This window comes from Cinclus cinclus, chromosome 5 (genome assembly GCF_963662255.1).
Source record: "Cinclus cinclus chromosome 5, bCinCin1.1, whole genome shotgun sequence".
NCBI lineage: Eukaryota > Metazoa > Chordata > Aves > Passeriformes > Cinclidae > Cinclus > Cinclus cinclus.
The window spans coordinates 73,775,648-73,846,529 of NC_085050.1; the positions used below are offsets into that span (position 1 = coordinate 73,775,648).

The following is a 70,882-nucleotide window of genomic DNA, read 5'->3' on the forward strand; positions in this document are numbered from 1 at the left end:
CTTCATGTTTCATCTACTTTTTGGCTTATATGAGGTCCTAATGATTCTCTCCTGACAAGATTTTCCCCATGTATTCTAATTTTACTCTTCTGCTTGGGGCATTTGGCCCAGTTCTGTTCCACCAGACCCAGGCAGACTTTCACAGCACATTGACAGGGAGGCTCCAACTCTCCTGCTGCACAGGAGCTTTATCGTTACTCTTGAGTTGAGCGCACCTTTGATACTGATTTCACATGGAATGTGATGAGTGACAAAAGTCTGCAGGAGCGTAGCACACCTAGGAAGCTCCTTCAGCTGGGACACAAGCAGTTTCCAGGCAATAGTGTCTGAAACAGCAATTACCAGGTCTGTAACAGTGGTGGTGCATAATTATTAGTACATAACGATTTGGTTTGCGCTTTAGTGAGAGTGATGTGACTGTGGTTTTGATCAAAGAACAGTTACTAAACTGCAGTTTGAAAAGAATTTCCTTCCAGTTGATGTTGCAAAATGAGCAGGATGTTCATTTGTTGACTTGAACGTCACCGTTCACCTTTCACACAAGTTGCTCAAGTACATTATAGAGATGTGGGAAAGGGAATAGCTACACATCACACTTGAACTTGCAGCCCTTCTTACTATAAACTTTAAGTAATAAAGCTCCAGTTTTAAGGTACAGAATTGGATAGGAAGCAGAAAATGAGTTCTGGTGTGTGTTTGTGCAACCTTGTTGAAATTTTTTGTCTTTTATGTCCACTTTCAAGATAGGCTCCATTTATCGACCTTCAAAGCCCTGAAATATACTCTCGGAATGAAAAAGCTGCTGTATTTTTTGTTGCTCTGGTGCAAACAATCTTGCCATGGTGGACAGTCAGATCCTGTCCAAAGCTTTCTGTCACAGCAGAATTTTTTGTCATGTACCTTCTGGATTGGGTGTTTTGTGAACCCTGTTTACAAAGTTGTGTGTCATGGCCCGAACTCATTCCAGAGCATTCTGAAAATAATGCTTGTAATTCTGTATAAGCCACTGCATGTCCTCTCCTTTTCACAACCCATTCCAAAAGGAAATGCCAAACATCATGGTAATCATTTACCAAGAAAAATTTCAGATGAAAAGCATGTGTGTGAAGCAGAAGGCATAATAGCAAAGTAATTTGATTTTTAAACACATATTTTTAGTGTTTATGTGATTTTTTTGACAGCAAGAAGCATAAGCCAAGTGGCAGAAGTTCAGACAACTAATCGCCTCCCTTCCGAAGATACCAAAAAATCACATTTTATTCTTGAATCAGAATATTAAGGGACGTTTTGTTGCACCATTGCGAGTTCCTCCGAGTCCTCCTTTATTTTTTGCCTGTCGTTATTTCTTTTCTGAATCAAAGAAAGTTCCCGATCTACAGCTATTGTACTGTTTCATTATGTTTTTGACATATTAACCCAGAAAGGAACAGTGGTTCTCCTTAATAGGCGGTCACAGTGGATTTTCAGAGGAGGATTTTGGGGCTGACTTTGAGACCTAGGAATAAGACGGTCTGAGATTTCTGAGGTGCTTGTCATTGCAGACAGGTTACTTCCATTTCAGTGCTGGTCATTTTGCTTTTAGAGTGATTCTTCTTTTTTTGAGGGAGTCCATTTTATAATCTGATTCTAGGACCCTGGTGATGAAATAACTGAGGAGATGGTGCAAAAGCTGCGCAGCGAAGGTGGGAAGAACAGGCCAGGACTGGAAAAGGAATGAAAGCATCCGAGTGGCTTCCCCAAAACTGTGTGTCTCAATTGGTGCAACAGCACAGCTTGGAAAATTATTTACTGTGATCCATTGCATGAAGCATCAGAGACACTGTATGAGCTGGCAGAAAATATCAGAAGGATTAGTGGCAATGGCTCGACAGCCTTTATGAACCAAGGCACCATGAATTTAAATCATACAACACAATGGATTTTCAGGGCATAATGCCATTTTTATCACAGAACTAGCCTTACTAACAGGTAGGTCACTTCAATTTACGACAAGTTCAGTCACGTTTGCTCTTCCTGCTAACAGCAGTAGGTGAAAATTAAAGGAGTGCTGGATATCTCTGATAACATGCTGTATCCATGAACCTCAGGCAGCAGCCAGACCATACTGGGATGATTTCCAGCGCTCATCTTCTATCCCAGCTGGACCATTGCAACTAGAGCATGGTGCTGCTTGAGTCTGTGATGGCATAGAGGGAGAAAAAGCAGGCTGGAGGCACAGGAGCAGTTGTTACCCAGAGGAATTGTAAAAGGCCAGTACATGGCACTTTTGCCGGTTTTCAGGGCCTCGTCCTCAAACCTGTGAACCAGCCATCACCCATTTCTAAGTGACTCATTGCTGGGACATCCAAAGGCCATATTCATGTCATTCCTGTTCTTGGAGGCAGGAACTTGGTAATGAGTTCCAGCAAGACAATCAAATCCTCCCCGCGTCATGTTGCAATGTCCTGGTATTGCGATGTCATCCCGGGAGCTCTGTGTGCGGCGTCACCTCTGCACTGATGGCACACACATAAGGACCGTGTCATTTTCAAAGAGCCATGATGGTCCCTGTCTCAGGACAGCAGGGCATCATCCTGCCTAGGAGCAGGAGTTGTCTCTAAGGCTCAACCCACGTGGGATTTTCCCATTAAATCACTCTGGGATATGCCTATTTTCTAGCTAGTGCTACCTGCTATGGAATGTGATGGTAACTTTCCACAGGCAAGTTGACAGCCTGGCCTTTCACATTTGGAGCTATACCATTGAATAAATTGCCTGATTTTCACATTTTCAATTACAGATGAAGTTGTTGGGTGTCTGGGAAAGCAATAATCAAGAGAATTTCAGTAGTTTATTTTCCAAGTGTGCTTGTGAAAGCATGGACCCATCGGGAAATTTCAGCTTCAGGTTAGTCTGTTGTGAAAGAAAATTACAAGGACTACCTAAGACAGATTTGGCAAGTAAATTATATTTATTGCATGTATGTGATTTGGAAGATAGATAGATTCAGAGGAAAAAAACACCACATGGCTAAAGTGTTAACCTGGAACCACCAAGATTTCAGCACATCTCTTGGCTTTGGAACAGAGGTTTGTGACTCTGGGACATTGATTAAGCCAGGATTTGCCAAGTCCTCATCAAAGATGAGACTGTCACCCTCAAAGGTCCTGCCAGAGCAAACTAATTACTGCTGAACACTGAAGTTGTGTTTCTTTGAGCCTGACTTCTCCTCAACACAATTACTTGGCTGCACAGATTGAAGGTGCCTGTCTCCCAGCAAATGAGTTTGAGTTACTGAGGCTTTCAGAATCATTTCTAGAGGTTCAGAAAAAGAAACACTGAAATACACAGTATGGAGAAAAGTTAGCAGCCCTGAGAACTTAATAATTAATATTTTAATATTTCTATACATATATATGCATTTTTAAAAGACAGGACTAGAGGATTGCCATGGATTACATGGATTAAATAAGGAATTGGCACAATTCTCAAACACAAGTAGTACAGACCTCGGACAATGTAAGTGATACTGGGTTTTCTGTTTTTCGAAAGTAAGGTTTGTAAGCCACCAATCATACCTAGATGTCTTTAGAAGATCTTTGAAAGAAATATCAACTTTATTCTGCATGCTTTGTGTGAAACAATACAAATTATGGGTACATAATTTTATCTTTAATGTTTCAGGCACTTAAAAAAAAATAGTGTAAATCTGTGATTCAGAAAAATAGTGACTTGCTTTCCTCATTTCTGGGACAGATTTGCCTTATAATCCTTTGGAAAGGATTCAAGCAATATATTTCACCCTCACCACATCTCACAAACAAATAAACTATCACAAGAAAAAAGGATTTGAGGTGGATTATAATTTCACTCCACACCTTAGAGCCAGGAAATTCAGCCACCAGTGACACACTGGTTTCAGGGCAGCCCATTTTGTTCTCATAGTAGTGCCTGTTACAGACACCACCTGAAAGCTGAAATTCCTGCTTGAAGCTGACACGGGTACCAATCCTTTAAAGAAGGATTTGCATGATTTATTTCTCTTCTCTTCTGCATTATTTGACCTAACACATTGTTGGGGATTGCAAGGGTCCTATTCACCCCGCTGAAGTCACTGAGGTGATTTCCCTGTCCCACTTTCCTCTTCTGTAATGTGATGATTTTCCTCCCATCTCACATGCATTAACAAGATCCCCGAAGTAAAAAACACTATCATGACTTCCTGTTGGCACGTGTTGCATTCCTTTCTTGTGGGCATCCTCCACCATTCTTTGGGCTTCAAAGGTTTCATGGTGCTGTTTCAGAAGGTGTGAAAGAGGTGAATATAGTAAGCATGTGATCATTTAATGATCGGGAGACCATACGAATATTTCACTTCAAAAGGTCCAGGATGAAGCATTAGATGACCAGACACCATTAAGAAGGGGATGCTATTGCAGGGTACCAACTGAGACTGTTGCTACTCCCAGCAGAACTCAGAATTCACAGCATCCACTTGAAAGCATCTTTATGTGTCTGCCCTACTCTTACATGAATTGCAATATTTAATTTTTTCCACATTTTTTTCAATTGATTTTACATGTCCAGTGAGAGAGCACCCAGCAAACACTACCATGAGTTAGTGCTCAAGTTTGTAGCAAGTGCTCAAGTTCCAGCAGGTGGATATTGGGGCCCAGGAAGGACTAGCTGCTCCCTAAGGGACTGGGAGCCAAGCACCCAAACCCAGCAGGCTGGCCAGGCACCTCGCTACCCAGGCTTCTTCCCACAGAACCTGAGCAGGGAGGTCCTGGCAGGCCTAGAGAACGCAGCCAGGTGCAACCAAGAGCCTGCATCCCCAGGAAAGTTCAGGGCAATGAGGCAGGTGCCAGGACAAGCCAGAAAAGCAAATGACAGGTCAGGCATCCAGATTGGTGCCATCCGTGGCCAGGCAAACATGAAGCTGAGGCTGAGCCCAACACAAGCACTCCTCCAAAAAGTTCAAAAACAGGGAAATTGTCAAAGCCCAAGCTTAAATAGGCTTCTGGTCCATGGGCAAGAAGGGATGCACGGAGAGGTCCCAGGACTGTGAAGGTAATTGCTAGAGGAGTTTGAGGGGTCATGAAAGGATTTAGGTGGAAATATTGAAGGAGGAAAAGGTTCGATGGACTTTGCTCCTTCGGCTTCCTTCAGCTACAGACTGCAAACAAGCTTCAGCTTGTGATATCTTCAACCTTTCTGCATGTCTGATTTTTTCCTAAATCTTTTGAACATAAATAAAATGCAAATCTAAATCTTTTCTGAACAGCAAAGGTAAAATAGAGAGGTTTTCCTTTGAGTTTTAGCACAGCAGAAAACCCTTTTCTGAATCCCTTGGCTTTCCATCTTTACATGCCAGCTGAGCTTTAGAGACATATCCCTGGTTTTGGTTTTGGTATTTTTTAATTGTCTCTAATACATGTATCAACATAAACGGGCCCTTGCTACTTTCCTACATGAGGTTCCTTGCTCAGCATGAGACACCGAACAATTTTAAATCACATGTGCTTGCTCTAGCTTGATCTTCTGTCTCTTGGCTGTGGTGGCAGAAATTTCCTAGTATGCATCCTGGTCCAGTTGTTGGCTGCAAATGTTTTTGGTGTTCCTGAAAGCCTGAATGTGGTGTGATTTTTAGAGTGAACATTCTCTTCTTTTTGTAAGCCAGGTATATTTGAATCTCAGGTACACAAAGTCATGTCAGTATTTGGAAAAATCCTTGTCCATGGATTTCGCTGTTCCTTAGGTTTTTAATATTAATACTCCAGTCACTAATGCAGAAGCTTTAGACTAAACTCATTCCTGTTCCCAAGTGAGGGGCGTTACATAGAGGCAGCTTGTTACTATTAATAGCCACTGCACATTTTTTTCCCTGGGAAATTGCTTTTACTACTATAGCAAAAAAGAATGAAGTAGTTCCTCCTGACATCACACACCTTGAGATTAAATGTTTTCCCACACATTTTGGGCTGGTATTTATTTATGAACAAGGCACAATGCAGTAGCAGGGACCATTGATAACAACCAGAATGTTGTCAGCGAAATGCATGATAAAAATACCTAAAATAAACTGGTTGCATCTTGTAGAGGCTTTGAACTGCACATTTAAAAGCTTTCCCATTTGTTTTCGGGTTTTGCCCCAACAGTGTCCAAACACGAACCTGAATTGTGCTCTTGAGGATTGCTTTCTACAGAAATAGAACAAACTAATGCCCATGTGACTTTGAGAAATGATGATGAAGAGGTACTCATGTTTTATTTTATTAGAAACAGATTAATTTCTGAGGTTGCACTGGAAGTAACCTGCAGTAACAAGTCCGTGCATGCACACACAAACCACCCAGGAAATAGCAAGCTGCTGACTGCCTTTCTGGGCCTTTTCTCTTGAAGACAAGTGCTGCATTGTGTTGTTAGTCTGTTTTGAGGTTTGTGGTTGTAACATTTTGCTGTGTCAGTTTGAGACACATCAGCTTGAACCCAGAAACTGTCAGGCTATCCTGATGGGTCATAACTGGTCAGAAGGGTACAATTTGTAATGAGGTGTCATTCAGCAGCCAATGCAAACAGCGTCCAACAGCCAGGGAGAGAAGCAGCTGGGATTAAAAACAGTTTCTACTCTTCCTGGAGGAGACCCAAGGCTGGTTTGCCTCCCCACACCAGTATCTCAAACATTTTAGATCTAGTTAATAGCACCCCTGTTTATGTGATTGCAGTGTTTGGTGGGAGAGGGTACTGATTCCTAAATGGGAACTCACTAATCTGCAAGCTCAAAGAAAGGATGTTTTCCTGTTCACAACAAGGGCAGAAGCAGCATCTTGCCCTTAGGACAGAACAGGCTACACTGGCCATGTCCATTTCTTGTTTTGTCCAGGACTCAGCATTTTTGGTGCAGAATTGTTTTTCTTTCAATAGTATTTGGCTGTTCTAGGAATATTGGGATTTCTCTTTGCAAGTGCTTCTTTAACAACCTCAACCTAGCGGCAGTCTGTAGTATTGTATTGTCCAGGACCATCTATCTTGTCAGCGAGCCACCGTAGAGTTTGTAACCAAAGCTGAATCTTTCATGCCCTTTTTCCTGCGCTTATTTCTCGTGCAGGAAGATGTACCAATATCGCTGAGGATGGACTCCTTTTCTAAGTTTCGCATCCTCTCCCGCAGCCTCAGACCCTACGGGGCAGCCCTTTGGCAGGGAAACGCGGGTGCGGGTGTTCACCGAGCGCCACGCAGCGTGCGGAGGGCAGCGGCACCGCCGTGCCTCCCTCTCTGCTCTGCCGCGGGTCACCGCGCAAAGCGCGGCGCAGTAAAACCCAACAACAGCGCTTCTCGGGGCTGGCTGATCGGGAACTCGAGCTCCCTCCCGAGTATGTTTGAGCGAGGAGGTGGGCGACAGATCTGTAAGGCAGCGCTCCCCACCCTTCTCCCGGGAACACCGAGGCTCATCCCGGAGCCGCAGCGCGTCAGGCGGGTGAGCGGCACCCCCTCGTGTCCGGGCTATCTCCAGGCTCGGGACCCGCTGCTCCCGGGAGTGCCGAGGCTCATCCCGCAGCGCGGCGGGAGCGCTCGGCGGGCGCGGCCCATCCGGCGGGCGAGCAGCACCCCCTGGTGTTCGTGTCTGGTGCCGCAGCCCTGCTTCGTACAGACGGCCCAAAACCTGACACCGCCAAAACCTGACACCGCCAAAATCTGACACCGCCAAAATCTGCCTGTCCTGCTGGCCCCGGTCATGCGCGCCGAGCTCACCTCACCCGAGCTATGCGCGGACTTAGGAACGAGAAGGTTTTGCTCTCGTCTGGAAGCTACCTCTGACGTTTACTGCTCAATGCACTTCGTGTTTCTGCAATAATTTAGGCATAACCTTTCACGCCTGAAACTGCGTCCATTCCTGCACCTGTTGGAACCTGTGCTCTCTGCACAGACCAGGGTGAGCACAACTTCCAGGTTACAATCCTAAAAACACTCTGCAGCTTTTTAGCTGATTGACCATCCTCTTGTTGGGGATGGGCTCTGTCACCCAGCATCCTGTGGTTTCCTGCATGATTTTTAAAAGCCAGGGTAACATCATCTCAGAGGCTGAATCTGCTTTCCCGGTGCATTCAGATTCTTCACTTGTAAGGACATGTGTACTTGCTAGAATCAAGGTTTTGCCTATGGGGCTGAGAATGACAGTTTCACGTGGATCAAATTCCAAATTAGAAGACACACCCTCCAAACAACTGCGCAGGAAAGAATCTTTCCAGAATTTCAGCACCTCCTAAACAACTATTGACTTGTTTATGTTGCCTTACACAAGCACAGGCAGAGCTCGTGTACAAACCAGATAGCAGTTTGATATTCCACCATGTTCCATGGGCCTCTCATTTGGATTCATTTTTCCAAAGCACTTCTACACCAGAAAGACATTCAGATGTCCTCAGCAGCCAAATTAAAGTGTAGCCCCCTTAATTCCCATAAAGCCTAGCATAGTTTGGTAAATGTGTGAGCCAAGCACGAAAGAGGGTTTGGCCCTTCAAATTAGAGACTCGATTGTTTCCTCCAATGACACTGAAATGCCACCGCCTCTGCCCTGGAGGGGATATATAAATTCCACCATAAGCTCTAGGACCCTAAGAATTTGGGCCTTGAATATCTGAATGAGAAGAAAAATGTGATCCATACAGTCAGACACCTGGGAGAAGGATATGACTGTGATGCAGTAAGTATATAAATGAATTTATTCTTGGTAAAATGTGCTCAACAGCACAATGCTCTAAGGGGTTATTTGATACTGTAAGGGAAAGGCAGCATTATGGAAGGCCAGGAGCGACACAGAGCAGGCAACTGCAGTGTCTGCAGGGTGATTTCCAGTGAGAAGGCTCAGCTGAGGTGAGGAGCGTCTGTGTCAGAGCATGAACTTCTTTAGAGAGGAGTGACAATTGTCCCCTCTACACACCCACCTCAGGGCAGAGCTTCAGGGAGTCAGCCTCATCTGTTCTGCTTTGTATTTTCTCCCTCTGGGCTCATGTTTTCAAGACCAAATTAATAAATAAGTGTCAAGGATGTATCTAGATCATCTGTTCCACTGTCTGTATAGATCTCTAAGGCACAGATATTACGTAGTTCCCTCTGTAAATAATTTTTCTAATGCCTCAGGGCTGTTGCTTGCCAATATTCAGTACAGGAAGATTTTTTTAGTTCCCAGCTGTGGCTGCTTTCACAGCTTTGTGGCAGTCTGAGGTATCAGCGGAGGGATTTGTGCTCAGCAGCACACAATGCCCAGCTGTGTGCCCTGCAGAGCCAGGGCACACGATGTGAGGAATGCCTGCAGTGCACAGGGGCTGCGAGTGCAGGAGTGTGAGCTGCTCAGGCACACTGCCACTGCCAGCATTCCCCAGTGCCCACCAGCCTGTGATCCCCTGCTGCACAGTCAGAGCTAAAACAAGAGAGAGCTGTTTAGCCCTCTTCTATTGCACTAATTGTTACAAATGTGTGGAACACTGACACTTACTTCAGCGGGTTTTCCTGCAGGGACAAACTGTCCTCTTGTCTGTACAGGAGAAGCTTTGATGTGTAACACTTTTCAGATTGAGAATATGTATTTATACCTAATCTAAATTGAAGTGTCAGAAGAAAATAACGGGTTATTTTGCAAGGATGTCCCAGCTGTAGCAGGTGAGTCTGCCTTTTCAGGAATGATGGTAACAATTTCAGATCAGGATTAAGACCTGAATCTTCCACTGAACTCTAGACAGTGACTGTTCAATTGAAGGGAGCTGTGGACAGACATTTTTAAAGAAATAGAAGACAGGAGACAGTCCACGTGATGACAGACCTGCCTTTAAAAAAAAATGAAAACAAGTCACTGTAAATGGGAAAAGGGAGTCAGGAGCTACAGTCATATGGCCTCAACTAGTCATTTCAGAGGGGTGAGTGAGCACAAAAGGATCCTGTAAGGCATCAGTGCATGTTTGCTGTGTGGGGATTGGGAGGGTCTTAATAGTGGCTTTCAAAAGTAAGGGGAGACAAAGGGTTTTGTATTTTGAAACAGAGTAACCCAGATTTGTAGCATGATTTACAGGAAAAAAAATTGGAAAAAATATGTATAATGGACTTAAGAAAATGCACATCTGAAAACGTTGAGTGTGGCCAAGTCACAGTTTTCAGTGCTGATCAAGGTGGCTGGGTGTAATGATTTTACTCCTCGCTGAGCTCTAAGTGACAAGATGTATTACTGTAGCTTTTTGGGACCGGGCAGTGCCGTCTGGTTCTGCCCTCCATGATATTTTGTAGCTCCTGGCAGTAAAAATCCCTGTGTGACTCTATGAAGTCCTGTAATATTAAATGGATGACTTAATGGGTGTGGATAAGCAATGACAGCCTTGAGGCATTACTAAAGGTGTTTCAGATGCTTAGGTCAGACCTACCCATCCAGCAGCAGCTCGTGAGGATAACAGTGAGACATCCAAGCTGTTTTCCATGCAGGCAAAGGTCAGTTTTTGGTAAATTCCAGTCCTTGATGTGATATTGAAAACCATAGCCTTTTGTAGGTACGCTGCTGCCAACTTCAGCTCTGCTTCTTTTCTATTCCTTAAAAACTCGTGGCCCTCAAATCTGCCAAATGGGGTGTGTGAGGGATTATGGGCTGTGACAGTGTATAAGGCTTTGTGTGCACTGTGTATTCTGTTATCTGAGCTGGTATCTGTTCCCCCATCTCTGGTTTCTGTGCTTATCAGCTGTGCCTCCAGAACATGTCCCAGCACACAAGTATCGCTGCTGGCACTTTGGTGTGATGACAGAAAATAATCTTGCTAAGGAGTGGGAGGCCCTCTGCAGCCAAAATCAGGTTTCAATTTCTTGATTTGTTCCTATGATCATGCCACCCCTCTGGCAGCATTTGTAATGAGAATGAAAGAATTGATCACTTGTTTTTTAACTTCAGGTTTTTGCAGATGAGGCTCTTCTTTTGTGTTGGAGTAGCTAGCTCAGAAAATCCTGAAAGAATTCTCTGCGTTTGAAGTTAATGAGTTGTCTAGAAACAGGTGTTTGCAAACAGGATTAGGGATTTTCCTTCTTACTATAAAACAAAGGAATATCTCGTGTTTATCAAAGTCCTTTCACTGAAGTGCGGCACGTGTGTGTGATGCTGCCATGGCAGCCTGCTTATTGTGATTGTCTACTACAAAAACAGAACAGGAATCTCCTTTTTTTCACAGGTTCTCTCCTATCTTTAGCAGTGTGTTTGTTAATTATTTGAGGCCAAGTTATGAAGTAGCTCAGCTCCAACTTCCAATAACTTATTAACCTAAAATTACTCAGTGATTAATCATTCAAGAAGCAGAAGGGTAATACAGTCCTTAAAGACTCCAGGATCATCACATTCCCTGCCTGTTCTAAAGAAATTGTTACCCTTTTACTCAAGAGGTGAAATAGTATTACCAAGCTGTAACTTGTTCATAGATTTCCAGGGCATGCAAACTATGCTGATTATAAAAGATGAAAAAATTATTGTCTCTCTGCACTGATTATTTAATATCTATGAAAAGGATCAAAGCCTTCTGCTCCTTGGAGTTGACAGTAAAGCAGCTCCTGCTCTGTGGCCCTGAAGAGCTCTTTCCCCTCCCCATACCTGTTCCCAGCCTGCACTGACCAGTCCTTCCCTAGTACTCACCAGGTACTTTTGAATGACTCAGATGAGGTCAAAACTTGTCTGTTGGTAGGAAGAGTTCAAGGGTGAGATAGAAAATTAGAAACAAACCAGAGCCACGTTGCCCAGGCCAAGGTAAGGACCAACACACCTGGTTTTACTAGAAATGGGAACTGTAGTTTTTTATTACAATTAGAGGTTTCCTTGCTTTATCGTATTCTTTTCTTACTGTGACATCTTTGCATTAGTCTAACTACTTTAAGCGTTGGCTTTTCAAAACTTGGTTATGAACTTAAAAAAAAATAAAAAAAGCTATCTCTGGAAGCTTGAGGTTTTGTTTGCTTTTGAAGCTGAAAAGTTTGGTATCAGAATGAAGCTTGATTTATCCTTGGAAGGGGATGGGTAACATCACATTTTGCTGCTGTAAGCCAATAGTGTGGTCTTCAGTCATAAAAACACTCAGGTACCTCCTGGTGCCCAACAGCTTCACGGTGTGAGTGTCTAGCAGGGTGGCAGACTTGTCAAAAACAGATATTTGACATTATCTTGTGTCAGAGACTTGAAGGGGTCAGGCTACTATTGCTCTCTGCTTCAGCTCTTTGATCCCAGAGCATCAGGCAGTGTGCTCAAGTATCTGAAGCTGGGACAGGAAAAATCAAATCTCTGGTTTTACAGCAATTGGGAAGCCATGTGGATTTGTACTAAACTGTCCCAGCTGAGATGGAGAAGCTCCAGAGACTGAGCTTGTCATGAAGCTCAGAGCCCCAGCACAGAGCTTCTATGTTGTTGTGAACTGAGTAAAAAAAACTTGCGTGTTTCTTCCCTCCTATTTTGACTGATTCTCAATATTGTAAATACTAATCAAATCCTTGTGTCAATATTTTCAAGGTGCAAAGCCTGAAACTGCAACACAGACTTTAATCCCAAGTACCAGGCTTACTGTGGTGCATGTTTTGTCCATCTCTGGAGAGAAGTATACCGCAGAATAGGATGTGATTAGGAATCAAATATTTGAGTCTGTTCTGCCTCTCCCTAACATCAAATTACATAAAGTAAAAGTAACTTGATATAAATGAGTGCAGTAAAATGAGTGCGAAGGCAAATTCAGGTTTGGCGTTTTTCATGCTCTTCTCTGCGGCCCAATAATTTCTTGGTTTGGGATTTTTCTTGTGAATGAATTTTATCTTGTGAATGAATTATTTGGTGGAAACAGATGGGCAAACAGTAGGAACTGGGAAGGTGTGTCTTGATTCAATTCACTTTTCTAGCTTAAGTACCTGCTCATACGATTTACTGCTGAGCAGTTGAAGTAAGAAGCAATGCTTTCCTTCTTACAGAAGCAACTCTTGCCCAGTAATATTCATAATGGTATTACACAGTTCAGCAAAAATAACTGTGGGGTTAAGGGATCAAGCTGTGCTGTCACAATTTGTCATAATGTTCTAAATCTATTAATCTACACGGGGGCATGAACAGTTATTCCCCCAAACACTGAAGATGGGCACGTATCTGAGGGAAAGCATGCTTTATCCAATGGACTCGAAAACAGAAGAGGTTGAAGCCGAACAAGTGCTTTGGGCTCAGGATGTTTTTCACCAGATGATTCCAGGGAGTCGGCAGGTTGCCTCGCCTTGTCAAGTTAGTGATTAAAGTGTTAACCGGAGCCTCCTGGAGGTGGAACCGTGGCTCAGGGCGGGCTCCTGTCGGCGCCTGGAGAGAGGAAAGCGGTAGGTAAATATTCCCGACGTGCACCGAGGTGCGGGGAGTGTCCTGGGCTTCCAGCATTCCCAGTTTGTTAAGCAAAATAGTAATGCCTATCTGTGAGGGTCCCATGCAGCAGCCGAGGTAGCTGTCCGCCAGGGCCATGCTGCCATGCCTCTTGCAAGGCTTAGGGAAGGGTACGTGAAGCTGCTCCTGCTCGGACCGCACGCCCAGGTAAGCGCGGAGGAAGGCAGGAGCTGCTCTGGAAGCTGCACTGTCGGGGGAGCAAGGTTCTCCGCAGCCCCGCGGAGCTCCGGTCACACTCCTCTGGGGTCATTCGGGAGAGAAGGGGAAACGCCTGCTCAGAAAGGCTCGGCACAAGTCCCTGAGCGGTGTGCGGGAGGCAGCTGAGGCTGCCGCGGGTGGCTCGCAGGGAGCGCTGCCCCTCGCAGCGCCCTTCGGCCGGCGCGCCTGTGGCTCAGGGGCGGTGACACACGGGTGACCTTGTGCGCTCCTTTCGGCGGCTGAAAACGCCCTGCGCCGGTCGGCTGCCAGCAGAAAGTAACTTCTGCTCCTAAAACGGGGTAGCGAGGTGCTTGAAAGGGATGTGTGCGAGCCCCTCTCCTGCGGTGCCTGCGGGGAGGGAGCGTGTGCGTCTCCTGCGTTGTTCCTGGCTAAGCTAAGGGGCCGTATTCGCATTAACCAGCTCACTGCTGGTTTTGTCCATTCCCATTCCGAGCCTGCCTGAGCAGAGAGGGTTTATCCTGTGATTTGTGCTCAAGGAGTGCTCCTAATGCTTTGTACCGAACAGCTAATTAGTAAAATAAGGTGTGAAGAAATCTGAAAACCCAAGAAAAAAAACAAAGCCCTTTTTTAAAATGGGCACAACACAGTCGATCAGAGTAAGTACTTAGTTTTAATTACCACCTCTTTCTTTGGTGATAGGGACATCTAAAGTAAACAAAAGGAACAAAGAAAGGGAACAGCCAAGTCCCATAACTGGAGTTTGTTCTCTATTACTTATTGTAATATTTGTAATATTGTACTTCTTTGTACCTTATTATTAGAGTTGTTCTCCATTATTGTTGTTCTCTATTATCTAGAGCAATTATTCTGCCCATACTGAGTTTATCTGAACAAATCTTAAATCCATCTTTATAGAAACCAATCATGATTGAAAAATTTGCTAAGTACCAGACATTTGTGAGTTTAGAAGAGGCAGCTGGATGTAGTGTTGTGCCTGTGGTGCAAAGCTTTGCGCTGTACAAACTATTCCATGTGTGTGTAGTTGACAGCTGAGTTAACAGACTGCTGAGCATTGTGGTTTCTATAAAAGAAATGGAAGAGGTTCACCCTATCCTGACTTCCTGAGGGTGTGGAAGAGCTTTGGGAAGCACTGGGTCAGAATACCTAGGGATCTTTGCTCAGGTTTGGGGTTTTAGGTTCTCGAGCACTGGCAGAAACTAGTGTTTCTGTGTAGCACGCTGCACTCTGTAGGGCCTGTCTTAATATATGGATGCACCAGAAAGCACATCCAGGTTGTTACACAAACTGAGGTGCTGCCTTGCTGCTCCTGCTTGGCTCAGTCCAGGATCCAGAGTCTCCCTCTCCTTCCAGTCCTCCTCTGCAGCTGCCTTTTTTAATCCTTGTCTAAAAGTCTGTGTAGCCATTTGCTCTTAACTTTTGCTTTGTCATGCCTGCACTCTATTGTCCCTGCTCTGTACCCTTAAGTAAATGACATAAATATCACTGTACTGGATAAAAGGGAGCAAGTCCTCTTCTCTGCCTCTGCACTGACACTTGGACTTTTTATTTGGGAGAAAAGCCCCACATTTCAGGAAAGATACGAATCTTAGAAACAAGTACAGCTCAGTACTGCTGTGAGATGTGTCTTGTGCCCTGATGTGTTGATGCTCCTGCAGCTTTGCAATGTGCACTGGTCTGTTTTCCCTTAGCTTTTCCTGGACTCCCCCAATAGCTGCGGTCCTCCTCTAGAGATGCTCAGTTTGCAGCTTCCCCAGTTTTCGTTTCCTCCTGGCTTTTCCTTTGCTTTCCTTTCCTTCCTTCACTACGTATTTCAGGCTTCAGTCAGTCTTCCTTCCAGCATTAGCTTTCTACTTGATTAAGTCTCAGTTTAGTCCAGCCAAAGATCCCACTTTCCAGGTGTAACCTATGTAAGGAAATTCTGCCCTTCTAGTCCAGTTTAGCATAACGGTAAAGACACCTGTGTGATACAAAGTAAGTCAGGAGTTGCCTTTGAATAAATGGCACAGGCAGATATGGCTAGAAAATTAGCATGATTTGGTTAGTTCAAATCAAAGGGAGCAAAGGAAAAGGCATTTCACTTCGCTTCCTCAAGAGGGCTACAGGGAAGTAACATGGAAAGCAGCAAGATAGCAGGAGGTGATGGAAAATCTAACAGCTTTGTGGATTTAGGGAGCGCCAGTGCAAATATCCTGACATCTGTTGTGTCAGGTACTGGCATTGGGGAAGTCACTGCGTGCTGGCAACATACAGGTTTAGGGCTTGGCTAAAAATAAGAGCTGTGAGGGGAGTGCAGCCAGAATGTGCCCATGGGAAGGGTGCAGGGAGAAGAGGTTCATCTCTGGAGTGAGCTGCTGGTGTGGAAGTGTTTGGTACAAGGCTGATAAGCCCAGCAGGTCACATAACTGAGGAAAACAGTGGGCGTTGTGCTTCTCTGCCAGCCAGAGGAGAGAAGGCTTTGTCCTGGATATTGGAGCTGTGAGGGAGAGAAAGAGAGATGCATTGGTGAGGAATTATCCCCATCACCACCCATTCTTCCAGTTAACTTTATTTTCAGCATTTTAATGGCACCCGGCTGATTAAAATCTATTCAAGGCGTTTAAGGAAATAATTTACTAGGAGCCATCCACTGCGTAGTGAAACACAGCGTTCATCTCTTTTTTGTGTGTGTAAAGGTCACTTCTCTCCATGTGCAGAGATCAGCTTTTTCTTTCAGATGAATCATTTTAAGGCCAAATACTGTAGAAAAGAGTGTAACCACAAGCACTGAAGCAGTGCTGGAGCTTGCCAGTGTCGCTGCTCTACAGCTAATAGAGGTGACTCGGCTCTTAACGTGTTGTTTCCTGACAGGTGGGAGCAAGCTGGAGTGTATGTGCAGTTATTGGGGTGCCAAAGTACACAAACCCCTCTGCATCTTGTAAAAGCGTCTTGAAATTAACGCTGACACAGGCAGCTGCTTCACTTAGAGGTCTTAAGTAAATGACGTGAAACCAGATTTCAAGGTGTGGCCAGTGGTTACTGAAGTCCTTTCAGAGGGAAAACCCAAGCAGTGGTATACAGCAGTGTGTTCCTCACACACAGGCTCATGTCTGTACACAAGTCCCTGGGCTTGTTAGGCTCTCAAGTATGTTTTTGTCTTGATGAATATCACCCAAAGCACAAAGGGAGTGCTGCTCCTTTCAGTGAGCTCCTGACAGAGCCCTGCTAGAAACATCAGCTGCTCAGGTAAAGCTCTTTTGGTAGTGCACTCTAGTTTTAGGGGTTATGAAATGACTTCCTGTGTATTTTACAGGGTGAAGATCATGGTGTTCATATGCAAAACATCTCATTTGTCCATATATGATGTTTGTTAGAAGCTGTTTATCTGTGATTATGGAAAATCTGTGACATCTAAAAAAAGCAGCTCAGTAGTGCAGTACACAGAGGTGAGGTGTTTACTCTTTGCCCAGCCATGATCTGTTCAAGGTTGAATGTTCCCTAGATCAGTTTGTGGAAGGCTGCTCATCACTGGGACTGTAGACCATCTGCTATTTTGCAAATATCTTTGACCAGGCCCTGTCCATTGCAGTCTGAAATCAGATTCAGTTCAGTCCCCTGGCATAAGGGACAATGGACGTGGAGTGCTGTGAGCCAAACTCCTTTGTCATCATGCTCAAATAAGAGAAATGGAAGTCGAACGATCAACTTCCAGTGCAGTCTTGGAGATGTTGCTCTTTTCCATGGGGTTCTTTGAGGGTTCCTCCGCACCATGTGTGATGCCACTTGTTCAGTTAACTGCTCAGTCTTCCTTTCATTTTAGTTCCTGAGGGTGAACGAAAGAGCCTAGACCTCATAATTAAGCTTGTTGAGGAATACATTGTTCAAGTCTCGTGGGTCTGGCTCGTTGCCTGCATAAGATGCTCAAATCCCAATGTGGAAATCTGTGAATTGTGTTGCTACCTCCCTGAAATTACCATCTTGGTCTCTCTTTGCTGTTCCACTTGCTTTCTTTGTGCGCTGCAGGACACAGCTGATCATCAACACTCCTTCCCTTGCCTGGTTTTAGCCATGTGGATGAGGGTGGTTTGCAGGTGTGGTTTGGTGACCTTGAGTAATGCCCTATCCATAGTGGACACGTGGATCCTGACCAGTAGACAGGCTGCTGTCTCAGACTGCTAACAACTCTAGCATAATCCAGGAGATGAAGTAGTCCTAAAACTGCTTGAGAAAGTCCTGGTAGATACAATACTTGGGATTTAAGGTACTTTTATATACTTGATGGGAATGGTTTATGGCTTTCTTTGTGAGGAGTGGGAAATACTTGGGTATTAAGGCAAAGTATGAAGTAGTCAAAATATGGTGGAGTGAGCACTCAGCTTGAGTGTCTCAGCCTGCTTCACTTGGCCAACTAAAGCTCTGTGCTTGGTTACTATTCCGTCTTTTGTAGTAGCAGTAGCGAACGTATTTACTTTTTTTCACCTTTTTCTTAGATACATCTCTTCTGAGTAAATGAAGAAAGTGACTATGAAGGCACAGCATCTGCCTTCTGTTTTCATCAATGAAGACAAGTCCATAACCAGGTAAATTATGAAAACCCTGAATATTTCATGACTTTGCTGCTTTCTTTCAAGTTATTCCACATTTATTCCTTGACAGGGGATCCTGCAGAGACCTGAGCCTCTAGCAACAGCAATGCCTACCTCTTAGTTTAAACCTGTCTACAGAACAGAGTTGGCTTTTACATGGAGTTAAAAGAGCAGAGCATTAAACCTTTGGGTCTGTGGGTTTTGTTCCTTAAGGAGAACAGTCCTTCTAGGGGATTCTGAAATAAAATTACAAGTTGGGGAAGAAGACCTTCCTGTCTTGGAAATCTGCTGGAATTGACCATAAGTTCCAGAGCTAAGCTCTGCCTGTCTGCAGCCTGGGGTTTGGCAGCCCCGGATTGCAGGGTATCTGTGCAGAAAGACTTTTGGGCTACTAGCTCTGTCCTGTGGTCAGAGGAGGTGTCTCCTTCACCTGCTTGTAAAAAAAAAAAAAAAAAAAAATCTTGGAATTGCAGTCTAACTGTAATTTGTGGAATGCTTTCCACAGTTCAGTTTCCCCGGGAGGAAGTTTTCCTACTGCTGCCCCAGACTCTGAGCCACCTGGCATTTAGCTCCATCCCCTTTCATACGGAGCTGCTTTTCCCCTGTTGACAAGAGCACACAGAAGGGCCTCTCTTCTATCTTCATTTCCATCCCACTTGATCTTCCTATGGGATAGAAAATGCCTGTAGACTCGGCCAGGGATGGGGTCTGCAATGGAATTCATTGTGCTGCGATAGAGATTTGTTCCGGAATCCTGGTACTTTCCTACGTGGCTTGAGCGATGCTGTTTTCTCCCTTTTCAAGGAAGTGTGTCAGGGCTTTGCCCACAGCAGAGAGGCAGCAGAGGCATCACTCCCTTTCTCTTCAAGAGTTGTTCCCTTTATACTGCTGCGAATTTGGGACCCAGTGCTTTCGTGTCAGAGGGAATTAATGTGTGTGAACTTGGCATACAAAAGCATTTGGAAATGTGCCAGACAAACCAGTGTCTCTGGGGCTTTATTCCCCTATATACTTGGCTGTTCATGTGATGTGCGTCCCAGGTGAGACCTTTCTGCTTGATAGCCATGGTTTAAGATTTCTTTGCCTTGCATAAAGGGAAATAAGTGTTTCAAGAACCACTGACATTCCATATGCACTCAGGCTTGCTTCCAATGCAATTTCCAGACTGTCTTCCCTCATCTATACCTTGAATCTGCTGTTGCACTACTTCTCTTCCAGTTCTGTCCTGTGAATCTTGCTGATGGGGCAAGCTTGCTGTTTGGGGATTGCACAATGGCTGGATGAAAAGGCTGACCAAAGCTTGTGGGATGATTTGGCTGGCAGAACTGCTGCCTCTCCAGCTTAACTGCCATAAATATTCACAGACTGTGTGTAGGGCTTGGGCAGGGGAGGGCACAGGTGAGCTGTCCTGGGTGAGTGTTTCCAGAAAGCAGCCTGGGCTCTGTTGTGGTTTATCCCTGGGGCACCTGATCTTGCAGCTCCTTTGTAACCTGCTTTTGCTTATGAAGAAAGTGGTGAATCTGCAGTGCATGTTATGTTTTTGGAGTGAGTTTTTCTGTCAGTTACTTGGCTTTGGTTTCTGTTAATGGCTGTGTTTGGCTGTTGTCACAAAGCTGCTTGCAACACAATGGCTGCTGATTTTCCAGATGCCAAACTCAGCAGAAATGGCATTTGTCTCTAGGTCAGGGCAGTAGGAAGATGTGTTACAGTAAGACTACTCCAGGAATTAGACTGGTGCACATATTCCCTTTTGGGTCAAAAAGAAGGAAAATGGGGGGTTCTGCTCTTCCCCCCCCCCCCCCCCCCCCCCTTTTTTCTCTTATGTTTCTACTGCACAAGGACAAACAAGTCAGAGTGAGCTGCTGTTAATCTCTCCCTCGGGGCTTTTCTAATTGCTTGTGTGGTTTTGTCACTGTTGGTTGCACTAATGCGAGGCTGAAACCTGAAAGATTTACTTAAGCAAACTTCTGAGGAAGGTAATGGCAATTTTTCTAGACAAGGCAAGAAACTGTGCAAAAATCTTGAGAGCTTGCTCTGAGAAACAGCATCTGCTTCAGAGATGACCCTCACCAGACCACTTAGTGCTATGAATCTGTGATTTTATTCGCCTTTGCGGCCAACGTGGACTAAGAGAAATAGGTGGGCCTCGGAGTCTGACCCAAGTCCTTCTGTATTTTTGATACATCTTCAGGTATCAAAACTCACCTTCCCCAGTTCCTACTTGGAAAATACTTGTGAAATAACAGTTGTCAATAGAATGATTGCCAAATGCTGTGAAGTGCATAGAGACCTGAGTTTGAAGCACCTCTTGAGAAGGATCAGCAGGTCTGTCACAACATCTGTCAGGCAGAGCTGCCTATCTCCTACTTGCCTGTTAACCATTAATTGCATCTGGAGCTTGCCTGTGTACGAGGCCGAGACGTGCTTCATCTTGCTTACCTGTAGCCAGCGTGATCAGAACTGGGCTTGTGTCTGATTCATACCCAAATCTATTTGTATTCCCTTTTGGTGGCATCACCTGAACGTGGTCCCTTATGGCTCATGAGATTCAAAGAACCTGTAATGAGCTATTTCAGCCCAAACCAAAGAAATGGTTTTGTCACCAGTATTTTGAGGATTTAAGGCCAAAGTCAGTTGAAGTAAATTTTGAAAATCCTTGCTTAGAGTCCAGTTGATAAAGCTAGTTAAAAATATTTTTGTGTGTGGAATTGCAGTAATTGAAAGCAAATTAATTTTCATCCACAGAATTAGCAGGGAATGCAATGGACCTTGAGTTTAGTGGTACAGCCCTTATCTTCATGTTAGCTGCTAGGTAAAAGCCCACTTGATCTTTTCCCTTCTCACCATGGGAGAAAGCTTTCTAAAGCAACAGGACACTGTCCTGTGTATTAAGTGGAGAGGGGAGGGATAGATATGCCAGGGAAAACTTTGCATGATCATGCTTTGCCAGGCCCTCTGCCCCAAGCCCAGCCTGGACTTGTTGCCTGCCCTCCTGGCTGTCCCTGCTTCCTCTCTGGTGTGTGGGCAGCTGTGCCAAGGCCACGTTCCTGGGGCCTGTCCCCACGGTGGGCCGTCAGTTCCTCTGGGGCACTTCTCATTTAAAATTGGTGGAGGAGTTGTAATAGTGTTCCTGATGGTACATGAATGGCTTCAGCAGCTCTCTGAGGAATGTGTGATGCAGAGTTTGCAGGTGTTGTGGGCCTGCTGTTCCAACTGCTCACACAAACGTGGAAATAAGAGGCAGTATTTGGAAACAAACTTGATGTCTTCACGCATCACTGTGAGGCAGGACATGGAACCCTTGCAATCGTTAGTCCATAAGGAAGAATTTGTACGCTCCCATGCAGTTGTTCCCCATGGTTAACCACCTCTGCTGGTGAGAGTTGCTCGCTTGAATTACAGTCTGAGTCATCTTTAAATGGTGTGGGGAGGAGTGTTTCAGTCTCGATGGCCTTGAAATACATTTCAGTTAATTCTGCCGTTGTTCAGCCCTCCATAGCCTGAGCTGCAGCTGGCCTCTTGTCTTCATGGCTCCTTGCTTGTTGGCAGAAGTTCTCCTCATCGCCTTCCTTTTTCCTCTCAGCAAAGACATGGTGCAAGGCTGTTTTGTTTCAAGCAGAGGGAAATAGAAACGTTAGACATCCTGTAGGTGTTTGGAGGTTAGAAAAGTATCTGAAGCAGTATTAAAACTGAATGGAAACCATCATGCAGGGAAAACCAAGAGTAGCCTAGTCCAAGTAACCTGCAACATTGGTGCATGGGGATGTTGTTCTGTTGGCTTCCTCCTCATGCCTGCTACGGAGGTGCAAAGTACGAGAGCTATCCTGGGGCAGTGTTATTAAGGTCATGTGGGACTGACTAATTAATTTCCTCTGGGTCTTTAAAGGAGCAACTTACGAGCAGCCCAGTAACCTGACAAAACTTTACTCTCAGAAAATGAGGTATGGATCATAAGCGAACCTCTACAAGGATGCAGTGGGTAGCACAGTTATGGGGTGTTACCCTGCCACATAGCACCTGGATTTTACAGAGATGTTAAAAATGTTGTTTCATTGTGATCTTTATCGTAGAGAGGAGCTGCATTCTCTTCTGAAGAATTACAACTCTTACTATTCAGATCAAGAGAATCTGCAACTGACATTTAGTCAGGTAAGGATTTAGGGGTGAGGAACTCCACTAATCTGGACATCACCAATTAGTGCTCTCTTCTCACAGCACTGGACTTCAGCACTTGCTGTGGTGTTTTTATTGCATGACATGTTCCATCAAATAGAGTAAACCAGAACTGGTTTCCTGAACGGATCAGGTCAGCCTGCAGCTTTGGCTGTTTTGGAAATTGCTCAAAACTGAGGTTTCGTGTTCTCCATGTAATCTGTTCCACGGCTGTGTCAGCCTCAGTGATTGCATTGTATTCCTGTTACTTTGAGGGGAGATAGGTTATTATTAGTTGATTGTTTTTACCCCATTATTATGCAGCACTGACTGTTTCACTGTTTTTCTCCAGCAAGAAGGAAGCACACCATTCATTGAAGGAATCTTCTCAATATTCTGGGGAGTGCGACATCCTATCAGATTAAAAATTCAGGATGAGAAGCAGATTCCCTCTTTTGTGACCCTGAAGACAACAGAGAATGTGGATTTTTTCCCTAGTAAAAGGTAATGTATGAACTTCCCTAAGGAGGCTAGCATTGCAAGATCGCTCATGTTGTGGCTCCACTGGATATCCCAGATTCCCCAAAGGCTGTGGTGCTTGCTGGAGAGCAGTCTTTCAACAGCTTCTGCTGGCCAGAAAGGTTTGTGTTTGTAGTCTCTGTGTTTGGCCCTCTGGCTGCAGAGCTGGAGGAAGTTGCTATTTTTCTTGGGAACTGACTATTCCTGACTGGGAAATTGATGTATGTAAAAATATGGGAAAAGACCTAAACAAACCCTACGTGTTTCCATGTACACCTGTCACTGATAGCCCCTGAAAAGCTTCATGTTGGTGCACACACTAGAGCGTGAAGCCAAAATCTGGCAGGTAAGTGCTGAGGGATTGTCTGTGCCAGCTTACCTTCCCAGGTATATGGGGTGTGGAACCTTTGCTGCTCGGGTGAAGTTCAAGTCAGGGAACAAACACTGGCTTTGTCTGTGCAAAATTTAGTGTAAAAACTCCTTAAAATGCCCACAGTCCAGTTGTTCCATCTGCTGCCAATGACATTTTATAGCCCCGTGTGTTGTGCTCAGCTGATACAGGTACTCAGTGTATTTTTGCTTTGTTTTGAACAAAGCCTGGGTTAGGTAATATGATGAGCTGAATCTGAATCTTGTAATATAGAGGCAGAGTCAATGTTCACTCTGAATGACTCCCTGCTAAACTGTGTATTGCAGAGTTTATTTCTCTAACTGCTCATGGTCTTGGATTGTATGTGGGACATGTTGGAACTGGGGATTTAATTCTGCCACCTTGGCAGCTGTGGAGTTCCAGTAAAGTCTTCTTCCCATCTCTGGCTGTTGAAATTCAGGGATGACTTTTGACAGGAGTAACTAGGAAAGAGCCTGAGTTTTAGGCAAATCTGGCTCTCCGTTTACCTTGACCAGGTCTGCTGGTGTGGGGTGCGTGTGGCCTGCATGGCAGTTCTTAAACTGACTGGTGGAAATCTCTATCCCAAAGTAAACATTAACTCATGATCCTAGAAACATGGGGTTGCCCTGACATGCTTTAAGGCATGCAGAGCAGCTTGGCTGTCTGATCTTAAATGAACTCGGTAAATGTGTGGAATACAACCAAGACCTTTTTTGGCATGTAAATTGGGCATAGTTGAATATCATTGGGAATATATGAATTAATTTTTAATACTGTGCTACAAATTGATTTATTCTCAGTCAGAGCAGTAACTGGCAGAAGACCTCATGCTGAAGAATTTAGGCAATGATTTATGGAAATGTTGACACGAATATCGTTTTTTTGAAAGGTTGGATGGAACTTCCTGCTCTCATACACAACTAGTTTGGACAGCACCAGGGGCTGTGTGTAATTTAACCTGTGTTACAGACCTGTGTTCTCTAGCTATTACACAACAATATATGTGTTTTGTGTGCCTGCCTGGTAGTCTGAGTGTGATTCGTCCAGGGTTTGTTGCTGTAAAACAGATCAGAAATTACTGCAAGTTGTTTAAATTACGTCCTGGTTGATGTTCAACAGGTTCTAAACTGGATGTGCTACATTTGGGATCCCTGGTCATACCATATTTTAATACCTGATTTTATTATGACTTAAACTAAAATTACCGTGCTGAAGTCTGTGAGTTGAGCAGGGATAGGAATGTATTACATGAACCCTGGCCGCTGGATAAACTGAAATTGCTGAGTTAATGAGGAGCAGTCCACGATAATTAATAATGTGTTTGGTCTTTCAGGGGAATGACTCGCTGGGGAGAATTTGATGACCTCCACCACATTAGCGGGGATACGTTGAAGTCTACTGAGGAACAGCCAGACCTTGAGCAAAGTTAGTGTCGGTGCTCTCATGCTAACAACAATTTCTTTGTTCTGTGGCAGTGCGAAAGCAATCTCACACGTCGGGCCTTCCTTACCTGCGACAGGAAATCTCTTTGCTCAGTGTAACATGTACTGCAAGCTGGGGAAACGCCGACTTAGGGCCGGTTAGGGCCAGCAGTGCTGTGCAGGTGACTTGGTGAACATCTGGTGGGAATGAGCCGTGCTTTTATCCAAGAAATCATTGCCGAGGGAACAGAACAGCTAACTGCAACCACTGCAATCAGCCTATTCTGCATCTTATGCCTATGCCTTGTTCCTTTCCTGCTCCACCCCCCTCCACTAAAAGAAATAATAAATAGTAAATAAAGCCCTTCACCGAAAGCCTCCTTCCTCTGGAGGTGCTGGCAGGGAATGGTGTGGGCAGCTGCACACGTTATGTGGTTTTTATTCTGCCCAGGTTATCCATGCTATGAAAGTCACACTCTGAAGTCCAGGAGGGAGCAGGAGCTCGACTGTGCCACCCTGCCCCGGACCAGCAGCGATGCCGCGGCCGTGCGCAAGAGGACCAAGCTCCCCACGATAGCCAGGACACAAGTAGAAACTCACAGGTTCTCAATCAACGGCCACTTCTACAACCACGAGGTCAGAAATTTTAGGCTTGGCTTTGGCACCTGAGGGACAGGGAACCCTGTCCCGTGAGTTTTGCCTTACATTCACACCGTGACTGTTCTTCTCCCCAGACATCAATTTTCACTCCAGCTTTTGGATCAGAAACCAAAATAAGAATCAACAGCCAGATGACAACCAGACAAGTGATAGAACAGCTGCTTCGTAAGTTTAAGGTAAGACTGCTGGCAGGAGGAAGTGTGGCTGTGCTCTGGAAACGTTAATTTCAATGCACACTCCAGAATTGCGGCAAAGACGGGGAATAACTGGGCGGGGATAGTGCATGGAGTAGAGCGTAAAAAAAAAAAGCCCACTTGGGCAATTTTAAATGCGTGGTTTGGGCTTATATTACCCATGCTTCAGGACTCTCGGAGGCCAGAAAAGTGACACTGGGTGCGCGGTGTGCTGCGATCGGGGACCTGCCGGATCGCTTCTCTCAATCCCCGCTCCCGGCGCTCCCGGGGCCGGCAGAGGCTGCGCCTCGCCCGTGGCGGTGCTGCCCTCCCGCGGACAGCCCCGGGAACTGCGGCTGCCGCCGGGGTGTCCGGGACGGGCTTTCCCTTGGAGCCGGGCGTAGGGAAAGGTGCGGAAGGGAGAGTTAAAAGTACTGCTCAAGGTCAGTGCCATACTGCCTGAAACTACCTTTTTTTTATGCTTGGAATTTCCTTGGAACCATCTCCCACCAACAGCGTCGAACAGAAGCAGCTTTGCCCTTACTGCTGCGTATTTATCTAATGTCTTGGTTTTGAATGGCTGCTTAGTGTTTAATTTCTATTTCAATGGTCTTCAAATTCCCATTTAACTTAGACTTCACTACTGCCGAATTACTTCTTGAGATTAGTAGGACTTGGGAGTGTCTTCGAAGGGAAACTTAACTTCTAGGCATAATAAGGAAAGGAATTACAGAGCAGGGTGTAAAGTTGTAGGGAATAAATTGCAAAGGAAGCGTTCAAAAGCTCCTCTGTTTTCTGAATGTGGCTGTCAGACCTACCCACCACGAGGGTAGGTCACAGGGTTTACCCTGATGGCAACACAAATAGCAGACCTACATGTGATGGGAGAAGTGAGTTCTATGAAGTAGTGAAGGATGCTGCAAGGAAGCCAGGCAGGAGCAAACCGGGGTTACAGTGCATTACTAGTTTGGGCAGCATGGGAATGTGAGGGTTAGGGCTGGCACAGGGACAGTGAACATGGCAGCACAGCTCTCTGTCTTACCCAGATCCAGTGTCTTTTAACTCTTCAACAGACAGAATCCCTGTCTCAGACTTGGGTCCAAATCTCTGAGCTGAGACACACAGGGAGCATGTGCTGAGAAGAAAGTGCTGCAAAGATCTGTGAGTCTGAATGGATTTTCTTGTTTTCCCACAGATAGAAAACAGCCCCCATGAATTCGCACTTTATGTTATCCATGCATCTGGAGGTAAGCCAGCTGATCTCTGACCATTCTCTCTGTGTGTGTGGAATGTGTCCATTGAAGTAACAGGACTCATCCCAGGCCTCTGTCTCGTTTATGCACTGTGTGTGTGGTGTGGCATTTTGCATTCTCAGAGACCCTTCAGAGGTGTCTCCTCTGGAGAGGAAAAGCGGAATAATTGTACTGTGGGCCCTTTCAGCTGGCAGCTTTGGATTGCATGTGCTGAGTTCAAAATACTCATTGTTCAGTGAAAAAAGCTTACTTGCATAGCAGTTTACTCTTACTTTTTCAGGAAAAGGGAGATCTGATCTTAATTAATGGGAACACCTGAGAGAGTAGGAGGGAACTGAAGAGAAGGTACTTTAAATCGCACCTTATTAAGGACCTGTAAGGTATATGATAATTGCACTTAAGTCAGGATGGGATGTGTGTCAGGAAAAAAGGTTCAGGACTGCAGGTGGTAGACAGAGATCTTGTGGGGTGTTCCATGTTCTGTGACATTGCTTATAAATTCCAGAAAAGAAACAGTTGAGGAGTGAAGACGTTCCCTTGCTGCACAGGCTGCTGCTGGGGCCCTCTAAGGGGATTGCCAAGTTCTTCCTCATGGATGGGAACGTGGAAGAGATCAGCAGTGACGTATGTATATCCTCCCTTCTTAGTGTTCATGGAATCTTTCTTAAAGAGCACAGTTGGCAGTGCCTTTCCTGTCTTCTCCTCGTTAGGTTGCTCAGTACATTTCATTTCATCTTCCCTTTTTGGAGTCGATTCTGCACAGAATAAATGAAGAGGAGAAGCAGGAGATTCAACGGACAAAGTCAAGGTAAACAGACACAAAATGAGGTGTCACAGACTCCAGGGCAATCTGTACAGCTGTGGCCTGGCTCATGAGGAGAACATACAGATGTTGCAGAGTGCAGGTAGAACACTGATGGGAAGGCTGAAGGGATTGGAGGGTTTACAATCCTTTCCCTATCCTGTTACTCTTAACGATTCCAGAATTAATACTGACTGCGCACAGAGAGGGTTCCTCAGAAAATTTGGACCCTCAGGATAATTTCTCTTTATTTTGGTTGCTGTTTGCTTTCTGAGCTTTTGACTGGCTCAGTTTGTACTTGCTGCTGTGTATTCCCTTGGAAAGGATAAATGCAGTACCCATGTGGTACTATTTCTGTTCTGTAGCATTTAAGCCACATCAGTGCCAGGTGCCCCTTCAGAACTTGAAGCGAATGACAGGATAGATCCCCCTGGCAGTAGTCCAGAATTCCCCACAGGTCCCAGCCAGAGGGGCTCCCATATTTGTGAGCCTCTGAGTCCAAGAGCATTAAGAGGCTGCAGCAGCCATAAACCCATTACTGGAAGATGGGCTGATAACCATGTTGAATCAAAGTGTCCACGAAGTGTTTAGAAGATACTAAACTTGCCTGCCTTGGGTGAGTTTTCACTGCCACTTGACCAGCTCGTTGGGATTTGGGTTGAAAGTTTGCAGAGGTAATTTCAATGCATTCTCCCTCTCAGGTACCTAAGAGAGAAGAACCTGATACGGCAACAGCTTCGCAGTCGAAGTGTTAAAAAAGCAGAGACTACGGTATGATGGGATGGCCCTTGGATCCACCCGGGAATGGCCCCTGGGAACGCCCGGGCTGCTGAAGGGCAGTCCTTGCTGCTGCCTCCTGTGGGCTGGGACTGAGCAGTGCTTCAGCTTGGCAGAGGGCAAAATGGGCAAGTGACAGCTTCAACTGCCCCCACTCCTGCACCGGCTGGAATCGCCTGAAAAGGTGCACTGCTTCACCAGAACAACACACGCTGAATCTGACTTGGAACTTGGGCAAAGCATCCCCTGAAAAGCCCGAGGCTTGAAATCCTCCTGATGTATGACCTGGCACCAAGAGGCTGGTGTAGAAAAATATTGCAGTAAACAATCTGCTGATAGAAAATACGCAAATTAAGAATATGGTTATCCCTCTGTTAGAGAAATATTGTACTATATTTCCAGAAAGCTTTTCAGTAGAGCCAAGTGGTAAAAGATATTTACGTATTTAATACTGCAGGTGGAATTTTCATTTAAGTTATAAAATATCCATGCAAGATGCCTGAAATCCACTGGTTTCAGGCTGAAACTGCTTAAGCTTTGAGCTACTGTTAGAAAAATATAACTGCAAACCCTCCCACTTAGGGGCTCCTCAGCTCTTAGCAATGACAGGGAATTGATCGCTGAAATACCTCGTGAACAGCAAAGTAAGAATTGGCTAAACACTCTTGGGTCCTGCAAGGCATGTCAGTGCTTTTGTAGTTGCAATAAATGCTTGTGTTCCTTCCTGTGCTTTCTGTTTGACAGGGAATTGAGAGGTGCTCAGTGAGAGGCTTGGTGTTACAGCCACGCAGGGTTGGGCTCACGGCCTCCCCAGGGATGCAGTTTGGGTCCAGCCCAGCCCCACTGGGGCACAGCAGCCGACTGCCAGTTCCTTTCTGAGTGAGTTGTGTTGACTGTTAGAGATGTAAATAAAATAAATCTGTGCACTGTTCATTGCCCTCCTGAAGTAGTTGGTGGTTTTTACCTGGTATCTGTGACTTACCTCAGCTGCCTTTGTCTTAGGCAGGTAACAAATACTTGTGAGGGAGGAAAGGAATGAGCAGAACATGTTTCCTAGAATTTGTATGGAGCGAATCAAATTTTAAAACTTTACCCTGCCCAAAATCATGTTACTGGGATGTGAATTCAGACAGTTAAAGTCAAGGTGCTGATTGAAGCTCCTCAGGTTGGACTAAGTGTGTTATTTCCAAGTACAGTTTATAATCCTGCCTAGGAAAATGGTTAGGCACAAGGCAAAACAGAGAGCAGAAATAAAAATAATCCCAGGTTAAGAGGAAGGAATTAAATGTCAGTTGCCTTCCAGCTGCAAATAAAAGTTTGCTAAAACAGCAGGGTGTGCCTCTAAGAGGAAGTATTGGAATATTAAATAATTGCTTACACAGCCCATGTGGAAAAGAGGCGTTTCCAAGCAGGTTCTCTAATCCCCTGTGTACATCCGCTGTTCCTCTAATAAGCCATTTTTGCCACCATCTGATGCTTAAGATTTGAATCCTTTTAATTTCTCTTGTCTTGCTGAATTGGGACTGAAAACTGCTGGAAGACAACTCTGGGATAGGACACGGACCTGATGCCATCATCCAGGATTTTAGGATGAGTGAAATCATGCTGTGACTCTTGTGGGGCTGGTTCCCTGCGAGTGCTGTGCTGTCTAAATGAACCATTTCTGACAAATGCAGACAAGAGCAGGGGAAGAATTTATTCTAAAGCATTACAGGACCTTCAAGGAAGCACAGCAAGGACACACGGGTGACAGAGGAAATGGGGGCCGCTCGAGTTTGGACCTGAAGCCACTAATCACAGAAACAGTGATTACAGTCTATATTTTACCTGAATCTGTAAGTTTCCTTGCTCCCCAGGTGCTTCAGCAGTCACTTGCCTGTCTTTTCTGTGACATTTTACTTGTTGGTTTTTTTCTTTCTCACCTAATTCGAGGTGCCAGTATAATGTTTCTCTATTTAAAGACAACATTACAACAAGCCAGAGCGGCCCAGATTGGTGAGTTCACACGCTTTAGTGCAACGCCAGCATTACAAAAATAATTATTCAGTGATTGGAAAGTAATTCACAAGTGGCTACAGGCAGATTTTCTCTAATTTGATCTCATTTGCACTTACATTTCACAAGCTTAGGATTTAAAATCTTACTTTGTTTTGGTCTATGACTATTTGGGATAATAAAATAACATTGAATACCAGAAGATGGTGGTCACACCCAAACCCTGAATTTACATCGCTTAGTTTATTGCTTGAGTGGTTTCCTTACAGTGATTCAGCCTCTCTCTGAACTAAGTGTGGCTTTTTGGCATTTGGTTTGGTTTAAATGCGTCCTGCGCCATTTGTGTCACTTGTCCAGTGAGGACTGTGAAAAACCGAATAGCACTACAGGATTATTTATTTATTTTTAAGTTTAACAGGGAACAAAATAAGATAGAAAAGTCCAGTGCCGGGGTGTCCCTGGCATAGAGCCAGAGATCACACCCGTAGTCCCCATAACGTTACCTTTATAGTGTTACATTACTGAGGTACATGCATATTCATACAGTCCACACATTACTCAAACATTCTTGGGAACTGTTTGATGCTATGGGAGTTCTGCTTGGTTTCTTCATACTCTGGCTCATCTGCATGACATCCTGTGTGTCAAGTTAATATATTTTATTTCTCCTTGTGTCTCCATCCTGTTGTTTTACTTCCTGTGGTAAGGATTTATTATGCCTTTTTTAAATTTAACATGGTATTTTCTAACTGTCCTCCGGTGCTCTGGTTTGTGTCATGGTTAACACTCATAGAAGGGGGCTGACATGATTGCCTTACATCATTTGTTTTGGTTACATAGAGGTATTTAACACCCAGTGTTCAGTTAAGGCAAATAATATTGTATATTCACCACACTACTATTTCAATAAGATACGCAGTACATACTTAAACTGCTGGATTAGGGTATACTAACAAACAGCTAATTAAAGGTATCTATGAAACTGTATCTAAATACTTATGATCAATGCAGAAACTAATACATTAATGTGAAAGCCAATCTCATACTGCAGTTCTTTTTTAACAGGACTTTCCCATGCACTGTGCAGTTCCTTATGCTGACAGCATTTTCTCAATCCTTCTGATGAGTTCTGGGCCCTAGAAAAAGGAAAATCCCAGGGAGCAATGTTGTCAGGAGGGTGAGTGATGTGCTTGTGACACGTTCAGTGAGGTGGCAGCAGCAGGTCCTGTCCTTTGACCTTGGCAAGGTGTACACAACACTGCGTGCAGAGCACTGACACACTGATCACTGTGAATGCACATTTGTCTTGCTGTTCAGCTGAGGTGGCCTTAAGTTTGGCGTTGGTCAGAAAAACACTGAAATACAGTTCTGGTAGGAAGAGTCGGTATAATCCTTTGGGGATGTGCTGTTCATGCATATGCAGAGTTGATTTTTTTTAATTAATACGAGAATTATTTCTATTTTATCATTTTAATCCAAGATTTGGGTGGGGGGGAGAAATAACAAAGCTTACGGATCGTAGATGGTTTGTTAAAGCTAAGTTAAGGGAAAAAGTAAAGAGAGGGACACGTGAGAAGCAGGGAAAATGGGATTTACTGGAGGGTAAGGAGGAGCCAAAGCAATTGTGGGGTAGGAAGCTCAACGGGCTCAGGGAAGGCAGGAGGGAAACAGCGGCAGGGAGACAAAACAGGGAAAATGCTTGATATAAAAGCCCATCACACGTGCTCAGGAACGGTCCCAGAGCAGGAGGCTGCGTTCGGCAGAGCTCGGCTCGGCTCGGCGGAGCACCCCACAGATGCCGGGCGAGGTGAGGATGGCCCGGACCATCAGCTCCGTGGAGTACCGGGCTGTTTTGGGGACACTGGGCACCGTGGTGAGGCTGGCAGCCGGGCTGCAGAGCCGGATGAGCTGCGCCTCCCCCCGCATGGGGCTGCAGGGCTCTGTGGAGCAGCTCTACACCCCCAGGGAGCCGGGGGCGAGCCCTCCAGGCAGTCCGGACTGCGCCGCGCATCCCCTTGCTGGTGCACAGCCCTCTCCCGGAGAGAAACTCACCCTGGGGGCACAACCCCCAGACACCGCTGCCTCTGGGAAGCACCGCAGGCGCCAAGGGCAGGAAGAGCTGGCTCGGCGGGAGCCGCGGGCGGTACCGCGGGGCGGGGCCCGGGCCAGCTGCGGCACCGGCGGCCGCGGTTCCGACCCGGCCCCCGCCCGGGTCCGCCCGAGCAGCGCGGAACGCGGCTCTCGCTGTCCTGCTCCTGCTCCTGCTCCTGCTCCTGCTCCTGCTGTGCCAGCGGCAGCTGTGCCGGGAGCGGGCTGTCCTGAGCCCGGCACGGGGAAAAATCCCCTTGGCTCGGGCAGCAGAGCCGGGAAGGAGCGAATGGCGGCTGCGGGTGAGTGGCCGGAGGGCAGGGACGGCTGCGCTGGGGTCCCCTGGGTCGGGCGGGATCCGCAGGGGGATGGATGTGAGCGCTTCCAGCACTGATATGTGGGACGAATTGGTCCCGGGACCTGAGGCTCTCTGGGACCACGTTTCGTGGAATAAAGCTCGTGCCGCGCTCCCAGCTGCGATAAGAACGTTTGTGGGATGCGCTGAGCTCCGTTTGCCGGGAAGCAGCTGGAAGGGTGTTCCTGTGCCCATCCCCTCGGGTGGCAGGGAGAAGCTGCTCCTGTGGCCACGGCCGAGGCTCAGTGAGAAAAACTGAACAGACCTGATGGAAACCTATGGAAAAACAAGTTTTGTTTGGTTTTGGACTTGACGTTTTCCCCCTGAGCCCACCTGTGTGTTTTGCTTTAGAAAACAGGAACAGGTGACAGAAGGGGGAGTGGGGACAAAGACAAACGTTGCCCCAAAAGGGACGAGTTTATTTATATTTATTTCCTGACCCAGCTGGAATGATTTGAGTCTCAGGAGGTACCTGGGGAGCCTCCTTTTGTGTCCTGGGTGGGGCCGTGGTTATAAAAGGGATAAAGGATGGAGCAGAGGTGGGCAGAGGAGCAGTGGCTGTGATCAACGATACCTTGGAAATTTGCATCTGGAAACAGCCGTCATTTTCCTGATGGGAGTCCTGGAAACAGAACTGAGAGTCCGTGAGAAATGAGGATACTGCAGCTGGAGTGCTGGGAATGGAGAGTCTGCAAGAAATATTGCCTGGTGAGTCTTCTGCTGTCCCATGTCTAATACTGTGCTGGCACCAAGTCAGTTCATTCTGATTTAAACTGTCTTGAAATATGCTTAAACTACTAATTGGACTACAGAATTCCCCTGGACTACAGAATCCACAGGGGAACCTTCACGTTCCTAAGGGAAGGCTTTTGGGATGTGCAGCTTCTGAACTGCACAAATAATACATTCTCCTAAAGAAGCCTGCTGGGCCGTGGTTCTGGGGCAGGAGTGGTGGCATTTTCAGTGCCACTTTAGTAGTGATTTTCCTTGGAGCACTCAGGATCGGGAGGAATTTGTGTTCATGCCCCACTGGGAGAGCACACAGTAGAATCATTGGTGTAGCTGTGTCTTTGTCCTGCTCTCTGCACTGTTTCAAGGATGCCCTGGAGTGCTCTGACTCATGGCAGGATAATCTGTGTGCCGAGAACTTCCCCTGCCTGTGTGTGCAGCTGGGTCATTCACTGGGCATCCCATGGAATAATGCCTGAGGTTGGAAAAGCCATTTGTGATGCTGAAATGCCCCCAAGACAAACCTTCCCAAGCTGGTAGCAAAGCAAGTGGCAGGGAGGGAAACGCAGGGGGGTGGGAAGGGCTTTCTCCCAGGTCTGGACACCCTCAGGGCAGGGGTGATATTTAAATGTTTGTCTGCAGCAGCAGCAGTAGCTCCCTCCTTACACGAGAGCTGCCTCAGCCTGGGTGAGTGTGAGGGTACCCAGCTCTCCTTTAGGGCTGGGAGCACGGCAGGGTGCAGAGCTCACGGTGAATCTTGTTTCAACACTTTCAATATCAAAAGATGTTAGAACACAGTCTTTGGAGGAATAACGTACAAAAGTCTATGGCAAGCCTAAGGACAAGCTGTCCTTCTTAAAAATGTGCACTGATGGATGTTTTGTCAAACCCCTCTGGGGACAGAATGTGTGCCAAAAGCTTGGTTAACCCCTTGTCTTCTGCTGCTAGGGCAGCGTCTTAGCCCAGGTCTCGGGGGCTGTGCGGAGGTTGCTCCCTGGAGCAGGGTCCCCCCGTGAGGAGGAGCCCCAGATTGGGTCACTGGAGCAGGTAAGGATCTGTTTCCATTTAGTCCTTGTTTTTGCTGGCTTTAACGTCACGGCTGCAGCGTTCCTTCGGACCTTGTGCCCCGCAGCAGCAGTTCCAGCTGCTGAGCTGGGCGGGGAGCCGTTCTGGGCTGGGGCTTTCAGCCTCCCGGGCGTCCATTGAAATCAGCCCTTTGTTTGATTTCCTTCAGTCTCTGGGGTTTGCCACCCTCGGTGCCACGGGACCGAGCTGTGCGAAGGCTCGATCCCGTCGGTCCAAAGTCCTGGGCAGCGTTTCCAGCAGCAGGGGCTGGAGGCATCGGGGGCTGCCTTTGGAGCCTTGTTCTCCCCTTGGCTTTTACAGAGGGTGCCAGACTCTGCCCTTAAGGATCCAGTGTTGCTTTTGGACGTTGATCCTGCAGCTGGACAGGTCAGGTAACAGGGAGCACTCTGGTGCCAGGGGGCTTCCTGGGGACACTGGGCTGGTGTTAGCATCTTCTCTCTTATCTTTGGCATGATGTAATTGTCCCTTGATGAGAGAAGGCAGAAAATGAGGCAGGAGGGGGAGCTCGTTTTGTTTCTGTGAACTCCAGGCTTGGGGCAGCTGCAGAGCACTTCGGTTTCAAAAAATGCTGCCCCGACACAGTGAACTTGGCCCTCTCTTGGGCACTCTGGGATCCCTCTGTGCTGCTCTTCCCCCAATCCTTCACCTGCGAGGTGTGGGCTCAGAATCAGCTGCCCCTGCTGGACGGGTTTTTACATGTACAAATTAATTTTGTTAGAGAAGCCATCAGGTGTAATGAGAATGTATGGAAAACGGGGTTGGTACACTCACTGATATACTTTCTTCTTCTTTTCTTTAACCTGTTCTTCAAAGGAGCCCTAAACTGGAAAACTGAATTGGGGTGGGGGGGGAAGGGGAGATGCTTTTCATTTTTTTTCAAGTATTGCTTTGGATTTTGGTATGTCAAGTGACACCACCAAAAGAAGATTGGAAGAACCGAGCTTCAGGACTCTGCACTTAATTCTTTTAATGTGTTTGTGTGGGTGCAGGAAATGCCAAATCCCAAAGCAATTCTATGTCTGTAACGTGAAGTGCAACAATATCTTTAAAGCCAAGTGCCCGGTGTGGGGTTCTCACGCAGGTTTTTATGGTCTAAAGGCTTTTCTTGCGTCCCGAAAGCCACGAGGAGCCTGCCAGAAGCCGGCCTGCATTGCATATGTGGGATTTCAATTGGCTCTTGGATTCTTCCCTGCAACCTTCTCTGGAGTTTTTGTGCCAGAGGGGCTCCGACCCCAGAGCCGTACGGGGGGGGGGGTGCGTTGCCTTGATAGATGGGAATGAGATTGGCCAAGTCTGTCAGGAAAGGAAAACCATCCCCGAGGTTTGTTTGGCCAAAGTTGGACCATGAAGACGCCCGTACTGGCACTGGGTGTGAGCGCTGACGCTTTTGGGTGGTGTGGTGCCTGTGGCCCCTCAGAAGTCAGGGCGAGGCTGAAGGAGGGAGGGAAGCTGCCACAGCTGCAGGTGAGGGCAGTGCTGGCTGTTTCCAACTGCTTGGTGCAGAACTGGGAGAAGTGGGAGAACAGCTTTCCTCCTTCTTTCTCTCCATCACTGGGCAGAATATTAGGATGAAGCTGCACTAAGCTGTGTCATTTGTGGGCTGTTGACTGGTTGTTGCTTTTTCTGGCTTCTTCATGTATTTCCAGGTGGTGCTTCCTGGCAAATCCAGATGTGACGTGGAAATCCTAAGGGAGGATTTCCAGCCTTGACCACGCGTGACACAGGCTTGTGAAAATGGAAATGGCCTTGGCAGAAGAGCAGCTGTGAAGTGAAGCAGGACTGCAATACAGGTAAGCAGAAGAACCAGGTGAGGTGTTACTTCTTGGTCCTGCATGCACCTCATGCCTCTGCCTGCTGCCAACACTTGGTGCTGCAGCTCCACAGAGCCCATTTCAGTGTTTGTTGGGTTTGATTTTTGCGGTCAGTTCCCGTAAACAACTCCCCTGCTTTACCGGACCCATCCCTGGGGTGTGGTACCGGACTCACCCTTAGCCTGGAGGAATTCTCTGCTCCCCTGGAGAGGGTCTGAAGGCAGGGCTTATGAGCAGAGGGAAAACAACCAAACCGTGGGCACTGTGTCCTGGATGCACGCAGCACCACGTGTTTCCCAAGTTCCCAGCACTGATGAACGTGAACAAGAAAATGCCTGTTCCTTCACTTGTCCAGCTCTCCCCCCTGCTTCCCCTGCCCTTATCCCTGGGGTGTCAAGGTCCTGCATGTCCCTGGCTCTGCAGCTGGAGCCCACCTTGTCCTGCCTGTGTCTGAGAAAATAGAGGCCTGAGATTTTTTTTTTTAGCAGCAATTCATTAATTTAAAGAGCACCAAGAGCATACAGTGCAGAGAATCTTTAGGAAAGACCTCCAAAGTAGGGGCTCTGCTTTTCCTGTAGTTCTCCTTGTTTTCACCTGGGCTGGAAGTATGGGCATGGCCTGTATTTATCATATGAAAGTGGTGTTACTGAATTTGTCCAGAAGTTGTGATGATGATGATTATTATTCTTGTTCCTCATTTTCTGACAGAAAACATTCTCATTTTGCCTTTCCCACATTGTTTCCAGGTGCTGCCCAGGAGGGACATCTGTGGCCTCAGACAGCGATGGCCTGGGAGGAAGGGGAGCCTTTGCACAGCTCACCTGCAGTGCTCAGGTGGAGGGGACAGGATTGGTGTGGCCTGAGAAGTCCTGAACAGCTGTGTCTGTGTTCTGCAGTGCCTTGAAACCTTTCTCTGTCAGGTTTTGGAGGGGTTTCTCTTTGGGATTTCTTGTGATGCAGCACCCCGGGTGTCCCTTTGTGCAAAGTCCAGTGGTGAAGGATTGAGTGAGTGACAAGTGGGGTCTGGCATGAAAATGGTTCTGTTAAAGTGGAGCAAAGAATGCAATAAGAAAAACGAGCATCCTTGGAATGCCTGAAAGGGTTAGGAACAAGAATGCTGGAGAAGGGCACTTTTATATTTGAATTGGTGTCACCTGTCTTGGATCAAGCCCCACAGCGAGCAGTCCAGAGCTGAAGTGTGAAAGCTGGGATCCTTTGACTTCTGCAGGGGACTTCATTTTCTTTTCCTCCTCTTCTCTTCCAGGACCCGAGAAATGGTTCCACTCCTCCCATCTTTGCCAAAAGCTGTGGTGTTTGAGGAGCCAGAGCCAAGGTGCCTTCAGCACCAGGGCTCTGCACTGGAGGGCTCCCGGTCCTGACCGCGCAGGGTTCCCCTTTTCCTCCCCGCTGGGATGAAGTGTCTATGGAATCTGGGGTCTGGGTGAAACTGCAGCTCTGCTGGTATCCAGGGACGTGAGGTTCCGGGGGACTGCGTTTCTCTGTGGCTTTCCAGGTCGGCAGGAGCCGGAGGAAATGGGGTGCCAGAGCCGTGCCCCATCAGGCCGTGTTTGCCTCTGAGGAACAGAGAGTCCGGGCTGAGGTGAGATTGCCAGGAGTGCTTGGATGGATGAGCCGTGCGGGGAACGGGGAGCTCGGAATCGCAGCTGCTGCTGGATCCATTGCCTTAGGTCTGCTCCGTCTGTGTCTGTGCCAAGTGGGATTTGTGCTGGGGAGAGAGGTGCTGCAGGGAGCCAAAGGCAGAATAAATCCTCTCTGGGGATGGGCAGCGAAGGACTGAGTAGCAGGGAAAGGAGAGGATTTCTAAAGGATACGACTGTTTCTGCCAAGAGCGGGGTGGAGCAGCGATGGGGGTGGTTGGGTTTGGCCTGGGCTCTGTTATTCTTGGTGCCATTTTAAAATTCTGTCGTGCGATTTACTGTCCGGGAGCTTTCGAACGAGAGCTGAGCGAAATGTAGGTTAAGCCTTGGAAGTTGGGTCCACTGACTGCAGCAGCTCGCCGAGGCTGGAGGACTGGGGTGATGGCTGCTCCCAGGAAAGGTCACTTATTTATTGATACTGTGTCAGATCTCCCTCAGCGACTGCCAGCCCGGAATGGCTGTGAGTTTGTGCTCTTCTCAGTGGGGGATTGGAGAAGGTTTTGGCTGTAATTAGAAGTCGGAGAAAAATCCTGCTAAATAAGTGTCTCACCTCTCTCCCCCCTAAGTTATCCCAGTTTGTCCCAGCTTGGAGCTGCGCAGAAGCCAGGCAGGGGAAATGACCTCAGGGATACAGCTGTCAGTTCCGAGGCAGAGAGAGAAGATGTAGCAGCCAAGGGCAGGGGAGGGGAGAGGTTTCAGAAAGCATTTCTGTGGTGTAATGAATGCCAATTTCTGCTTGCCCAGGGAGAAGAGGACGAACTCCCAGCCATTCAGGCCTGACAGTCCCCTGCAGCGAGAGCTCAGCACGCATCCCCAGAGGCAAGTCCAGCAGGAGAAAGAAGGGAAAAAGGTGATTTCTTTTGCTTGCAAGTCATTTCCAGTTCTGAAAGCCCAGCCAACATTTGCTCTTGATTGTGGTCGGGTGAAGCACGAGCAGCGGGCACGGGTCGTGCCGTGGATGGAGCCGCAAAGCCCGGGGTCATTGAGAGGGGACACGAGAGGTGTTTGTGTAGGAAAATGCCGAGGGGATGTCCAGGGGAGCGAGGAGGCATTTCTGAGGGGATTGCTGAGGGAGGTGAAGGGAGCCCAGCAGAGAATTTCTCTGGGAAATTTCTGCGAGGGCCCTGGGGAGCGCAGCCAGGGCTCTCCAGGGCTAGCAGGCAGGGCTCAGCCCTCGGGACTCTGTGTCCTCCTTCCCTGGCAGCAGCCGGCGAGGAAGGGAGGAGAGGCTCCGTGTGGGATGAGGCCCGTGGGAGAGAGCGAGCAGAGGAGCGGCCTGGGGCTGGAGAGGGGCAGGAGAAAGGCAAAGGGACCTCCCTGCAGTCACAGAATGGACACTTGGATGAGCAGTGCAGGTGAGGAGAGGATTGGAGTTCACCTGCAGGGAAAGAGGGAGGGGATCTTTTGGAGGGAGAAGCTGAGGCGATAATGAGTTCTCTGAGTTCAGCCCAAGTTGTGTTTGCACAAAGCAGGAGCAGAGGTGAAGGTCAATTTAATACTAACCCTGCTTGACCTCTGAATTCCAGGGTAAGTTTCACAAGCTGTCCATTGAGGGATTGAAAATACATGAAAATGAAACCAAGGGCATTAATGGAATTCCTGGCAATCACATTACATTGTGGTCATAGAATTCTGAACAGTTTTGAGCTTTTGATGCCAGCAATGCGCTTCTTCAATGGGCTTCGTCACTGTGTAGGATTTGGGGTTGATCTGGATTTTCAAGTGCTCATGGTGACCCTGACGCTGCTCAGGGGCAGGTAGGAAAAGCAGGGTCAGAGCTCCTGAGAGGCACAGGGTATTTTGCCCCAGAGGGGATTGAGGGGGAATTGCCTGGTATTTTCATTTTTCTCTCTGGGTGATGCCACTAGAGGTGACTTGCATAACTCCATACATTTGACTCCCAAAATTTCCCAGTCCAGGGGCTTGAGCTGACAGGGCAGCACAAAAACGGTTCTCTGGGCCGTGCCCAGATTTGGGGTTCACTGTCAGCTTTCCTAATTCCCATGAATTATCCCATAGCCCCAGATTCCCTGCTCACTTGTCGCTGCAATAACTTCCCAGTGCCTCATGAAGTGTGGATATTCCCAGGCAGAGCTGCCACTTGAACGCCAGCTGTGCCAGGAACCGGCAGAGTTTCCAAGTCAGCTCAGCAGCAGGACAAGGACAGGTGTGTATTCCAACAATTTTCTGTTTAAAACCCTCATTTCGCTAGCCCCACTGACATCCCTGGGGGACACTTGACAGAGTTGCCTGGAATTCCGCTGATTTAGCTCATGCTCCCGGTGATATTTTAAAGGAGGAGAAGGCAGGGGCCTGTGCCAAGGCAGCCCCTGTGCCCCTGGGAAGACTTGTCCCTGCACAATCTCATTTCCTTTCAGAGCCTCAGCAGTGGCCTCTGCAATTTTTTTTCCCTCAGGAAAGGGTGCACATCCCTGTCTTCAGCACCCCTCCAGTGGCAGCCACCTGCGAAAGCTTTCCATCCCTTCTGCACTTCCAGCTGGCTCCCTGAAAAACTCCAAACAAACAAAACTTCATCCCACCCAAACCTTCGATTTTTAGGCAGCTCTGTGAGCTATTGCTTGGGATTTAAGATCTGTGAGGGATGATTGCCTTGGGTTTAATGCTGCTGCTGGATGAAAGCCTCAGGCAAGAAGGAAAAGGATTCAGGGTGGCTGGGACACACCCGGCAGCTGCGTGGCAGCTCTGGAAGGTCAGAACCCGGCACTGCTCTCTTGAGTCCCTCTGCAAGCGGCCCGTGCTGCCATCACCAGGAAATGCCAGCTGTTCCTTGCAGTGCTTTTGGGCTGTCAGTGGTCTCTGTCTGGGCTGAAGCATCTCCAGGTGCCTGTTCAGAGCAGCCCCTCGCCCAGTAGCTGCAGGCACCCCAGCACCCATCCCGGGACGTGTGCTTGGCACAGGCAGGACGGTGCAGGCACAGCTCCTCCCCTGTAGAGCCCAAGGACAAGAAATGCTAATTGCCTTTGAAGGCTCCTGGCCTCCTCCTGCCCAACGTTCCCCACCAGCAGGGACACACAGAAACACCAAAGAAGGTTACTGACAGCGTGCAGGAGACACAGAAGCCTCTGTACAGCTCTGGGCAAGAAAAGCTTCATCAGCTGCCTTCATTTTGACAACGCTCACCTGCAGGAAACACCCCCTGCCACTCTCCTGAAGAGCTTCTGTCATGCAGCAAGGGAAGCCTGAGGACTTCTCCGGCTTAGTTCTTCCTGCAAAAGAACATTACAACAACAAATTCACATCTGCTGGGTAATTACTGGAAAGAGCAGGACAGTCAGGGGTATGGGAAGAGATTCAGGCTCTCACATCAGGTGCCGACCAGTTTTACCCTACAGCCATCTCGGGGGCTGGTGTGTAAAGCAGTTTTTAGCAAAACCGAAGGAGCTACAGGTCCCTTGCTAGTACCAAGGATGCTCATCCTTAGGAAATTTTTCTTTGTGACGCAGAGATTGGCTCAGTCAGTTGAAGCAAAATCCTGGTAATGCCAAGGTGGTGAGTTCTATTCTCATATAGGCTATGTCTTCGAGAGTCAAATTTTAGGATTCCTGTCACCCTCAATACATCCTGTGATCTGGAAATAAAGAAGAGAATTCGCAGCTGAACTTAAATAAAAGAGGTTTTACCATTGCAGAACTTTTTTGCGTTACAAAGCAAGGGGGAGGGGTAGCATCTTACCTGGCCGGTGTTGGAGAAGCAGCCTGAGTGGAACCGGGGCAAGCAGCTCCTCCCACCCACGGTGCTCTAGCCCCGCTCGTTCCACAAGCGGGGGGGGGGGTTGGAGCCCCACGGCTGGGCGGATACGGGGAAGGGGGATCCAGGAGCTGCTCTCCTGTGGGGGCTCCGGGGGTTTCGCACACCTGCGGGATGAGGACACCGGGAGCGGCGGGACTTGGGGTTCCCGGGATGGCACGGCGTGCCCCGTGCCCCGGCCGGTTCCAGCCGCGCTCCGGCGTCTGCACCAGGAGATTCCGCCGCCGTTCTCCCGGGCACGGTTACCGGCAGAGCCCCGGCTCCCTGCGGCCGCAGCGGGATCACGGCCCGAGTCCCACGGCCGCTGCGGCCGGAGCAGGAGCGGCAGCGCCGGGCTCGGCCCCGGCGCCCGTCCCGGGGCGGCTCCTGCTGCCTGCGGCGATCCCGATGCCGATGCCGGTCCTGCGATCCGCACCCGGCCAGCCCAGGGAGAGGCGGCACCGCTCGGAACCCCCAGCGGACCCCGACAAGACCCAGAGCCGAGCCCTGGCCCCCCCCCCAGCCCGAGCACGTCGGGCTCCGCGCAGCGCCGGGAGCGGCCCCTGGGTTGGGATCGGCGCAGCGCTCCGAGCGATGATCCCACCGCATCCCGAGAGGAACATCCGCGTACGGAGCGGGGCGGGAGCGGCTCGGCCGCAATTGAAGGGCGCGGGCGGGGCGGGGCCCCGGGGGGGGGGGGGCGGCACCTGCCCAGGTGTGCGGGGCCCCAGAGCGCCTGCGCGGGGCGGGGCTGAGGGGATTTAAACCGCGGGGAGAGGCCGGCGGAGCCATTTGCTCCTCGGCGCTCGGGACGGGAGGTCTTACCTGAGCCGGGCTCTATAGCTCTTTTTCTTTGTGTTTCTTTTCGCTTTTACTTGTATTTCTCCCTATATTTTCTTTCTCCCCTCCCTTCCTCCCCTCCCCTACCCCCCTCCTCCCTCCCCCCCCCCCCACCCCCCCCCTCCCTCTCCCCCCTAGCCCTCCCCTCCTTCCCCCCCGGTCCGGCTCCCCCCATCCCGGTACCCCTCATGCCCCTACTCACCCTACCCTACCCATCCCTTTTCCAGCTCTTCTTTCCCCCCTTCCTTCCCCTCAATCCTGGATCCCCCTGCCTTCTTTTCCTGCTCCACTTCTCCCTAGTCTACCCCCCCAGTTTTCTCCCACCTTCCTTCAGTCCTCCCGCTCCTTCCTCCACTCTCTCTTCCCCCCACTCCATCTTCCCCTCTTCTTGCTGCCCTGCACACCCCGACACCTCCACCTGCCCTCTCCCCTTGGCTCACCCACCCCGACCAGCCCCTCTGCCCCCCTATTCCTACCCTCCATCCCCCTTTTCCCTCTGTCTTTCCCCCCGCAGCCGCGGGGTTCGGGGTGCCGGATAATAAAGCCCAGAGGGCCGGAGCCGGCGCCCCTCCCTGGAGTCCCCCAAAAGGGGCCGGAGCCGCAGAGAGCGGCTCCCCCCAGCAGATTCCAACACTGCCCTACACTGCCGGGGTTCCGGCTTTCCCTACATCACACTGGGGGGGGCTGGGGGTCGGGGTGGGCCCCCTCCTCAGGAGGGGGTGCTGGGGTGGGTGGGGGGGGGGGTTGGGATGGACCCCCTCCTATCGAGGGGGTCCTGGGGTGAGGGGGGATAGGTAGGGGGGTCCCCCTCATTAGGAGGGGGACCGGGGGGGTGGGGGGGGTGGAGGGGTCCCCTCCGGAGGAGGGGCCCCTGGGGAGGGGCGGGGGGCGGGCCCCCTCCGGAGGGGGGGGTCCAGGGTGGGAGGGGCTTGGGGGGGTTCTCCCCCCCTGGCTCTTCCCACCCGGGACCCTCCCCTCCGGAAGGGATCCGCCCCCCGGGCCCTCCCCAGGACCCCTCCTCCGGACGGGACCCCGGGGGCGAGGGGAGGGAGGGGTGGGTGGGGGGGAAGCAGAGGGGGTCACGTCACTCTGCACCGTAATTCCACATTTATGACAAACACCAGCACTCTCCCCCCTTCCTAACCCCTACCCACCCCTCCCTCCCCTCCCGGAGTCCCGTCCGGAGGAGGGGGTCCTGGGGAGGGCCCGGGGGGCGGATCCCTTCCGGAGGGGAGGGTCCCGGGTGGGAAGAGCCAGGGGGGGAAGAACCCCCCCAAGCCCCTCCCACCCTGGACCCCCCCCTCCGGAGGGGGCCCGCCCCCCGCCCCTCCCCAGGGGCCCCTCCTCCGGAGGGGACCCCTCCACCCCCCCCACCCCCCGGTCCCCCTCCTAATGAGGGGGACCCCCCTACCTATCCCCCCTCCCCCCAGGACCCCCTCGATAGGAGGGGGTCCATCCCAACCCCCCCCACCCACCCCAGCACCCCCTCCTGAGGAGGGGGCCCACCCCGACCCCCAGCCCCCCCCAGTGTGATGTAGGGAAAGCCGGAACCCCGGCAGTGTAGGGCAGTGTTGGAATCTGCTGGGGGGAGCCGCTCTCTGCGGCTCCGGCCCCTTTTGGGGGACTCCAGGGAGGGGCGCCGGCTCCGGCCCTCTGGGCTTTATTATCCGGCACCCCGAACCCCGCGGCTGCGGGGGGAAAGACAGAGGGAGAAGGGACAGAGGGAAAGGATAGCAGGGATTAGAAGGGACGGAGAGAAAGGATAGCAGGGATGAGAAGGGACGGAGAGAAAGGATAGCAGGGATGACAAGGGACAGAAAGCAGAGATGAGAAGGGACAGAGAGAAAGAAAGGATAGCAGGGATGAGAAGCGACAGGGAGGAGGGACAACAGGGATGAGAAGGGAGAGAGAAGGGATCGGGGAGCGGCGGGAAGCGGGAGGGGAAGGGAAAGGCCGGATGGGGGAAGACGGACAATGGATAAAGGAGGGGGAAGGAATAGAAGGGGTTGTCTGGGCATGGAAAGGAGAAGGATAGGGGGGGGTCTGGTTTGGGGGGAGAGGAAGGGAGGGTTTGGGGGAGAAAGAACAGGAACACGAGGAGGAGGAAGGAGGGGGAGAGGGGGGAGAAGGAGGGGAGGCCGAAAGGGGAAGGGAAAGAGTCGGCTTTGGGAAGGAGCGGGGAAGGGGGGAAAGAAGGGGAACACGAGGAGGAGAAAGGAGGTGGAGAGGGTTCGCGAAGAAGGGAAGCCAAAGTCCGTCGTGTCCCTGTGCGCGGAGCTCCGACAGCAGACACCCGTTCGCGCCGCGATCAGAGCGACAAAATGGTGACCGAGGCGAGTTCCGGGAGTTAAATCACCTCGGCTCCGCCCGCACACCTGGAGCCACTCACAGGCTGAGCCGGGCCCGGGACCGCCCCCGAATCACCGCCCCCGGTCCCTCCGGGCCCCGCCCCGAGCCCGACCCGGTTCCCCTCTCGCCCGGGCTGGGGCGGGACCGTCGCTCGCCGCCCGGCCCCTCTCCCCTGGGCCGGACCGGGGCCGAGCCCGGCGCTGCCGCTCCTGCTCTGCCTGCGGCCCCGCCGGGACTCGGGCCCGGGACACCCCGAGCCCCGCCGGTCCCGGCAGCGGCGCGGGGAATATTTTATCCAGCGTAGGCAGAGAATTCTCCTAGAGAAACCCCAAAAATAAAGGATACTGGGGGGAGGCGGGGGGTGAGTGGAGAAGTAGAAGGGGCAGGCAGGGCTTTTCTGCTTTACATTTAAAAACGCATCGGGAAAAATAAACCTGTGGAACAGCTCCTTTGCAAGCCTGGACCGGCTTCTGTGTGATCTGCTCTGATTCCAATTGTCCCGTGGGATTTTCAGCCCGAGGGACCCCAGTGAAATGCCAGGTGCTGAGCACCACGGACGGTAATGGGAAAACCCTCCTGGTCAGCCCGGGTCCCCGTGGAGCTGGCACGGCCCAGCATTGCTGACCGGGGCTTGAGGGTTCCAGCACAGTCCCCCAGCTCATCCCGCTGCTTCCTCCAGTCCCCTTCGAGTGGCATCCATTTTTGAGGCAGGGATACCCAAACCCAGCAGAGTCGGCTTTAACCAATCTTGGGGGATCTCCCCTTTCCCCTCCACACCCAATTCCCGCTGCCAAAACCCAGCCTGAGGCTCAGCTCCCCATCCCCTCAAGGTCTCCAAGGTCTTGCCCTCGGATTTCTCAGTGCAGCAGGGCAGCAACGCTGTTCTGCTCACGGGAGATGCTGTTTGCAGAGGTGTCCCCGCTGCTGCCTGGATCGAGCGGCGAGTGGGGCGGTGTCTGTAAAGAGAGGGGAGGGGTGAGGGCGCCGTCAGAGGAGGAGAGCTCGGGGTGCAAAGGGACGCGCTGGCTGAGGAGGATGACAGCGGCCGTGGCTGCCGAGGGTGGGGAGGGCCGCAGTGCTGCCGCCTTGTGGGAAGAGATCGGTACTGCAGCCGTGCCCGGAGCCGGAGCCCGGGCAGTGCTGCCGCCTTGTGGACAGAACGCGGTACTGCAGCCGTGCCCCGAACCGGCGACGGGCTCCTCCTCGGCGCTGCTGCGGGAGGGCGGTGGGGGCGCTCCGCGAGCGCCGAACGCGGGAAGGGCGCGAGGGGCGGGAGCGAGCGGCGAGCAGGGCCGTGTCTGTAAAGAGAGGGGAGGGGTGAGGGCGAGTTCGGGGCGCAAAGGGACGCGCTGGCTGAGGAGGATGCCAGCGGCCGTGGCCGCGCGGCTGCCGAGGGCGGAAAGGGCGGCAGAGCGCGGTACTGCGCGCGTGACCTTCTCAAGATGGCGGAAAGGACCGCATCAGCCCCAGTGGAACGGCGTCGTCACGTTGGGCCTTCCGCCATCTTGAGAAGGTCACGCGCACAATATCGCGCTCTACCGCCCTTCCCGCGCTCGGCACTCGCGGAGCGCCCCCACCGCCCTCCCGCAGCAGCGCCGAGGAGGAGCCGGTCGCCGCTTCGGGGCACGGCTGCAGTACCGCGCTGTGTCCACAAGGCGGCAGCACTGCCCGGGCTCCGGCTCCGGGCACGGCTGCAGTACCGATCTCTTCCCACAAGGCGGCAGCACTGCGGCCCTCCCCACCCTCGGCAGCCACGGCCGCTGTCATCCTCCTCAGCCAGCGCGTCCCTTTGCACCCCGAGCTCTCCTCCTCTGACGGCGCCCTCACCCCTCATCCCTCCCCTCTCTTTACAGACACCGCCCCACTCGCCGCTCGCTCCCGCCCCTCTATCCCTTCCCACGCTGGGCAGTCGCGGAGCTCCCCCACCGCCCCCGCAGCAGCGGCGAGGAGCCGGGCGCCGTTCCGGGCCATGGCTGCAGTACCGCGCTGTGTCCACAGGGCGGCGATGGGTGGTGGAGTGAGGGGCGAGGTACGGAGCCAGGGCTGGGGCGCGGGTCAGGGGCGGTGCTGGGGAATGGTGCCGGGGTTCCTGCCAGGGCAGGGGGCGGCGTTAGGGTCAGGGGTGGTGTCTGGGGAGGGCCTTGGGGACAGGAGACGCTGTGGCGTGCAGGGTGACACCCGGGGGAACACATGTCCGTGTCGGGAGGGTCTGGGCTTCTGGGAGAGGTGGAGCTTTGGAGGAGTAACAGGCACATCTAAGGGCGATGTCGCACAAAAAAACTGGCAAATTAGCTAATTGTCTAATTAAGAATTTACCCAGCTACCTCATTAGGTATGTAATTACTGAACTGTCTACTTTCCTGTACTACACATAGGAGTAGGCAGGTAATGTTCAATCAAGGTAAGTACCGGCTACTCCCCTCTGTAATACTAAATAAGAGCCTGACACGGTATCTGTACAGAAGAACAAGCAGAACAAGTAGAAAATTTCAGGCTGCGGAGGAGTAAATATTTTTAATAAAATAACAGTTTAAGTGGTAGCGGGGGGGGTTGATTTTTCTTTTTTTTAGACACAGGGAACCCGAAAATTTCTACTGTTTTTTTTTTAAGCTAGAAAGGAAAACAAAGTTAGAAATAGAGAAACATGCAAGAGAGAAGAAAATATAGAGCGATAGACAAATACACTTAGAAATAGAGATAAGTCAGAAGGAGAGAAATAAAGTCAGATATACGGTGAAGAAGAGTTAGAGAGAATTACAGAAAAAAACCCAGTTAAAGCTAGAGCACATGTGAAAGAGAGAGAAAGAGCAAAATACAGTTAGAGTTAGGGAAAAATACTAAAATAGAGAAACACAGAACAAAGAAACAGACTTTCAGGGAAAGAGGGGTACAGGAAAATAACAAAATGGTCATAGAGAAGTTAGAGAACCAAAGACAGAGCAACAGCGTTAGAAACAGTGAGAAACAGAAACACGGAGATGGGGTTAGAGAGAGAGAGATATAAAATTAGAAAGAGAAAAGCACAGTCAGAAACAGACTGAAAGGTCAAGTGAAAAACAAAGCAAGAAAAGCAGTGAAAAAAATGACTAAATCACACCAAAGAAAGACAGCAGCCAAGGGGAAGGAAAGGGGTGTCTTGATTCGGGGTGATTTACCTTGACTGAATTCATTTTTTATTTACACTTAGGCAAAACAAGGTGTACAAAGGCAAGTACAGATACAAATTCAGTTACCAATACAATCCATGGACACACTGTTAAAGGTGAATTTACATACAGAGCAATGCATGAGAACGCAGCAGCAAATGCAAATACAGAACGACAGAGGGGAATGCAAGCCAGCTCTATATTAATGCAATAGACCCATTTTTCTGTTTCTCACGTAATGATGACAGTTTATCTATACAGGAAACCCGGAACAGAAGCAGCACACAGAAAACATAGCACTTGTCCACCACACACAACTCTTGCAGCTTACACACAAACTCACCCTCACTCTCATCTCCACCACTCTGTTACATCACTGCCACCAGTGCTCCTCAGGAACGTGGCTCCCAGGAGCCTCAAAAACCCTCCTGCCTGACAAAATGCCCAGTACTGGGACTGTCCGTGCCCAAACTTCAGCCATGAACATCACCTCACCAGCTGGGACCTGGGAAAAAATACCCAGATGGGGGGGGGGGAGGGGGGGGAAAGAACCAAGCCCCCGGCTGGGGACTTTTTCTTCTAAATTAAAAAATGAGTTGAATAACCTAGAAGGTAAAAATCATACACACACACACACCAGGCTAGAACCAGTCAGCACACACACTCACACAGGCAGACACGAGCAGATGCAGACGGACACAAACTCTCACAGACAGACAGACAGACAGACACAGTCACGCTCTCTCACTGTCACACACACTTCAGCTTACACACTGCAACCCTCACTTGAAACACTGCACTCAACAGGATGTTTCAACACATCTACCACCTGCTGCTCTTCCACATCCAACTGCACATTCCAGGAAAATCGGCAGCATTGGTGACACAGAGATAGGAATGTGCCTCGGGGACCTGGGAGACAACAGGAGGTGGTCAACAAGTGGTTACCTGACAGCTAGGAGTTATCCCCACACACGTTCTACCCAAAAACCCCACAGAAAAGAGACGACCAATGAAGTTTTATAACTGTTTTACCGAAACCGTGACCGTGTGACAGGGCAGGGCAGCTCCGAGTGTGAGTGGCACAATACAAGTACAGGCACGTGCAGGACAGGCACATACAAGATAAGCCAAGACAGGTACAGACAGTATAAGCCAGGCTGGGTACATACAATATAGGTGAGGACTGGGGAGAACTCTCTGGAGCATTAAGTCTCAAGCCCAATACTGTTTGATAAGACAGAACCTAAGGAACTACGGAGGGCACATAAGGAGGGTCTAACACCCTCCCCAGAGAAAGCCAAGAGACTGGCACATGAAATGAAAGCACTACCAAAGCTGAGAAGGAAGATGGATTGAGAACATCTTGTGTACTTCTTTCTGTCTCAAAAACTAAAAAGGTAAAGATGCTGAAGTAAGCACAATGCAGGAAAGTACACGAGTAGAGTACGGCCAGTATGGCCTGGAACGATGCTGATAAAGCATCGAGATGCGACAAAGGTAACACAGAACACAACGGACACGAACCACAGAACACAGACACACACTGCCTAAGAGACACAAGCTATTAAGCCAGAGCTGGAAGGAACTGGAGCAGCCATCAACTGGAGCAGCTCAGAGCCAGGGCTGGAAAGGAGAAGACGCCACGGCCAGAGTTGGAGGTTCAGCAAGCTGGACTGGGAAACATCTGCAAGCGAAACAAGCAGAAGGAATAGAAATCACCCAGGCCCTCAAATATCCTGAGCAGGGGGTCCAGCAGCAGGAGCTGTGAAAGCCAGGAACAGCTCTTGTGCAGAGGGTCCATCAGCTGGAGCTGTTACAGGCACGGGTGTCCCTGAGGGAGAGCTGAGCTTACCTGCAGCTGCAGCAGGAACATCTGGCGGCTGGATCCGGAATTAGTGCACCCTGCACTCCCAGCCAGGCGCAGGCGTGGATGTCCCAAACCAGGAGCTCTGAGCAGCAGGGAGCCCAGCCTCTTCCACTGGGGACTGAAGCCATGCCAAGCACCACTCTTTGCGTGGAGGCATCTCCCAGTCCCGTCCCCGAGAGCAGAAGTGAGGCAGGGGCTCTCCTGGGGACAGGGTGCAGCAGCATCTCCTCTGTCTCTGCACAAAGGGGGTCAGTCAGCATCTCCAGGGCGCACAGCACAGCCCCACACAACCCACAGGAGATGCCTGTAACCCTCCCAGGCAGGGGCAAGCCTTCCCTCCCTGCTGCCCTCGCTTTGGACACAGACTGCCCGGTGCTCTGCACTGAGGATGGGGAGGGGAGGGAGAAATGTCAACAGGAAATTTCAGGACTCAGCCCAAAAAATGCGTCTTTCCACCCAGAAGAGCAAAGGAGGAGGAGAAGGCACAGATTGCTGCAACCCCTCTGCCCAGTGAGGGTCATATCTGGAGCTAGCCACCAGACAATACTGGGGCAGAAGGGGGGGCTGTGCCCACCCAGGGCCTGGCCCAACCCAGCACCTTTGCCCTACTACCCTCGCCCTGCCCTGGAGCAGGACTGGGGACCCACGGACTGTGCTGCACGTCCTGATAAACAGCACCAAGCCAGGCACGGCACAAACCCCATCGCAGCCTGAACGTGCCACAGGGCACGTTCACCAAACACGGATGAGCCAAGCCCAACATGAAGTATCAAATGAAAGGGGCCCCAGAGCTGCTCTGGGGCAGCACCTTCTCTCGGCTGCCTTCACAGCCACGGCTCCCACAGCTGTGGGGCACAGCCAAATCCCAGCCCCGGGTCCTGTCCTGATCCCCCTACAGCTAGGGCCCTGTTCAGGAGCACTGCCACTGCAGCCCCAGTCCACACCACAAGAGGACAAGCCACACAACCAGAAACCACAAGCGCAGCCATGCCGTTCCCCAGGAGCAGCCAGGCACAATGCAGGGGCTGGGCACGGCCACGACCCCGGCCCTGTTGCAGCCTGGCAGCGGTGCCGGCCGCAAACTGGCCCGCAGCAGGGCCAGCAGCAGGAGCCACCAGCACGTTCTTCTCAGCCACAGCCTGGCACAACTTCCTCAGCTCACGTGCATCTGGGGCATCCCTTCCTTCCTGATCCTGCCACCTTCCACAAGCTCACTGCAGAGCTGCCCAGGCCAGAGCAATTACCTGGGCTCACCGTCCCGCGCCAGCCTCTCTTGGTGCCGCGCTAGGGCCGTGCTCCTCACCTGGGCTCATGCTCCCCAGTCAGTGTGCCCAGGGCTGCTCCTGTTGGGGCCGTGTCCCAGGCTGAGCCTCTCGGCCAGTCCCTGGTAACAAAGACGTTGCAGCTTTGCCTCTTGGAAGATGAAGCTCTTGCCCCAGCAAGAGCACCCGACCCGCACTACAGGTCCCTGCAGGCAGCAAAGAAACAGTGGTGACTGCAGCCGACCCCTGTGGGCCATTACGTGCCCCTTTTCCCTGCAGTGCTACAGAGGCTGGGTCACCACCCGAGCCACCCCCCACACCCAACGGCTGCAGCTTTCCGGGCAAACCAGAGCCCCCGGTGCCTCTCAGAAGCTTCTCCTGGGCAGGCTGGGCCCAGGGCCTGTGGAGAGACTTTGCCTCCTGTCCTTCCCCCTGCTGTGGCCGCAGGCCCCACCTGCCCCTTTCCAGCCTGACCCGCACCTGGGGGCTCTGCCTCCCTCCGCTGAGCCTGGCAGCGGGAACGGAGCTGGGCCGGGCCGGGTCAGGTCGGGCTGCCCAGGTAGGGCCTCTGCACAGCAAGGCACAGCTTGCCTGGAGACAGGGACACTCAGGAAAGCCTTCCCCAGACTCACCGAATTCCACGGCAGTGCCAGGGGGCTGCAATCGCCCCATCTTCTGCGGCAGCTCCATCGGGGGAGGCTCATTTTGGGAGGCTGGGCTAGGCAGCCTCCTCTGCGGCTTCCCCAGAGCTGATTCTCTGCAAATAAGTTTGGAAGGCACTTGCGCAAATTCCCAGGCCCAGAGCACGGCCCGTCTCCTTTCTCTGCCGGGTTCCGCTCGCCTGCAGAAGAGGCCCCAGGCGAGTCCCGAGCTCCCGGCACGGCCCCGACCCGGCTGCTCCTGCCACCCCGGCTGGGAGCCGCAGGCCGGGACAGCCCCGAGCTGCGAGAGCACGTACTCACCCCGGGCCCGAGCCCCGCAACGCCTCTTCCATCCCCGCAGACATCCAAAGGCCTCTCTGTGCGCACAGCGCCGCCTGCAAAGGGCGGGGGGGGAACCAGCTCAGGCACAGGAGCCCCAGCCCGGCCCCGGCACCAGCAGCGGCTCCTCCGCCCCAAGCGGCAGCCCCGACCACACGCCCAGGCAGCGTCCGGCACCCCGAGTTAGAGCCCAGTCACGGGCGCGGGGAGCGGACGTGCCGCGCTCAGAGCCGGGCACAGACCCATCACTCGCCATTTTCAAAAAGGCCGCGAGCATCGCACATGGCGCAGGCGCAGGAGGGGCCTTGTCAGGGGCGCGCCGCCGGCGCCCCCTGCGGGACTCGCAGCGGTACTGCAGGGACCGCCCCCAGAACGGCGCCGGTCTCACGGCTGAGGTGCCGCAGCCTCGGCTCCTTCTCGCCCGCTGCCCGTGACGAACCCAACCCGTGGGCAGAGCGAAATAGCCCCTCCCATCCCCTCCCCTGTGTCCTTGCAGGGCCCTGCCCCTTCCCAGAATGGCACCGCTGTCACCCCAGGGGCACCGAGGTTTGGTCCCTGATCGCTCTCGGTGGGAAACGGTCCCACCTGTTCCCTGGTCCCGAGCGGCCGCTGCTGTTAGAGGAGACGCTCCCTGGGAGAGGGGACAGCCGACTCTCATTGCACAGTTCGAGACCAGTTCGTGGTGCGAAGCAGAGCGGAATCGACCGCTGCTCAGCCGAACTCGGCCAAACAGAATCGAAGTCAGCCGACGAGCAGGAGGCTAGGTTCGGCTGAGGTCGGCTCAGTTCGCTTGAGTTCGTAAGGTTCGGCTGAGCTCGGCTCGGTTCGGCTGAGGTCGGCTCAGTTCGCTTGAGTTCGTAAGGTTCGGCTGAGCTCGGCTCAGTTCGCTTGAGTTCGTAAGGTTCGGCTGAGCTCGGCTCGGTTCGCTTGAGTTCGTAAGGTTCGGCTGAGCTCGGCTCGGTTCGGCTGAGCTCGGCTCAGTTCGCTTGAGTTCGTAAGGTTCGGCTGAGCTCGGCTCGGTTCGGCTGAGCTCGGCTCAGTTCGCTTGAGTTCGTAAGGTTCGGCTGAGCTCGGCTCGGTTCGGCCGAACTCGGTGGCGGTCGCCGCGTTCCGCGGAGCTCGGCTCGGTTCGCTTGAGTTCGTAAGGTTCGGCTGAGCTCGGCTCAGTTCGCTTGAGTTCGTAAGGTTCGGCTGAGCTCGGCTCGGTTCGCTTGACTTCGTAAGGTTCGGCTGAGCTCGGCTCGGTTCGGCCGAACTCGGTGGCGGTCGCCGCGTTCGGCGGAGCTCGGCTCGGTTCGGCAGATCTCGGTGCCAGTCGCTGCGTTCAGTCGAGCTCGTTAATGTTCGGCTGAATTCGGTTGGGTTCAGCCGACCTCGGGTCACTCACGATTTTTTGTGAGACGCATTGCTGCTCTTCCCTGCTGCCCGGGGAATGGAGCATCAGCCGGGCACAAGCCTTGGGAAAAGCCTCATGGGCATGTGTATTCCCCCCGGGATGGTCACCGGATGCCGGGAGCGAGAACCACCGGACGGGGGTGGGCAATTCATGTGGGGATGAGAATCATCCCAGGCAAAAGCCTCCCCTTCACGCCCCGGGGGTGAGGGAGCTTCACCACAGCACGTCTGGGGACACAGGGATGGACCTCATCCCCTAAACTCCCAGAATGGGGATCCCCTAGAGACTTGCACTGCAGACACTGCAACAAAAGCCAAAGGTAGCATCAAGCTAACAATAACAAACCTAGAAATACAAGCAAACAGACAAACCCAAACCAAAATTAAAAAGAAGGAAACGCCAAATCTCCCGGCAGGCACAGACCAAACTGCCGAGTCAGAGTTTCCCTCATCCCAGCGGCCCGGGCGGCGGCAGCGGCCCCAGCTTCCCCGGGCAGCGGGAGAGAGGGGCAGGCAGGGCAGCCGGCATGGCGGGGATGAGGGGAGTCCCGCCCCAGCGGGCAGCCTTTACGAGCCGGCCAAAACCTTCCTCCTGGAGGATCAATGTTTCTCTGGAAAAATGGAAGTAATCCAGAGCAATCTGTTCCTCCCGGAGGTAAGGACGAGTGGGCAGCCACACGGGAAACGGGGAGCAGCTGGGAGGTGTGTGCGTCCCTGCCACGGTCACGGGAGGGAGCGGGGCTCGCCCGCGTCTGTCCCCTCTCTCAGCGAGCTGTGTGGGTGGAGCGCCCGAACCCCAGCGCAGCCCAGGGACGGAAAGCAGCACTGCTGGCCACGCCTCCCGTGACTGAGCACAGATTTGAGATCGCCAAAGCTGTCGAGCACTGTGTGTGATAGAAATCTTCCAGCGCTAAACGCACATTGAACCAGCCTACTTGTCTTGTTTCTTCTAGTGAAGCATTAACATCAGTGTCACAGCTCGCTAATGCGATACAGAAATTATCCAGTGAATGTATATATATTCCAAGCTCAGTTTGGGTGTGTTGCTATACTGAATAACGTGGGAGGGAACAGTGGCTGTCAGTTCTACTTAGGCTGTTGTTAAACACAATCACTTCAGGCCCTGGGCTGGCTTACCTTCCTAGGAGAACGCTGGGAGAAGAGATGGAATGTTTAACGCAATGAAATACTGGCATTGCAACGATTCTTTATAATTATCTATTACTGATACATTTGTTGGGGTAATTACTCTGGGTAGTATTTTTTACTTCAGACAGTAACTTAGATGTATCAGCTTTGTCCTGAGCAGGCATCAGCACTTTGCCACAAGGAATGTTACCTTCTGTCCAACCCATTACAGAGGCCAGCACGAGTGGTGCTGGTGCACATCTGAAATAAAGTACACTTTTACTCAGACAGCCGTGTGAAACTTTTGTTGATATATTTCTGCACACCTTCTTGTGATGTGTTGAATTTAGAGATGAGCTGATAAAGGCAGGAACGCTGTTCTCTCATCACTGTCTGAGTTTTTGAAGATTTCAAGCCCCTTAGTATTAAGTCCTAATTTTTTTACCATTACTTATGGCATGGATGACACCACATCAATTTCTTTAATCAACTGCAAACTGAAATAATTGCTGCAGACCACGGTTTGCCCCAGCTGAGTGCTTCTGAATTCAGAATTAGTATGCTCCATAGAATGGCATAAGTCTCTCCTTCACCTTTGCTGAGAAAAGATTGGATGCCCAGTCTTAAATCCCCCAGCCAAACTTTTTTCCCTCATTTCCTCACTACCCTGGACTGTAGCACAGTTCTAACACAGTGGTGTCACCACAGAGCATGACAGACCAGGTGCTGGCCAAACCTCTGGCTAACAACGTGATTTGTGCTGGGCACCACCACAGCTCACAAACACACTGCTTAAAACACGGTATTCTGACCAAAAGACACCTATCAATACAAAATTTTCACTGGATGAAGCCCTTCCCTTCAGAAGTACTCAAGTGCTATCACTGTCATGGTCACAGCCCACTCACTACCTGGGTTCTCTCAGTGGTGTTCACCTGAGGCATCAAGAAACAGCAAGATCAGGCAGTTGCCATGGTTGTGTCCTACACCTCACTCCTTTCCGTGATCCCACTAAGTGTTAACTGCCCAGAATGGTGCTGGTTTCTAGCCTTGGCTCGCTGACTGGCACGATCAAGACAGAGCGACCTAGTCCTCTGCAGAGATGCTGCAGACCCACTTCAGACACTGAGGAAGTATCCTCTGGGATGTTCCAGGTCCTGTTCTTCCCTCAAGAGTCTGGCATCATTGCATTTATTCCAAGTGCAGTACCCTTACATCTGGATTTATTTGGATATTCTACAAATACATGTACATAAGCAGTTTTTATGTTAGCTACATATATCTTCCAATGAAACTCTCCATCATGAATCACATTTTCTTAAGGAAGTTGGCTCTATGAAGACAATGAAAATAAATGCAGGTGACCTGGGGCAAACCCTTCGACAGATAGGTGTTTTCATTCCTGTAGTCTAAATGAGAATCTTTTCAGGGTAATCTAAAATATCACTGGACCTGACTTCCTTAGAAAATAAATTGCAATTGGTATCATAATGACCTTAGGAAACAAAGCTTCATTTAAACTTAAAAGCATCAGCTACAATGAAAGCACTGCTTCATTTTGCTAAGATCTGTTTAAACCACTGCCAGACAAATCATAACAGAGGCCACTGATCTTATGTTTCTAAAAAGCACTTAACTCTAGCAAGCTTCCTAAAAATTTAGTCCTTTAGTAAATTGGGGGGGGGGGGGGAAAGCCCAACAAAAAACAAAACAAAACAAAACAAAAACAAAACCAACCTCCAAGAGGTGAGTCTGTGCAGCTTCATTCTAGTGCACCATCTTTCATTAGTATGAATTCCACTGAAATAATTGCAACCATCTTCTACCCACCCCTCATCCCTCAAACCCAATAACTTAGGGTTTTTTTTAAAGCAAGTACCTCTACCTCCACACATCAGTTTTTAGGTCAAAAATCAAAAAAGACAAGGGGTTCCAGGTTAACAACAGCATAACCAGATGTTTAGGACAACAGCTGCTGTTCCAGTACCTGAGAGAAACGCTGCCCCAAGCTGTGCTGTCTTGTGGTTGGACTCCTTCTCCCTCTCGGGCAGTCTCACGCTTCTGAGCTCCGCACCCTCCTGCGCTGACAAGCTCTAAAAAGGCACCTGAAGGCAAGCTCTAAATAAACACAAGACTTACATTACCCCAGTTTACCGTCATTTGCTTTGAAGAGCTCTTAAATGTTTCAGTAAGTGTAAAATTGCAACACTAACTGCTTTCTCATTAAGCATCAGAATAAACAGCTGCTTATTTTAATGGGTTTCTTCAGTGAGTTGCCAACAGGTATTTTGCCACATGCTGTGGTCCGTGCTTAAATGTTGTCAGAGGCTGCTGGTTCTCCAAAATACAGTCTGTGGCTGCCTGCAAGGTAAAAGCATCTTTGAAAGCACTACCTGCCCTACAGCTGCTGTATGGCATCAAAGAAATGTGACATAACTTTGGAAATGGTAAAGCTTCCTCCAATCCCAATTGTCCAGCTGAGTTTTGCCAGCAAACTGCCTTAAGATCTTAGACTCTTCTCCAATAAATCCACTCATATCTGAGTATGATATTTTGCTTCTGCTTGTTTATGTGTTTGCTTCATGCTAGGAAGTGCCAGTCAGATTTCATCAGTCCTTGAGATGCAGTTGGACATTTAAAGACAACTTTCCAGATTGTCCTGATATCAGAGCAAAGAGAGATGGAAAACCTCACAAAAAGCTTTTGAAACTGCAGGTAGAAGTCATAACAAACTGGCAAGCAAATGGCAATGCATTGCTCTATCCAACATGAATCAAAGACCACGGAGATGAAGAAAAACTGCCCACAATTCTGTCCTTGCTCACAGAGCAGCTCCGCAGGATCCAGCTGATGATGAGGGCAAGTTTTTGTTTCTCTCGTGTGGACCAAGTTGCGAGGCCTGTCCTCTCACAGCTGAAGATTCTGTACGGTCACTTCCACTTCAGCTTGGGTGTTTATGCCCACAGAAATTCTCTAGAAGTAACAATAGTTTTTCAGAGCTTCTTTGTTGTCTCTTTTTATAGCAAGCTTGAGTGTCTTTTTCTGATTTTATGCCTCACTGTTATTTAAGCTGCTGTTACACTGATTATTTTCTCTAGCAGTTAAGGCTATAGGCTGTAAAGTAGTCCTTTCCAATAATGTGTTCCAGAAAACCCCTAAATCTAGCAGGCTACCACAAAAGGGAAATGCCTGTTGCTGCGGTGGGAGGACATGCCAGTTGTGGAGTTGTTCTTGTTGTTGTCTTGTTTTGTTATGTGATTTTGTTTGTTTGTTATGTTGTTTGTTTTGGTATTGTTAGTGGGATTTTCCCATTTCCTTTTTGTTTGTTTTGGGTTTTGTGGGATTTGCTGGTTTTTGTTTTGTTTATTTGTTGTAAATCTATTACAGCTGCAGTAATAAGTCATAAAGTCTTCTACACCTTCCCACTTTCTTCCCCCCACACACTGCTGTGCATGATTTTACATCCCTGGGGTTTGGAGACAGTCAGTCTCCTATTTGCTGGTGATTTATGACCTTCAACAAAATAGCAGACCAGGTGCAGAGCAGAGAGAAGTACCTGCTTTCTCATCTCCCAGTTACCAAATCCACTCAGGATTTCATGGAGACGCTCAGCACGTCCACATAAACCCCTATCCTACCCAGACATGGGAATAGTCAGGTCCTTGACACCTGAATTTCCCTGCTGGAGCTTTAGTGCACTACCAGCACAGGCTCTTAGCAGCTGGCTGTATCCAGGGAGAGAAAGAGGCAGCTTTGCAGGCTGGCACCAGGTGGTGTCACCTCACTAGAACAAACATGCTGGGAATGGAACAAGAGGGACTGCATCAAACTGGGAGAAACAGATGTCTGCCAAGCTCCACAACACCCCCCGATCCAGCTCCAGTTTCTCTCCTAGGACAGCTGCAGCCACGAACACGTGCCCACCCTTGATCACAGGAAGCCAGCTCCAGAGCTCATGACTACCACACCAGGTAAGGAAAGGGATCAGCACTGCTGTGGCCCCTAAACCAACATCAAACCAAAGCACTTGCTTAGAAACAAGGGCAGGAGAAGCTTGCCTACCCATTTTCTCACTACAACAGTGCTTAGGGAACTTCGTCACCTTCCCAGCTCCATCTAGGCAGCACGGTTTTTCCTGGTTCCCGTGGTTTTCCAGCAGAGCTGGGTCTGCACACAGCCTGCTGCCAGGCACACCCTGATGTGTCGGCACTCAGTGCTGCTGGCAGGTCCTGTAAGCACCTCTTGAACATAAAGAATAGCAAGGCACCAGCCGTGAGTCTCATTTCAGAGATGGGGAACCCTTACAAGGGCACGCCTGCCCGCAGGCACACAGCTGGGAAGCCCCTCACAGCATTCCAGAAAATATTCCCAGCAGGAGCTGGGAAAGACTTGCTGGGGCAGGTACCCATTTGGGCCAGAAAACTGCAGTCACAGGATGACATGCTCATGGCCAGACTTGATGGTTCAGGGCTTAATCCACACCCTCCTGTTTTAGCATGTGCCTTGCTCCTTGGAGTGGCTGTTCAATTAAATCATGGCATCCTTCCAGATGCTTCTTATTAAAAGCCATCTCCACTAAGTTCCCTGCAGACCAGGTCTGTAAAACAATTACCGTACCAAGAGCTCCTGTATTTAACTCTGCACAAGATGTAATAAAAGAAAATAAGCCTCTTGAAAAATCAGTGACTGGTCTGGCTTCCACCTTGACAAAAATCCTCCCATACAGGGAATAGATTAAAAGTAACCACTGGCTAGAAACTGGCTGAAATCTATAGACAACAGGTGGGAAGACAACACACTGCCTGCATTTTCCTGGGGCAAATTGTTGGTTGTACTGCAACAGAGATATCCTTTCTGTGACTTGAGTGTAATTTGGATTTCTCCCTACACTCATTCTCTGTTGGGACAATAGCTTTGGCTGCCAGTATTGTCAATTAATTTCAGCTTGCAGAACTCAGGACAAGATAACAATGCTCACAAAACAGCCATGAAAGGCAGTATGCACTCAACTGCATCGAAAACAAGAAGTCTACAGCAAGTCTCAGACTATTTAAAAAAACTTCCACTCCTGCTGCTTTATTGCCCACCCCCCAAAATGTTCACCAATGGCTGTCTTTTTAGCAGTGTTTTTCCAGCAACGCAGGTCTATATACTCCCATATTTTCTACAGCAAAGTGCACTTACAAACAGTTGCAATGCAATGTCGAAGAAGCCGTTACCTGGACTATCAGGGCACCAGGACTCAGCTCCCAGTTTCACTCCTGAACGGACTTAGTGTTACAGCATTTAACAACTCTGTATACGCCAGCAGAATGCACTCATGGCGTGATCTAGAGCAAAAGCCAAGTGCTGTAGAAAGCTTACAGATACAGAATCATGCTAGCTAGCCCGCTTCGGGGAAAAAGGAGTTTCCTTAACACTTAGATATGGTATTCTCCAAGCAGATAAATCACAAATCTTCCCACCTCCCTTAAGCACTTGACTGGTGACAGATTGCATGCTCTGTCACAGCAAATCACCCCAACTTGTGTCCTGCTTAGTGAATATACCAGATTTCAAGGAACTTTGGCCTGTAAGGTAAAATGAGTCCAAATTTCCCCTTTCCCATAGCATGAATAGTTGGCAAAAAAAACAAAGCTTGATGCCATTACTGGATGGCTGTCAGCAACTTGTATAAGTGAGCCCTTTAATAAGATGCAGGGCTTCGTGCTACTGTTCAGCATAGTGTCCTCTGTTCTCATAAGGTGAGGGGAATCTAGTGAATTTAAAACTAAAATAAGGGGAAATATTCTGCTTAGTAAATACTTTTGCTCCCTCTAGGCCAACATCTGGATTGTATTATCACTGAAGCCAAACCACTTCAGATTCGGCCTAGAAAAACATAAGGGAGCTACCAGATGGATGTGCTTCACAATCCTCTGCTATGGTGTGAGCTCAGAATTAGTGCAAATCATGTTTTCTGAATGCCACAGACAACCTTTACGTAGATAATATCCATCATTTTCCACAAATTTTCTTTCCATAAGTCATCTGTTGTTTATAGTTCACGCTAAGGAAAATATAGCCTATCAATAAACAGAACAATCCACTAGCTATTGCTCTGATTGTAATTCAGTTTCTCAATCAGATGACTCACCAAGCTTTAAATTAAATAAATCAAGGGACTAAGTGAAAAAAATAATTATTGCACTAAACAAAGCTGTGAACTAAAAAGCTTTCAGTATGTAAACAGCAATAGGATAGCTAAGTCCCCTGGAATGATTACAGACTCGTGTTGGATGTACCATCCAACAAAGCGTGATGACAATTTACAGAGCAATCAAAACCTCACAGCTGCACCTGAGCTCTGACAGCTTTCATGTCAGCGTTCTAACGCCAATTGTTATTTTACTTCTAAACAGGAATGGAAATACGGAGATGTGAACTTGAATCAAACCGCCTGACCCCGATGAACACTTCCTGTATCCTGACAGTATGCTGCAGACTTCTGACGTGCCATTCTCTATGTTTCCTGTGGAAAGGCAGCCCCAAAATACAGCAAATATACTGCCCCAGCCCTATAATTTAGCCATACTTCAGGAAAGAAACAACAGGGCTACTAACTGAGCTGCAGTCCAGAAAAATGGAGTAAGATTTGCCTCTGCAGAGTTTGTGATGTTCTTTAATGCCTGTCAACTTTTCACTGAGTGGAAGTAGCCCATGATTTTTCAGTAAAAAGAGATGAAAATGTCTTTATGTATCTTTAGATCGTCGTGAAGGTACTACATTTAGCAAGAGATTTCCCCAAAGCACCTGAGAGTATTGGGAGATAAAGTTTCTCTTGGTTTAATTGAGGAGACAAATCCTCAGCCACCTTTGAAAACTGTGTCTTTAAAACTTTGATCATGCACAGGCGACTCAGCTAAAGAAATGGTAACACTTTCTGAACTTAGGAAAAGAAATTACTTTATTCAAACCTCACTGGCAATCCCCTGGGATGGGAAAGGAAGCACAACCCTGTCTAAGGATGAAAAGAGAAAAGGTCTATGTAAAGAATACCAAAAAGCTACAAGTGGCAGAGCACAGCAGCCATAGATTTCTCTTTAAAATCCACAAGTGTAGTGCATTTCCATAAAACTCAGACTTCATTCACGAACCTCCTCTTCAGATTCCAACTCTAAAACAGAGCAAAACCATTTATGGAACTTCTCTTTTATATTCTTGCTTTAGACATGCAGTGGGTGTTCTCACTCCTTCATCAGGGAAAGGCAGGTTTGCCTAATATCCCAAATAAGAAAGTGATAATAACATCAACAATTCAATAAAACAGATGCAGTGCTCTGTTCCAAGATTTACAGAATGAAAAGAAGGCGTCCTTTCGTCTTCTGCCTTAAAGGCAGAATGCAAGTGACAGGGGTGAGATCCTTCTGTGAATGAGACAAGGCACCAGGAAGTTTTCAGCTGAGAGACAAATGAGTGGAGCCTGGAACCGTTTGACTTTTCAGGCTCTGAGATCTCTCCCCTCAGAAGCAGCCAGCATAGCATAGATGGGTGTCCTTTAGCCTGCTTTTATCTGACTAGAACATGTCATGACCTCAAGCTAACCACATTCTCAGTAGCAGGGAACGTGAGAATCTCCTTGAACATGGGAACACCTTCCAGGTGGCTCCAGGAAGTGCTTACGGGGCTCCCCAAGGGTGAGTGGGGGTCTGCGCACCACGCTGGCTGGGGGCACCTCTCTTTTGCGGCTCAGTGTGTGTACAGGCAGCAGCCATAACCAAGGTTGAACTTTTGCTGGGGAAAGTCATCCCTCTTAAACACCAGCTGGGCACACCCAAGTAGTTCTGCTCCTTGGTGAAAGCGAGTGCATACAGACTTCCTCTAGGCCTTGTTGACATGCAGGCCCTGGACAGAAGCTAAGAGCTATCTCAAGTGTAAGTGCCAAACATGCCGGTGTTGTGCTCTCTGGTCTCAGTGGCTCCCCAGAATCCCCTTCAGATCTTACATGGGAGAAGTTTTCTGTGACTCACATCATGTTCTTTCATTTCCTTTATTCAAAAGGAAATCCTTATTGTCAGCATTAAGCAGTTTGATAGTGCCCTGCTCCACTAAGAAGGGCTGACAACTTTACAACAAAGCATTTATTAATTGGAAATCACAGATAAATTGAAGGAAGATTTTGTGTGGGAGGGTTTCTGTGATGAGAAGTATTTTTTCATCACCAAAAGAAAATGTTTCAGTCTTGTATTTGGGAACCTGCACTTTCTTTGATCACAAATTACAGGGCATTAACAAAGCAGAGCATGGATAGGATATTTCAGTGTTGATAAAACATGGAGTTTTAGTAGTCTTCAAAGTGCTTTTTACCCCCTGCCCTAAGGCAGCTGCTAAAGGAGCCAGCTGTGCACTGCCTACTCTGCTCACTTGGCTGCCTACCCTTGCACAATGTGCATGCCCTTTCCTCACTGTCCCCCAGCCTGCTTGGTTTTGTTTGTCCTAGGTATCTTCTGGTTGCATTTAATGCTGTTCTGTAGCAAACTTCTGGGCAGTGGTTCTCTTCTCCAGCACCAAATTGCTGCCCCATAGCTCTGTGAAATAATAACTGGTTTTAGGGGAAGTGAGTTTTCCAGCACTGGCAGATATTTCAGCCTTCCTAAAGGCTCAGAAGACACCAGCAGTATAGAACATGGGAAGAACTTTTTTGCAGTGGATCCTGTTCTGCCAGTGCAGAGTCACTTGTCAAGGACAATAGCTCTTGGCTGAGCATTAATATGACAGAGTTGGGCATGCTGCCAAGGAAAACACTCCTTTGTGGTCTACGCCATGTTTCGCTGGCCTGTCATTTTGAGATCACTGCTGACAGCGAACTGAAAACTGCCTTTCACCATTATTAGAAAGAAAAAGAAGACTACTCAGCAAAACGGATAACAGGCTTTGCTGAAGCCCCAGAGCGACAAAAGCAGTTTGGGTAGATCATGCATGTGAGCGTACGTGTATGTCTGGGCATGTGTGAGCCTCACAACAGCTGCCCTCTGTGCTGGAGGAGCCCTGCACAGTAGGCAAGAGAGCTCTAGCCTCTACAGAACAGGGGCTGGAGTGAGCCTCTTTACGCTGGCTTCTGAGAAAACTCAGAGATGATGCTGGTTGTACAACACAAAGAGTCTTTCAGCTTCAGAGATGTTGACTACAGGGCTATCTTTGTACTCGGCAATTCTGCCTGTTTGTCGTCCCATGGATCATGGGATTATCTAAATTGGCTTTAAGAGGCTCACTTGCTTTTGCACAAGAGGCGTCCTGGCATTTAACAAACTAAATGGGAAGTTACAACTGAGGTCCATGAGGTTTCAATTATTTCTTGAGATGTCAGAATTAGGAAGAACAGGGCTCATTGATTCTCATCCTGTCTTTCATTCACGGGCAGTACCCTTGCATGCTCAGAGTAAGGCTGTCTGCAGGCATAAATGCCTGTTATAATTCACAGAAAGAAGGAGCTGTGTGGCTGTGACCATGCAAGGCATTAGTGATATCTGTGACTTACCCGACATCACAACCTGACATCACAAGGACTGTTCTTGCCTCTAGACTTTTGCCACTTCTGGCCTTTTATTACTGCTCACACTTTTCACCTCCTAGCCCTGAAAAAGGAGTCTGCTTCCTCTCTAGTTACACAGGCACTAAAATAAGGTAAAGCAGATGAACAGTACATTGTTTCTAAATGGGTCTGTGCAGATAGGTTCACTGTGATCCTGTTGATCCGTTTTCTCGTAAAACCTGTAAGTCAGAAGTCTTTCTGAGAGTCCTGGGGAAACGAATTTGCTGATGAAGTGAAGTGTCACTGAGGCTTTTGGGGCTGCTGCCAAATCACATTCCCCTGTGTGGGATCCTGGCAGCCAAAAACAAGACTGGGAATGATGCTGTGTGATGTAGTTGATCTAGTCACTGGACAAGCTGCTTCTCAAGTAGAAGAGGCTAGTGAAGGATTATGAGCCTGCCTCATCTACTTCTAGAAACCATCTGTAAGGACACAAGCAGCCTGCACACGCGAAATGGAAGCGTCTGTGCTCAGGCTGTTTCTCGGGAGCCTGGTTCCTCTCTCCAGCTGCTCCTACAGGGCAGCACAAGCTGCCGCCCCTCTTCAAGAAAAGTGACAACAGCCCATGTGTGGCAGGACGTGAACCTCAGACTGCTGAATCTGCAGAAAGCTGCTTTTCTTTCACCTCTCTGTAGCTGCACGGAGTTTCATAGCAACATGTTTTTAAGATAGCACTGAAGCATTTCCTCTTTAGCCGGAACTTCCTGTTTTGCCTACGTGGTCTGTCTCCATGCTTCTCACTGCCCCCTCCTTTCCCTTCCCTGTCTGGAATGGATCTTGCTTTTTGCATCTCTGGTGTCCATGTGCTAAGTGCATGAAGGGAAATGCAACTTCCTCTCTGTCACCCAAAAAAACCCCCTCCACCCCTCAAACACTGGATTCTCTGCATGGTTTAATATCAAGATGTTTTCAAAGGATGAAATAAAAATTTTCTGTAGCTTCCAGCAGATTTTAAGATTTCATTGTTGAGCCCTTTTTTTCCAGACACTTGACTCGATATGGGAAATGTATCTTTATGAAGAGGACTTACTGAGACAAGCAGGTGTTTGTGTCTCTTGGTGCACATGTACAGAGAGACTTTGAGTTCAGAAAGCATGAAACATCCTTCACCCTGCCTAACTGTGTGACTTTGCTTTTAGAATATGTTAAAACACCACTGTATGAGACATAACATGCTAACCTGTGTGACCAGGAGACTACCAGTGAAGTTGTGCTAGTCACTTTGTTTAGCCGTGTCCTGTCCAGAAAGGACAAAAAAAAATCAAGGTCTCAGAAGGGAAGATGGTATCACAGTCACAAAGAAGCTTTGCTGTTCAGTCGGCTCTCCGGCTCAAGAAAGGTTAACCTATGGGATGGAGCCCCAGTTCTGGGGAGGAACCACTTACCTTTGGCTACAGCTGCCTGTTCTTTAGCCCAAGCACCCTGCACCCAGTAACCTGTATACAACAGCACTCAGGACATCTGACAAAGTGCTGTAAAGGGATGAAAGATAATGATTTTGTACTGAGCCAAGAGTGCCAGGAATGAGAGGAGCTGGGAACTACCATTTATATAGGTGTGTTGCACTAGGGGGGCACAGTGATGTGATTAAGTTCAGATCTGTTCTAAATCATTACAAAGAATGCTGTTCTCCAGTGAAAAATTCTGTTGGGGGAGCACTGCACCAAGAGCCTAGTGAGGTGACACCCTCGTCCTCCTGAGCAGGGGCTGTTCATGCTTAGAAGAGATTATAGCATGCTGTTCCCTCCAGGCTCCAGGTAGGGCTTTGCTGTATCTTTTCTCTGGCAGAGGGACAGACAGACTGCACCTAAGGAAAGTTAGAGATTTCCCTGAAGGACTTAGGTAAATAGGGAGCAAATGACTTGCACTTCAAAGTAACAATGCTTCAGGGACAAAGCTGAAGGAGCTCGGAGAGGCAGCTGGAGAGTTAATCACAACTTTGATGTATCCTTATCTTATCAGGATATGTAGATATAAGGCCTCTGAGAGGCTGGCCGAGTGGTAAATTTTGGGTTGTGTAAAGACTGAGTCTATAGGCCTCGATTCCTTAAGGTGAGCAAGTCCTGAGGGACTTAAATCCTAGAGCAATAAAAATTTGAAATGATGTTGCAAACGATGAACTGTAAGCCCCCATAAAGCAACAGACACAAGCAGGAGGGACCAAGGCTTGGGATACACACTACATGTTGCATCCTTTGGTATATTTCAAGTCCTCCCAGCTTCTGATGTTCAATGTCACCATCTCCAAACTCAAGTGGCTGCTCTTTGTAAATAAGATCCCGATCCACTTGCTTTAGTTCCTACAGAAGAGCCCGCCCTGGTGCTGCCTGCCTGCACTACACTATGCTGGAATACAGCAAAGCACTTTTTCAGTACAGGGAGGTTCGTCTTTGGGTTCTGGGAGGCACATGCCCTTGCATCTGTTTGCTTGTTTCAGCTCTCCCAGGAAGAAGTGTTTACAGATAACCACTGGAAGGCTGCTTTACTGGTTTTTTTTTTTTTTTTCATTCTCCCTAAATTATCTGCTTAGCAGCTGAAACAAGGAGGTATTGTCTACCTTTGTAGCTTGGAGATGTTGCCACTTCATCCACTCTGAACCTAGAGGTGGGCATTGTGAGCTTTACTGCCACAGAGGCCATCTGTCAAAAGTATAATTGTGACAAATATTGAGGGCTTGGCAGCCTGATATGGAAGGAGCTATCACTTGCCCTCAGACTTCCTACTTGAGCAAAAGAAAGAACGACTGAGCAGAGCACATGTGAAAAGAGAATGTCCTGGTTGTCTGCATTCTTTCAGATCAGCCTAATCTTCCAAGTGTCCTCCAAAGATAGCCTGAGTGACTCTTAAAACACAGTGTGATCAAGTCCTAAGCATACAGTGACAGTGCTTTCTCCAGCTGCCTTGAGCCTTGGCAGCTGAACTGGACGGGCAGCTATCAGTTCTCCTGGGCACTGTGTTCTTGGCTAATACACTAAGCCCAAACTGTTATGGTGAGCTGAGAGCAGAGGGAAGGGCCGGGGTACGGTACGGAGTCCCTGCCTCACAGCCTCTAATTTCAAGACTTATATTTCTATCAGTTCAGGCTGCCAATAAGCTTCACTAATTCCATCACCCCCCCCTTAAATGATAAGGGAAAAGGCCTTTCCTTCCAGTTTACCAGAGTGATACAGGCTGAAGGAGTGGCATGGCACATGGGTAGTTAACAGCCTTGTTTCCCCATTTGTATGGGAAGTTGCATCCAGAGGCAACTTCCTCCCTTCAGATGAAGTGAAGTTTATCTGCAGAATTCTTAGCAACTGGAGGAACAAGCGAGAGGGGCAATCCCGAGATCTGCTGATAGGAGCTAGGCTCAAGGTAGTGAAGCTGAGCATGGCTTCCCTCACAGGGCCCACAAGAACAATTTCCCCTTCTAAACGGCAAATCAGTGTTCTCACACACAAGGCTGGCATGCAAAGAAGCTTAAAGCAGCCCATTAAATATAATACAGCAGAACTGTTAGCACTGCACTCAGCTTTGGTTTGTGCACTGATAGTGGGATAAACAAATAAGGAACTTTAGGACTTTTGTTCTGCTAATTACATATGAATTTTGTAGCACATTTTATGGCACTTAAACCCCATTACTCTAACTACATATACAGACACAAGCTATGTATACATGAATTGTGCACTCCCTATCCAGGACTATTGTTTGGTCAAAGGTCAGGGTTCTGGATGATGGGAAAAATTAATCTTTAAATTATGCTCTCAAAGACTTTCCTGTGTCTGTGTCTATTTAGAGGCATTTCAGCACTAGGTAAAGAACACTGGCTTCTAATTACAGAGGGAAAAAAAAATGGAAACCAGTTTTGAAATGCTATGTAAGTAGGATAAATTTGAAAATGGATTACAGAGTTTCTGAATCCACCTTTCTGACTGAACATTGAAGCTAGCAAACACCTGTTTGTATGGAGTTCATATGACACTGATGTCTTTAGGAGTAAGACTTTAGGTCTCACTAAGCCAGGAATTTCAGTTTGGTTCTGTATTTCTAGAACCACTGACCCGTTCTCTTTCCAGATCTTTAACACATCTTAGGTCATTTAGCACCAAACTGATTCTGTCACCCCTTCTCTGTGAAGGCTTGAGATGACAATCCTTGAGACAGCTGTTTTTTCTGCTGCCCTAGAGCCTCAATACCCTTCTAAAGTAGCAAGTTGTCTTGAAAAAGGTAACATAATTGATGGAAAGAGGATGCAAATCCAGCACTTAGAGGCATTCTGGCCTTACTTTGTCTGTCTAACCGAAAATGAGCGGCTTTGTTCTGAAAACAGAGTGCTCTGATACTCATTTTCTGTGACGAGGATCGAGAATCATAGGTGACATTTGGTGCTGTACAGTGAACAATCAGTCTCTGCAGCATCAGTGCTATGCAAGGCAGAAGAGTAATTAGGTAGTAAATAGCTCTCAGATTCCTGTGGCTGTGCTCCAACACTATCAAGTGGCTGCTGCTCTCCAGGCCTGACAAGTTGAGAGCACTTGGGGACTAGGAAAGGGTCACTCTTCACTACTCCTAATGATAATACAAGTACAGGACCCTAAGGTCTTTGGGACACCTGCAAGAGTGAGTTCACCTTTCGAGCCACGCTTCATAAGCATCTTACCTCTGCTGGCAGCTGGAGTAGGGCCCCTGATGAGGTCAGTGTCGATTCGAAGTGGGAAGGAATCTAACAAGTAGCTTGTACTTGCTCTTTCTGCCCCTAGGTAAAATGGATTTCTGAGTTATGGATGACAGAGGGGGAGGAGGTAAGATGTGCAAGCAGCTCTAACCAGCTGGAACTAGATGTCTCCTAGCTGGACAGTTGCAATTTGTCAAACACAAACAATGCTCAACTGTTCGCCCTGCGAGTAAACAGGACCCGAACAAAGCCTCAGCTGTATGTGTCTTTGCTTGTGAACCTCCTTGCACTCACTTTGCTGGCTGTCCACGTGCTGGTCAGTGTGTGGCTTGTATCTTTAATCAAAGACAAAAGGAGAGGGATGGGCAGGCAGTGACAGGCAAACATAACCCTTCCACACACCGGGGACCTGCAGTTTGTCTGCACCAGGTCTGTCTCTGGTCTATCTGAAAGATTTCAATATGCAGTTCCACGCGTTCCTAAAAACAGACTTGGAAAGTAAGTTCACATGAACCAGGACAAGCTACAATTACCTGACGGAGCTCTACAAATAAAACAGCTGTAAGTGAGGCTTATAAGTGCACCTAATGTGGTTTACTAACATGGTCATTAGGACTGCATGGTGAGAGAGGGTGAAACGAGCAGCTTGGTGCTCCCCACACACGTTCACGTGCGCCTCAACACCAATCAGTTGCGCTGTATCACCTGGCACCCTGGAGAGTCACCCTGCTGCCAGAAATTCTGAATTCCCCTTCCGTTTTGCACAAGGGAACATCTCAACTATTTCATCTTCAGCTATTAAGGCATGGAGCTGGGATTGCTGATAGACAATCCACTCCTGTGCTCTTGGATGACATGACAGCTCCTCTGTTGAAACTGCGAAAGCTGGAAACAGCAAGGTTGATGATTTATTTTCCAATGTCTTTTTCCATTGCGGAGTCTCAGAAGAGTAACAAGATGTAAGTCATTTGTCACTGCTCCTAGCGATGGGAAGGAAGAATGAGGGGAATGTGTCCCATGGTGCCAGAGTGAATTGGAAACTGAACAGTGAAATTCGGGTGAAATGAAATACATTAGTCTAATTAGCCTGTCCACTTAATTAAAATTATTTTCTTTGTGTCAGTTTGTCAGTGTTAAATGATATGGAGGGGAAGAGCTGATGTGTGTCTGTTTAAGAGCATTTGGAAACCTCTGACATTAGGGTGGGGAAAGAGGTGGGATGGTGAAGTATCAGACAGAGCAAAGGAATGCTGGAATCCAAAAAAGAAGTATTGGAGTGTTAGAGATTGGACACTCAGTTGGACCAAAGAATGATGTTTCAGTCTGGATGCAGCACTGAGAATAAGAGGCAAAGGCATTGCCCTCCCCACAGACACAGAGACAGGCTGTGTCATTAAGTCCCTGCAAACAGCACATTAAAATCCCTGCCCATTTTCAAGTCTGCTTTCCAGGGTCCTCGAGGAAGCTGAAGCACTACGTTCTCTAGTTACGCCCTGGCCACACTGTTGTGTTGGAGCCCTTCAGCGCCGAGGTCTCTGTCGCAACAGCAGTCTCCTCCTCAGCTGCCACCCTTCAGTTTGCTCTGACCACAGAAGATGATGCCAAATGGCAGCATAAACTGATCCCTGGCTCACAGTATTTGGCAAACCTACCCAGGAACTGATTAACCTTTAATTTCACTTACCTGCTTAGCAGCCCAGCTCTCTGAAGCTAGAGACTGGCAGTGGCACCAGCAGACTTGGGAAGGTCACGCTGTTTTGGCCCGTACCGAGTCTATACTCAAAAGGTTTCCTTGGGGGTATAAGGAAAGTGCCTCAGGAAAGCTGAAGAATGAATGGCTTGTTTTGTGACATGCATATAACTAAGCTTGCCAATATCCAAAGGCAAGAGAGGTTTCTGAGGCCCTATATGATAAAAAAAAAAGTC

General features: G+C 49.1%; 1 protein-coding gene across 1 annotated transcript; it reads left to right on the plus strand.

Moving 5' to 3' along the window:
- Positions 1–18,064: 18,064 nt before the first annotated feature.
- Positions 18,065–28,303, plus strand: RASSF6 (Ras association domain family member 6). The gene is made up of 10 exons (XM_062494085.1): positions 18,065–18,135; positions 22,212–22,290; positions 22,646–22,797; positions 24,537–24,628; positions 25,076–25,260; positions 25,359–25,460; positions 26,653–26,704; positions 27,216–27,334; positions 27,421–27,518; positions 28,214–28,303. The coding sequence occupies exons 1-10, from the start codon at positions 18,065–18,067 to the stop codon at positions 28,287–28,289; spliced, it is 1,026 nt and encodes a 341-aa protein (XP_062350069.1). The 3' UTR covers positions 28,290–28,303.
- Positions 28,304–70,882: the final 42,579 nt, after the last annotated feature.

Coding starts and splice junctions, on each gene's coding strand:
- RASSF6 (XM_062494085.1), top strand. CDS start 18,065: ATGAAGAAAGTGACTATGAAGGCACAGCATCTGCCTTCTGTTTTCATC. Junction 24,629..25,075: donor ACAGCCAGACCTTGAGCAAA/GTTAGTGTCGGT, acceptor TATTCTGCCCAG/GTTATCCATGCTATGAAAGT. Junction 26,705..27,215: donor TGTTATCCATGCATCTGGAG/GTAAGCCAGCTG, acceptor TATAAATTCCAG/AAAAGAAACAGTTGAGGAGT.